This window comes from Aquila chrysaetos, chromosome 9, assembly GCF_900496995.4.
Source record: "Aquila chrysaetos chrysaetos chromosome 9, bAquChr1.4, whole genome shotgun sequence".
In the NCBI taxonomy this organism is placed as follows: Eukaryota; Metazoa; Chordata; class Aves; order Accipitriformes; family Accipitridae; genus Aquila; species Aquila chrysaetos.
The window spans coordinates 23992022-24063345 of record NC_044012.1 but is presented as its reverse complement, the minus strand read 5'-3'; the positions used below and the strand labels follow the sequence as shown (position 1 = coordinate 24063345).

General features: G+C 47.9%; 2 long non-coding RNA genes across 2 annotated transcripts in view; both read left to right on the top strand.

Moving 5' to 3' along the window:
* The window catches only part of LOC115346666, a 14930-nt gene extending 768 nt beyond the window's left edge, over positions 1–14162 (top strand). Inside the window, exons 2-4 of the long non-coding RNA XR_003925193.1 lie at positions 9931–10082; positions 12905–13045; positions 14044–14162. This is a non-coding gene — a long non-coding RNA (uncharacterized LOC115346666). The remainder of the gene's footprint in view (positions 1–9930; positions 10083–12904; positions 13046–14043) is intronic.
* Positions 14163–31126: 16964 nt separating this feature from the next.
* Positions 31127–39222, top strand: LOC115346013. Its single transcript, XR_003924990.1, has 5 exons — positions 31127–31847; positions 34092–34241; positions 37366–37437; positions 38622–38770; positions 38852–39222. It is a non-coding gene; the product is annotated as an uncharacterized LOC115346013 (long non-coding RNA).
* The last annotated feature ends 32102 nt before the right edge of the window (positions 39223–71324 follow it).

Sequence of the window (71324 nt, the reverse complement as noted above, 5' to 3'; positions counted from 1 at the left end):
CTGGGAACTAGTCAGTCACCTGAGCATGTAATAAGTGAAATAAATTGTTGGTTAAAATGGTTTAATCCATGAAACATTGACATTTTACAGATCCAGCTTTGCAATCCTCAGCTACTGAAAATTAGATTTTTGTTATTATGGGGAAATGCCTTGAACAACTGGGCAAAATCTGAGGCTGGAGAAGCTGGTTCTGTTTGGGGGAGAAAATGAGTTTTAGACACCATAAATGACAATCTGTGAAGCAACTGGTGAAAGACCTTACAAGGGGAGAAGTAACTTTTGATTTATTCCAGAGTAATACACAGAACCTGGATCAATATATCACTATCAAAGATACGCTTTTTTTTATATACCGACTGTAAAGTACTTAAATTCAACATCCTTGTGAGGGGAAAGAGCCAAAAAAGTTGACTGCAGCAGCAGGAATTTGAGAAAGTCTTTAAATAACATAAAAAGAGGAGGCCAGTTAGAAGGAAATTAAAGGGAACAGCTAAATGAATAAAATCCTTGGCTCTGCCACGGAGAATATTTAAAGCCGCTGTGTGAAGGTCTTGAGTCAATAGTCCTTGTTCTCTGCTGTCATGGATGTACTGCATGGTCTTGGGGAGTGAATGGTGGGTTGGGGGGGGGACGTCTGGAGCAGCTGGTGGGGCTGCGGGAGCAGAGGGACAACCAGAGCTGGCAGAGTGTGCTCCATGGCAAGGGACCAGGAGATACCGAGAGGACTGGGGAGCTGACGCACAGCCAGGCTTTGACAGTGAAGAAAGAGCCTTTGCAGAGCTGCAGGAGGGACTCAAGTTTCTTAGAAACCAGGAAGCCACCCAAAGTTGCTGAATTGAGGTTGAAGGACAAATTCACTCTGCAGGGACACCAGTCTGAGTTTCCTGTTTCAAGAGACATTTTGTTCTCATTTACATTCTGACACTATATATATTTAGAGGTTAAAAGTCCTTTTATGAGACCAATTTTCAGGAATACATCCAGGCAGCTCTGTCCCGAGGTGTGCACATCAGGAGCAGGGAGGACACATGAAGAAAACAAAGCTATTGTGCAGAAGCAAATGAGTTCCTTGTGTTACTGCTGGCTGCAGCGGCATCCCAGGAAGGTTCCTTTATTTCCTGTGCAGAGGGAGACGGGGCTGAGGGACTCTCTCAAACTGAAGTGTTGGCAAAGAGGTTTTGGAGCAAATCAGTGCATTGCCCTGGCCAACTGCAGTCACCCAATGGTGCTGGAGGAGTGCAGTAGTGAAGCTGTTCAGCTACTAACAGGCTTGTGGTTTAATGCCTAAACCAGTTTTTGAGGGATGCAGGAGTGTGATGTCAGGGAGTGAAAGGAGTCCTGGACTGATTTAGGAACCAGAGTTTGTGTTCAAACAGCCTCAAATTGTTAGAAACAACAATGTAGAATAATTTTATTAGATGCTTGAATGAATACAGTATACTGGGGAATAGTTTTATTTGGCTCTTAGAGAAGGAAGTCAAAGCACAGAAGCGTATCCAAGCTATCTGAAGGTGTGAGCAAGCAGGGTCATTTACAGTTAGTACACTTGTACATGGGGGCTCGCATGTTTTGAGTGAGTTCCTGCATCAGTGACCTACAAGAAAACTAGCTTTTCAAGGGGTGAAGAGGCAGGCCCATAGACTAATAACTGTTTACAGGAGTATCGAGCCCATTTTCACAGTGGCGGTGGGTGCCAGTGGCAGCGTACAGAGGCCTGTGCTGGTATTCATGCCAATCAGTGCATTCATAGAAGATGCAGAGAAGACTGTGAATAGTGAGCTGGCAAATTTGTAGGGAAAAAAAAATGATTCAGGAGAGCCAAATCTAGGGCTGAATGCAAGAAGCTGAAGAGGGTCCCATGATGCTCATGCATAAAATGGCAGATTACATTCAATTCAAATACATGTGAAGCCGAATTCAGAGGAAAGAGAGTGGTGTGTACAGGGTGTTGATAGTATCTGTTGCAGCTGGCATTAGAGCTGACTGGAGGAGGTACAGAAATTCTGACAAGGAGGCCAGAGCCAGCTTCTCTATAAAGGACGGCTTACGGCGTAGCGCCCAGCTTGGGATGGGGTGAATTGAAGGGAGTGTAGCAGACATCTGTGGTAGAAAGAGAGGAAGTGTTTTGCCATTTCCCACTGTGTGAGAAGTGGGTGCATGAATGGATGTGATCCATTCACATCTCTTTATGAATCCACCTTCACATGATGCTGAGGGTGGAAAGCAGAATGTGTTCAAAATGGGGTTAGACAAGTTCACAGCAAAAATCATGGTCCAGAAAGTTCAGTCCGGGATGGAAACTTCTACATTTCCAGTGATGAGTGAGTCAGAACAGCCTGGTGTGTCCTCTCCATGGGTGAAGGACTGGCACGAATTCAGTTACATGAAATCATTGACATGAATTCAGGCACAGATGCGGCATAGTAGCTGGCGGGACTGGAGGGGACATAGAAAGGTTGCTTAGTATATCTGTGTGGAAGGCCTCTCTGCTCACTGCTACCAGCACAGGTAGGTCCCTGAAGCTGAATCTCATTGGGATTGGTGATAATGCTGGTTGCTCTGCTTGGTTTTCCATGTTTCACAGCTTCTCGTGGCTCTGGCCCCCAAAGGGGATGGTGGCATTTCCTACATGAGTAGGAAATCACTCCTTGAGTGTGAGGGCAGGAACCCTCTCTGCAGTGCCTGGGCTCATGCCTGTAGGCTAGTGACAAAGGAGCAGGTAATAGGAATATGACATGTTTTTTCCTGAATGACTGAGTCTGTGACAAAAGACAAACGTCAAGCCACTGAACAGGCAAATCTGTATCTTGGTTTTGCTTTCCTGTGAAATTAGATGGTTTTTTTACATGCCAGCTCTGCTTGTTGTAACATCTTCTGCATGGTTAAAGCAGCTACATCCCCAGCAGCATGGTTACACAGGGCCCTCAGCAACCTTGCCAGAAAATAAGACAACAGAAAGCTATCATCCGGGGACAAATGTTCTCAGACTTCTCCACTTTTATGGGTCTAAATGACCAACTGCCACAGTCCTGGTGATGCTGGTGGCCAGGGTGCTGTCTTGCCAGAGGACAGTACTGTCTCAGCTGCACTGCAGAGAAATGGCACGTGTGCTGAAGCATGCTGTAGTGCTGGGTGCGGAGCTCTGCCCTGTATCTGAGCTGTTGACCTAAGGTTGCCTCCTGCCAAAGTCATATGCTGGAGCTCTGGAAACAGTAGATTGTAGCAGATTACAGATTGCTAGCATGATTAATGCCTGCCAGTTCTGTTCTGTGGAAAATAAGTTCTGCCCTGCAAACCTGAGTGGTATCTCTTGGCCAGATTACAAACTTGGCTGTTGAAAATATATAAATGTATTAATGCTGTATGTTAAAGCTTCTGTAGGGCATTTGAGTTCCTTTGCTGTACAGTCTGATTACAGTTAGACTCAGTCACACAGCCTAGGAGAAAGTTATGCAGTGGATTAAAATTCAGGTATATTCTAGATATCCAAGAGCTTTTGGAAATGGGGGAGTGGATTGGCAGGTCCTAAACGAAGACATGAACACAACAGGCATATTGGAAACCTGGGCAAGGCAGACATTCCCTGGGGCACTGTAAGCTGAGTGATGCTGTTTGACAGACGGTTGTAAACTGAAGGAAGTGGGCAGGCTAACCATCCTGGTAAAAACCAGAGAAACCTTGTGGAAAGAAAGGCCAGACCTAGATAAGACGATGGTAGTACTGCATCACTGTATTGGGTATGCATCACTGAGCTCCTTGCCTAAGTGGCACACTGAAAGAATCAGAAACAGCTAAAGAAGAAGAGAGTAGATTTTCCTCAAATATATCAGAAACAAGAAGTGTGCCAAAGAGTTGACAGAGCCAGCACATGATCAGAGTATAAAAGGAGCAATTAGAAAAGATGAGCCCATTGCAGAGAAGCTGAAGCAATTATTTGCATTATTGTTGATTGGAAAAGAAAACATGGAGATTCCCATGCTGTAATTAACCTTCGTGGGGACTCATCAGAGGATATGTTCAAAACTGAAAAGCCTGGAGCAGAGATTATGGATCCAGTTGATTAAATGGACAGTGATAAGCCATCCGGGCCGGTTGTCTTGCTTCAGACTCTTCAGAAAGCCAAGAATGAGACTGCTGAATTAGAAATGGTGGTGTGCAAGTGCTTTCGCAAACTGTCTTTGCATCTAAAGGCTGAAGTCCGGAAAATTTGGAAAAGAGCTCCAGAAAAGATCTCGTTGATTTTCGTTTACCCCATAATATCACAGAATGGTATTTGTAGGCACATGGATTTACATGATTCATGGGAGAAGAGGCAGTGGAGTTCTCTCATGTGGCAGATGAGCAATTTATTCAATAGTCTGTATTGGGATTCCCAAAATGCTTTTGACAGTGTCCTTCACCAAAGGCTATAAGGAAAATAAGCAGCCATAGGATAACAAGAAAAGTGCTGGAAAGTATAAATAATTTGTTGAAAGGTCAGAAATAAGGTGGGAGTAAATAGTCAGTCCTTCTGAGTGCTGGAGACCTGCAGAGACTGTGGGTTCAAGGAGAGACTTGACAAGTTAATGCAGGAGACGTGAGCTGAGGGTTGCAAATACATAGAAAACACGTCTGGCTTGAGGTACTGGGAAGGTATTGGGAAAGGTGTCACACATGCCTGCCTCATTCTCACCGTTCTTGTGCATTTGCCTGTGACCACAGCTGGAAGGAGACTGATGAGTCAAAGAGACTTCTGGTCTGATGCAGTACAGCTACTCCTGCCTCGTTTTGATGCCCTATTTATCAATGACCACAACTATTGATATGGGGGTGATTGCTGCAGCACTATTTTCTCATGTATCATATAGAGAAAAGACACTGGATCAGTAAAAAAAGAAAATGGTAGCAACTACTTAGTTATACCAGTTCATCTGGGCTGGCTGGTGAATTGGACTTGCTGAGGACGATGTGTTCATTTTAGTATGGGTAATTGCAAAATGACATACAGAAAAATGGTGCTCACATTTAAACAGTGGGGACTATTGTTGGGAAGAAGAAGACATAGAAGAAAGCTAAGGATCCTGAAGTATAAATGACAAGTATGAGCTTGAGATGTGAGCTGGTGGCCGAGGATAGAAGGTTATTTATGCAAGGAAACCCTGAATAAGAGCAGAAAGAGGAACTGTCTTTTTGTTTATCCCTATCATATGGATGCTGCATCCAGCTACAGTACTTACATGTTTAAAAAGTCTGTTTGGAAATGGCAGAGAAAACAGCCACTAGTATCTGCTTTTGAGAGAAAGTTCCAAGAGCTCCAAGTGCTTTACAAAAAAGACCAAAAAATGATCTGATTTTCATCTGCAGTTCACAGCAAGGGTAGAAGGTTTCTCACAGTGGAAGACTGAATAATCCCAGCTAGAGACTGAGTGAGGTCAAGTGGCTGAAGTGAAGCATAGGTTCAAGCAAGAAAGAGGGTGCAAAATATCAGCTGTGCAGAGAATTGACCATTGGGGTGCTGTGAAGGCTTCTCTGCCATTTAGGGTCTTCTTTCCTAAAAGATGTGTGGCTTTCCAGCTGGGAGGGGTGGGCTGTGCTTGAGGAATCCCTGGTTGAAGTCCATGAAGGCCTGGACTTGGGGCTAAATGATGAGCTTGGTCCTTTGGAGCTCTAGTATCCAGGAACACATCAGTAACTCTTGCTGGTGGTCCCAGTTTTACTCTGCTGTCATGAATGCAGGCTTTACTTAGCAGATACCCAGCTGTCCTGAAATTGGTGTGATTAGGATGGCTTTCTCTCCCTTAGCCTTGGGTTGATCTCATCCTTGGCCATCAGGAATTGCTCTCCAAGAGTGATAAGTGCCAAGCTGTTTGCAGAGAAGACATTTCTTGGAATGCAAACCCTCTCTCCTCTCTCCTCTCTCCTCTCTATTCTCTCTTCTCTCTCATCCCTCCTCTCTCCTCCTTTCAGCTCACATTTTGCCAAAATTCTGCTCTGGCCACAGATAATGTGTGTGAAATTCAAACGCAAAGACATTTTTTGAGAAATATAGGCTGTGAAATCAGGCTTATAAATAACCGCAAACTACACTCTTAACTGTGGAGTCCTTAGCCTGGCTTAGAAGGCTGCTAATCCCCATCTGCCATAGAGGTAAATGGCCTGAGGAGGCTTGGACTGTTCCTGCTACAGCTGGGTTTTGTGCTTCCATGTGTGGTAGCAGTGAAATAATTTACTTCTCCTGTAATTAATTAGTCTTGTGTCTATCCAACATGTCTTATCTGCTCCTTCATATGAAAAATACCTCTTGTCATTGAGCACCCCAGGTCTTTCTGGAAACATCTGGGCTCACCTGGAACCAGACCTAGGTCCAGGGTGGTAGACTTTAGCCTGGGCAACGAGGTGCTTTTCGCTTACCGTCTGTGCTTGCTAGACCCTTAGCTCAGGAAGCCGGAGACCTGCAGGGCAGGGGGCTGCATTAGAAACATGCTCTGTTTTCAAGTGGTTTCACTGTTCACTCCAGTGTACAACTTCTTTGTGAGGTCTCTGCTCCAGGAGGCAGCCACAGCAGGTTGCACCAACCATTCCTCTGTTTAACTCCCTCCAAACTCTGCTCCATGATGCTGAATATGGAACTGGCACGTACAGCTCAGGAAAGAGCCCTTGGAGCCATCAGTGGTTCTCTGAAATCATGAGCTCTGTGTGCAGCAGCAGCAGCCAAAAAGGCAACAGCGTGTTGGGCATCCTCACAGAGACACCAGGCATCATTTTGCAGCTGTCTTGCACCTTGTGTAGCTCTGGTCTCTGCATCTCAAGTTAGAGAGAGGTGCAGAGAAGCAGCTAAAATGATCAAGGGGATGAAACAGCTGCCTTATGAGACCGAAAAGACCCAGACTCCCGTTTGCAGAGAAGGTGGTAAGAAGGGGAATGTGGCTGAGGTTTATAACATTATGGAGGTGGTGAGTAAGATGAAAGCAGAGCTGTCATTCACCAGATCTCACAGTACTAGAACTGTGTGCACTTGGTGAATCTAGGAGAGCAGTTTAAAGCAGGTAAAAGAAAGTTCATCTTTACACAGCAGGAAGTGGAAGTGAGGAGCTTGCTGCTGAAGGAGGCAGAGGAAAGACAGTAACAGCAGGGTCAAAAAAGGATCAGAAAACTTCAGAGGCAACAGGTCCATCAGCAGAGACTGAAGGCAGTAGGCAGGGACATCTCCTCTAACATCCCTGATACAACAGCTGTGCATGCTGGGGAAGAGCAAGGAGGATGCCTGCAGAGTGCCCAAGATTGTGTGCATCATAAAGAGCAGCTCCTTTTGCTTCTGACGAAGACAGAGCCCTAGGCTAGGTGAATATCTCTGATGCACGCAGGGGAGCTCCCAAGGGTGGAGCTGTAAGAGCCACAAGGGCTGGCACAGCTGCTCGGTTTAGTTTGCTTGCAGGGTTGTGCTAACCTCAGCTGGAGGATCAGGCAGAGCACGTGCTTCTTGGAGGGTGTCGTGAGCAGCATTGCAACTGGCAGCCTGAGATAGGGGATCTCTGGGGCTGCTGTGGCACTGCCCTGGAAAGCCACTTCTCCTTTCATACCAAAGAACTTGCAAGTGTTTCTGTCATGGGACCGCTCAGCCACTCTCACAGAGGAAAAGCAAGATTTGTTTGAAATAGTGTGCTTTTAACAAAATACCCTGAGCCCAAGATGAGGGTAAACATTGTTTTCTTGTAGGAGCAGACACAGTTGGAAAGCTAGAACCAAAATATTTATCAGTGTCTAAAACTTTGGATTCTTGCTTTTTGAAAGTTGATTTTAAAGCTACCTTTTTAGATGTTAAACTTCTATGGAAAAATAAAATCATTTGGGAGAGCTATGGCAGTATTCTGTACTGTGTTTCAGTATGAGCTGCTCGGTGCTGGACTGAAAGCCGGGTAACAGGTAACCGTTCAGCCCTGAGCAGCATCCTTGCCCTGGTCTTCTGGGACCTCACAGCACTGATAGGGATTTGGCCCTTGTCCAGAGCTGAAACCAGCCATGTAGGCAGCAAGTGTGCATGCGTGTGCATTTGAGTGGGATGTTCTCTGACTCCCACATTTGGCTTCTCTCTTTGGATAAATTCATACCGGAAAATTTTGCTTGAATAGGTTTGCCAAGCATGTCCCAGGATGGTAGACCATTACCTGCATCCTTACCCCGTGTGTGCAACAACAGCCAGCAAGAAAAAACCTTTTCACTGCGGCTCACAGTGTTTGAGATGGCTCCTTCACTGTGCTAGCAGCAGCTCTCTGCTGCTAGTGTAACAGCCTTGTCTGGGATTTTGGGGAAGAGCCCATCACTCCTCTGTGGGCATCGCTACGGAGAGAGGCTGAAAGTGAAGAGAGAGGACACAAAGAGGAGGAAGTACATCAGGAACGGCATTTACTTTGTAGATTTTGCTGCTTTTTGATGTGTCCCTGCAAGCAGGAGTCTCTGCCCCTCCCTGCTCCTCCTTCCTACCCTGCAGACCTGCTGTGCTCACATGTTGGCACAAATGGGTTTGTGGTCATAAGGTGGCGTGATCTGAGAAGTTACTCCTATTGCAGAATCACTACTTTTTGCCACTTATTTTTCATCTGTGCCAGTTCCCCGTAGGGGAATGTCTTTGTGGCCTGTCCACCACTGTTCACACGGCAGTGCAGGACCAGCTCTTTCATTCACAAGCACTGGCTTTTCTGGCCTCAGATATTTGCCCAGCTCGAGCACCAGTGCCTACAGCATTTGCTCACTCTCCATCTTTGTCCGTATCACCATTGCTCACTGTGTTCTTCCTGGGAAGACACTCTCTAAAGCACATGGTATGCATCAGCCTTTACAGCTTGGTACCACCTGGCAGACTGTGAGGGGTGCAGTGTCTGGAGAAAGGACTGGACTCGCTGTTGGCTCATTCTCTAACACTGCTGAGTGCAAGAGCTTTTATTCCATATTGTGGTCCCTGCAGTCTATGTGGCCTATGGCAGCAGGTTTGGTCATTGTTAATATTGCTGTTGTCACTACCTGAGCTATGTATAACTTGCATTTTAAGTCGTATCTCATATCTGCTACATTCTGTGTTGAACTGCAGGTCAGGCATTGTATAAAAACGAGGGAGAGAGTGTATGTGTGTGTGCATGTGTGTACCCATGTGCTCTACAGAAACCCGAGGTGGAAATGCAATGCAGAAACCCATCATGGTAACATGCCCTCTGTGTGGGAGGGAGCAAGAGGGAGTGTATTTGATTGCCTCAGTAGAAAGGCTACACGGGCAGCCTTTGTTTCAGAAGTTATGTAAGGAGATTTTGAGTGCTGCTTAAGAGCTTGGCTGACTGGTTTGTCCTAACAGAAGTGCCTGCGCCTTCTCCTGTTGTGTGAGCTCTCAGGAGACGCCTGCAAGTTTGGGATGCAGTGCCAAGCTGGAGTATGTAGGCCTGCTATTGACTCTGACGATGGTGAAAAGATGGGGTTTCCATTTGCACATTAATCCTTGCTGTGCAAGCGTGCTAGCCCAGCACTGGGAGCTCCTGGGGATGGACCCTGCTGCTTGCGGTCAGACGTTCCTGGGATAATTCAGGTGGGCAGGGACCTGGGGAGGTCATCTGGCCCATGGCTATAGCTATGCGTGTCAGTGTATGTTCATCAACGATTGTGCTTTTGCTCAATACCCATCTCTGGAGTTCCTGAGGCTTCGGACAAATGCCCCTCCTCCCTGAAGGATGCCTGGTAACTGTTCTTCTTTCCTAAACTGTCATCCCTGCACTGTCCGAAATCTAGCCATTGCTGCTGAACATCAAGGACAAAGGCAGTGTTATGAATCCGCTCTAGCACAGAGATAAGACTCAGTATAATTAGAAACTTTTTATGTGGAGAAATGAATCAAAGCTTCCCCTACTCCTGGGACATTTTAACTCTTCACAGCTTCTCTTATTAGTTGTAGAACCATTTTTTTCTCAGTTTCAGGCTAGGAAAACCTGCAATAAGGAAGAAGTCCACACTGAGCTGACCCTGCTGAGCTGCTTGACCCCATGGACAAATGAGTGATGATGGAGCATGGCACGCATCTACGGACATCTCTGGGCTGTCACATGGAGCACTGGAAAGCAACTGTAAGACTGCAAAGCAAATATGTCATTTGGCCTTGTGGGTGGGCAGGGCTTTCAGTCCTGGTAAGCAGCTACAGCACTTCCGCAGCCAGGGACCAAACTGGGAGCACTGGATTTTATTAGTTTCCCAATAATATTCCTGTTGTCTTTATTGCAGAAGGCCAGGGGGTTTGCATTGACGAGATAGCATGGAGTCTCAGGTCTTGTTTGGGCTTCAGCTGGTTTTATCTGCATTTAACAGCTGCCTGTTGGTCAGTAACTATTGCCCGACTTGTCCTAGCTTGAGCTCTGGGAACATGTGCTAAAGGACTGGTGAACCCAGGCATTGCTGTGTAGCAAACAACAGCCCTTTATGTTAAATGAAGCTGGAGGAGGCTACTGGGAAACTTCCAAACTTCAGCTGGGAACCAGCGAGAAGACAGTGTTAGCAAAACACATGAAAATGAATCCAAGCATGCACAAGGCTGAGGAGGAAGAAATCACTACCGTGAATTGCAGACTTTTCTTGGCAATGACTTCAGGGTGCTGATGACTTGTCGTAACCCTGTTCTGCTTGAGGAAGACCTGACCTTTCTCCAGGGTGGAGTTACCAGCAGCAAATTGTGCCTGACCAATTTGATTGCCTTGTGTGAGAGGAGTCAACAGATGAGAGCGATGGATACTGCATACCTTGTCTTCAGCAAGGTGTTTAACATGGTCTGTCAATTCACAAGATACAGATGACTCCAGTGGAAAACTGGCTGGGCTACCAACTCACAGAGTTGCAATCAGCAGTATGAAGTCCAACTGGTGGCCAGCTACTAGTGGCTTCCTTTTGGGACCCTGCATCCCTCTACTGCAGCACTGGTGAGGCCACATCTAGTGTCCCATTTTGGGCTCCCCAGTTCAAGACATAAATCAACATACTGGAGCAAGTCCAGAGGAGTGTCGCAAAGATGGTTGGGGGTTTAAGCATACAGCAAATGAGGAGAGGCTATGAAAAGGTGAAGGGGGATCTAATTGCTGTCTTCTGCTACCTACTCATAGAGATGAAGCCAGACTCTTGAAAGACAACAGATAACGGTCACAATTTGGAACAGCAGAACTTCTGGTTGGTCATAAGGGAACAATCTTCCCCATTAGGGTGGTGAAACAGTGGGACAGGGGCCAAAGAGGTGGTGGGATCTCCATCTTAGGAGGTATTCCACACTTGCCTGCACAAGGCCTTGAGTGATGTAATTCAGCTGGAGGTCAGCTCTGCTCTGATCAGTGGTTGGATGAGAGACCTCCAGGGTCCACACCGACCAAAATCTTTTTGTGATTATTGCATTGGCGCACTTCAGTGGAGAGTATAGCAGGACATGACACATCCCTCTTGTTTTTGAAACCTGAGATATTTGATAAAAACCTTACCCTGTTATGAACACCTTCAGAGGGTTAAGCAAGAACTGAGATCTTAGGAAGTACCAGAAATAAGATAACTTCATCTTTGCCTGTGGCAAACAAACTGTACTATTCATGCTCTAATTCCCTGGACAACTTGGTTTTCTTCTGAGAACACCTGCTGCACTCAGAGCACCAAGTAGTGAGCAAAGGGGGTCTAGCTGGGCGGGACCACAGCTGCATTAGCAGTGTGAGTGCTGAACAAAGTTCGGTGCTGTTAAGTGTCCAAGGACTGCCTTTGAGAGAGGCACATCTGGGAGCCAGGTTGAAGCGGGAGAATATGTCTCCTCATGTCATAGGGCACTGTGAGAATTCATAACCTCCCTGATATTTCCAAGACTTACTTCTCCAGATGATGAGTGCAACAGATAAATGCAAGAGGAAGCAAAAGATTCCCTATTCAGAGCAGGGTTTGATGTGTAGTAAACAAGCCCTGAGGCTGTACACTGAATGATGAAGATACAAACTGCACTGAACAGTGCAGGAACGCAGCACAAAACAGTGTAATGTGTAGCTGTCCAGAAAGGACTGGTTAATCTGTCTGGAAATACAGATGTGGAGCACAGACAGTGCACCATGTCAGTGTGAAATTGGTGAGCACTGCAGGTGCTGAGCTCCATGAAGGAGCCAGTGCAGCTGAATGAGAGGTGTGCGGGGCAGTATGGACCAAGACTACTCAGAGCAAACTGGCTGCAAAGTCCTGGCCCGGGAGGCAGGCTCGGGACCTGAGAAGGAGTGGATCAGTGAGATAGACCCACTCAGGACACTGCAACTGCTGAGCACTTCGTTGGCAGGAGGGTACTCAGAAATGTTGCAAACTGAGAGAGGAGGCAGGAGTGGTTCCTTCAATCTGAACTGCAAGCATCAAGGAGTTTTGATGCATTATCAAAGGAATCTGTTGTGCCTGGGAATGCAGCAGTGGTGTTTTGGGTGTGATTCTGCCTTGAAAGAAGTCTCAGATGGATGGTCATCCCTTATATACTGTATTCAAACCTAGAAAAACAAGGGAACAAACACTAATAGCAACATCTGGGCCCAGTCTGGCTGCTGCGACAGAGATTATACCCATCCAGGGCTCTTCCTTCTCTGCCGGACCACGTGAGACTGTGGTGCCCCGGAGCTGACTGGAGAGCACTGACTCTCCTTGGAAAATGCAAATCACCCTTGTTGTTTCTATGTCTTGTCAGTTTGTATAAAGATGCTTCAAGTTTATGCCAGGCCACCGCGTGAGTTGCTTTCTGTATCTGCTCTGCGCTCCCCACCGCTGTTCCCCTTCTGCATTGGGGATGAACACAGGAGAGCGTTAGACCAAGAACAGACCCACTGAGTTTCCTTATTCATTTGATAAGGCCTCTTAGTACACCTGTACTGGTTGACATTAATTAGCTGTTAATCTTTCCTAGTTCTCCTGTATCAGCCCTCCCAGGGCTTCTGGATATGGCCTCAGACAACAGGACTGTCTGCCTGCACTGCACAGCTCCACTGATACTCTGAGCGATGCCAAAGGTTTGCACCAGCAGCAGACGCCAACCGTCCAGGCAGAGGTTATTGTTTATATCAGCTAAATTACCCAGTGACCCAGGCCTGCTTCCTGCTGCACTGCTCAGCACTCCTGCCTATTTACCATTTAGCTCTGAAATTGCAATAACGAGATTACTTGATATAAAGCAAATCTCCACCAGCTTTCCCGCTCTGGCTCTCCTCCTCCCATTCTGCGCAGAGGGCTCTCTCCCAGGAGGAGTCAGCAATGGATTTGCTGCCAGAGATTGCGCTCACTCTGGCTTTGCCTATATCCTTCAAAGAGAATCACTGCGAGGAAGGAAGAGCTGTTAGTTTAATCAGACTGTTTATCCCTTCAAAGTGAGCAGTTCACTTGGAGTAAGTAGGGGAGCTCAGTGGGCTCAGCTAACAGCAGCTTATCCCACCAATTTGTGCTTCCAGAGACGGCTTCTCCCTTCTCCTGAAGGAGCATGGGAAGTGGTGGGTGAGAGGTACACTTGTTCCAAACATGCAGAGCAGGGGTATAGCTGCTGCTGGTGCAAAAAAATGCAGTTATAGAGGAGCCTAGAGCTGTGAGAGCATTTGGGAGAAATGTGTTAATAGACTGTGCTAGGCAATGAGCATCTGTGGGATTGACAGCAGTCAGGTTTTATGGACTGGGACTTGCGGGCCCTCACGGCAAGGGGGCTGGGTGCTGTAAGGGTTAGCAGCAGTGAGACAAGTGGTAGTGGACAAGCTGCATCTGATGCCTCTGCTCTGAAAGCGAGTGGTTGTGGAGAAGGGCTGGTGGCTCCATCATGCACAAGGACAGATTACACTCAAATTTACTCTCCCAACAAGAGATTGTCTGTTCCTGCTTGGGAACATGGTGAGAGTGGCACTTCTGATGGAGTGAGGAGAGCTTTTAAAAAAACCCTCTTCTACATTTAATTCCCAGACTGAGAAGCAAATCCTCAAAGCAGGTGTGATGGCAAAATGGGGGGTTTTGCCCAATTTGTGGCAAGCGAAGGCCTAACTTGTTGCAAATGTGATGCCTTCACAGGCGGATGCGTTCTTCTTCTGTTCAAACATTGGAGGATGTGGCTTCGTTTTGCACATAAGACTGCCTGTGGAGGGGCCTGAGGCAGGAATAGAGCAGCTGTGGAGTGAACAGGACTGCATGTGAGAGTGAGTAATTCACAGCAGCAGCAGCAGCACCACCACCACCACCACCACCACCACTTCATCCTGCACCGACAGAGCCCTGGTCACCCCCTTCCAAATTCCTGTCTGTATGAATCTGAGCAAAAAAACTTTTGGTGGACGGTGATGTGGCTGCAGCTGGATTTGCCTAGGGTTTTGGGAACTTGAAAAGGGACTGGCGTGCCAATCCTGCCCTGCCCCGAGTACTGCTAAGAAGTACAGAGGTGGCAGATCTTGTTAGAGCAGAAGTGTGTAATAGAGCCTGTGCCTTCTTGTGTTGCTTTTTGAGCCATAGCCACAGAGAGTGGGGCACAGCTTTCTCTGGACACGTCCTAATGTATGGATAAAACAGGATTTTAACACTTACCTGCCCCCAGTTACTCAAGCGCCAGGAGGGAAGTTATTCTGTTGCATTAGAACAGATGGACAGAGTAGCTAGGGACACATCCAGACAAGAGCTGCCACATGGTAGAGGAGAAAAATGTGGAAATTTGGTAACTGAGGATAAGGTTGGGGAAGGCAGTAGGACCTGCCTCAAGGGAGGCACTTGGTCAGCCTGTCTTCCTTGCCCTGTGGTGACAGAGTCAAGGTGCTGCAGTTAAATTGCTGATGCTGGCACTTGCACAGGATCTTGTATATTAACCTCACTGTTGTTCTGTTGCAGACATTTGTGAAAAATTACCCTGCTGAAACTACACTAATCGCAGCATGCAGTATGTATGCTTGCAAGCACAGTATGCAAAGTCTGACCCTGCCAGGTAAGGATATGCTACAGTTCTCTCACACTTGCTTATGACTATTTAGTATCTGCACATAGCAGCACCAGTGAACCCTGTTTATATTATGCTGGGACTTTATTATATTAAGTGCTGCACAGAGAAACAAAAATGCTCCTTTTCCCAAAAGCAGCTCAGAGGCCAAGTGTGGGATTGGGGGTCTGGGGACCTGTAGTCTGTAACATCTTCTTCTCTGTGTCTCTTTGGATTTCATGCAATTTGCACTATACAGATCATTAACACGAAGTGTTGATTAAATCTCTGTGACTAACTAGAAATTGAGATTTTATTCCTCCCTTCCCTCCAGTAAGAGGTAATAGACCCCGTGCCCAAAGCTTATTAGGGATCCAGGTCGCACCTATATAACCCTTGGTGAGTTCCTGAAGAGTGTGTGTGTGTTGATGAACTTCTGATTTATAAACCTCCTATTTACAAATTAATTCTCAAGCACAGACACTTAGCCTGACCTGAGAAACCAGCACTGACAAATACCTTTCAAGCCCATTATATTCTCGCTGAATCTACTGCTCTCCCTGGCCTCTGCATCGGGAAAGAGCTCCATGTTAGAAAACATATCAATGGTAAATTTAAAAGGGATAACAGTTTCATTGCTTATTGTCCGAGATTGTTTGCAGTTACTACCATCCTTTTAACTTGAGGTCTGAGCTAGCAGCCAAGCTAGAGAGCAGGTATTTACCCCTGTTCCTGGTGCCGCCACCTTCCTTGCTAACTGTCTTATTGAATGGTTGTGGAGGAGTTATGACAGAAACAAGGCACGTCGCACGCGAGGGTCAGCTGGTGAGTGCTGGGTGCAGCTCTTGGGGTAGACTCTGGAAGGGGAGAGCTTTGCCGGCGGCCATTGGATTTGTCATTCATCTGCCATCGACCAACAGCTTTTGAAGACCATAGCAGGAACCTGGGCAGGGATGGTGTGGTAATCTAGCACCTGCTCTTGCTAGCAGTGATGCCCTTGTGTTTTCTTTGCTGTGCCTGGGCTTGCTGAGAAGCCAGGACAGGGTCTCATCTGGCTAAGCGATAGTCCCTTTGTTGATGTCTCCATGTGAATTACCCACTGCCTGCAGTCGCAGGATCCTGGAGTTTCATCTGGCCGTATTCCCTGGCACCTTGATTTTCAGGAGAATAAATTTCCACCGGTGCCTGTAACTGCATTAATTACTGAGCATGCCTGGAGGAGCTTGTGTGAGCTGACCACTTCTTCCCTGAGGCCATCTGGGAACCAGAAAAAAGGCTACCTGGAGTCCCTGTGCGCTGAAAAGCTGGATTTCCTAGGAGCATGCCTAATCACAGGAACAGGAAGCCGAGATAAATGTGTGCAATGTTCCAGAACTTTGAATATCTGCCCAGGAAATGGGATATCTGCAGGCCTCTTTCTGCCTACAGGAGATATGAACATCCATCTGGCACTGCATCATGCCATGTGAACATACCTGCAGGTAACTGGGCAGCTTGTTCAGTCCCTGCTCAAAACGTGCCTGGCCCAGACATGGATGCCATTGTGCTGATGGCCAATGTGCAGTGCTGAATGCTCCAGCATCAATCCAAGCCCTGTGTATTGATGTATGCAGCTGGAGCAACCCATGGCTGGCTCTGCTAGATGACACTGTAGGGCTGTTAGCAACTGTTTTTTCCTGTAAAACTCAGAGCCTGCAAGACAAGAGGTACCTGGTTGCACTTCTGGAAGCAGCAGCTGTATATCGCATTCTCACAGGCCCCTGCAACTCACTACTTGTGAAGCTGACACAAGAAGACACTTCTAAGCTACTCTGGTGCAGCTCCCAGTAACCTGGTGTGGGATGTCTGTATGGGGTGAGGTGGAGTTTGCTTGCCCAGGCAGAGATGTCCAGGGATGTGAGAGGTCCTGGAGTACATAAGAAGTCACCCCAGGGATGGAAGTTGTGACAGAGGACCTGCTGCAGTCCCATGCCCTTTTGGAATGACAGCAGGAGGCAAAGCTTGGTCTCCACGGCATCTCGAATGGCACCATACATCTGTGTGGGCAACTGAATCCATATTCTGGTTGCAGAGCAGACGCCGGCTTCACTTGAATCTCTCTCCAGACTTTGCCAACTAGAGCTGCAGGACTTGGTTTGGTTACCTTAAGACCAATCTCTAAGTACTACCTTAGATTCCCCAGGGTGCCCCACCTGCATGTGAGTCTCCCATAGACCCTGTGTTTTATCTCTCAGCACTGTGTGAATGTCTGGGATACCCCAAGGCATCCAAAGCAGCACTATGAGTCAACATGTATGCAGCTGAATCCCAGTTCCATTGACCATGGTAGGAAGCTGTACATCCTGCTCCCTTGTAGGTGTCCAAATCTGAGCTGAACCCCTCAATTGGCTCTCCCTGGCTGAATGTGATCTCTGTTTCTAAATGGAGTCTGAGGTGGCAGCTGAGATGGTGATGCTGGCACTGGGTATATCCACAATTATGTGAGATGAACATTCCAGATGGGATTTAGGATTGTGTCCATTTTACTTGTTTGTATCTGTCCGAGAGCTGCATTTTGCAGGATGCTTTGGAGACCTCCTGGTGGTGGCATGTTTTCAGTGCAGGTTGAGACCTGTGGGTTGTGATGCTTTCAGTCTGTTTTATAGGGGTGATGTTGATTTTACCATTTGAGTTTCATGGTCATAATGTCATATGGGACCAAATGAAATGCTCTTCACATTTAATTATCATTAAATTATTAATTTACCTTTATCACCCAGACTTATCATTCCATCAAGAGAACAGATTATGCTGATAAAGTCTATTTTCTGTGAACTCCCGAAGAACAGCCAGCTATTCCCTGTCCGACTGACAGGTCTGTAAGTACCCAAGTCTTCTCATTTACCTTTCTAAATATTGGCACAGGCTATACCTTTTTTCCCATCTGCTGGACCTCCTGGCTCTGTTCTCACTTCCCTCCATAGATCTGCCTTGGCCGATTCTCATACTAGCAGGCCCAGGCAGTCTGCACAGGTTTTTGCCTTCGGTCAGGACAGGAGCTCTCACTTATCTCCAAGATTTCTTCCTGTAAGGGAGTCACTTTTCTGCCCATCCTGAAAGGTGGGGAGCCACCCCTGGGTTTGTTCTTCCTTTTCTGTGAAGCGAGGTGTGACATCCTTGCTGAGAGCAATATTTGCAAGGAAATCTAGGTCACTAGGTCAGTCTAAAGAGAACTTGCAATAATTTTGTGGCATCTTTCATGGAGGAGAAAACAGGTCTTTGGTCTCACAACGATCTTGTGAAGGCTGAAAAGTTTTCCAACCCTCCAGACAGGCAGAACGTGGTATCCATCCGTGCTGATGATGTGATGCTCCCTGGTTGGTATTCACACATCAGTCCTTCTGGCAAGCCTACCTCAGTTTCTCTTGTACATCACACATGGCCACTCCTTATGTTTTGGTCTGGTGAGCTCCTTGGCTGTTTTCTCAGTTAGAATCTTCTTGGTAGGCAAGAAGCCTGCTGCTGGGAACTTGGGAATCCTGCTGACAGTCACAGGCTCTCTTGGATCAAATTTTTCTCCCTGTGAGCTTAGTAAACCCTTTGCTAGGATTAATGAGCAAACCCAGGTATGTGCCAAAGTCCCAACCCACGTGTATCTTTGGCTGCTGGCTCTTTTCACCTCACTTATCATGTGAGTGATCCTCTCACCTGCCTCTTTCCAAAGTAGCTCCATAGAGACCTGCTGCTGAATGGAGACCCTCACCATACCTGCCACTGCTGGACACAGAACCGAGGAACTGGAGCAGCACAAATGGCAAGTTTAACCAACTCAGTACCTTTCAGTATACAGTAAATAAAACAATTGGATTTAGACCCCTCTCAAAATCTCTGCTGTCTTCCCGACAGAAGGGTCACAGTATTTAAACGCTGTGCGCACAGGCATTAGGCAGCACTGGGAATTGGAAACCACAAATACTTTCTCCTTGGGCAAACATGATAAATGTGTATTTACATAAAAATGGAATCAGGAAAAGCTAACGAGTGTTAAATACCAACTCTGGGGGCTCTGATATGAAGGGAAGCACAGAGTATCATGAATGGATGGATTTGAAAGCTTGCAGAAAGACTCATCAGAGCAGTTCTAGCTGCCTGAACTCATATATAAGGCAAAAAGGAAACCAGAAAACATCACCAGCCTTCAGATATGGGCAGTTGTGGTGTTGGCAGGGATTTTACCCGACATGCTTCTGCAGTGTCCTAGAAGGTATTAGCAGCTATTTGACTAATGGGGTCCAGGTGATAGTGGGTATTTGGATTTATAAAAAGTGTGGGAAAAGCCCTTCTGTGACAGCTCTGAAGGAAATTTAGTGGTCACAGATTAAGGGGAGACTACTTGTAGGGACTAATAGCATGTTAAGGGATGGGGACCAAAGACTAGAATGAGTATTTGGTTTTCATGGGGAAGGGGAATTAAGTGTTGAGTGGTGTGAAGATCTGTGCTGGAGGTGGCAGTGCTCAACATAATTATCTCCTTTTCTTGTGGTTGCAAGTGGCAGTATTTTTCATTGGTGCAGTATTGTTTAGGATAGTCAAATCTAAAGCTGTCTGTGCAGCCCTGCACCAGCTCCCTTGTCCTTGGGCTGCATCCTAAGCCCTAAAAGAGATCCCGCTGTCTTATGGCTGTTTGTTCTTGGCCTCACTCAATGCCCTGGCATTCAGTGCCCCAAATTTAGCATCACAGGACAAAAAGTCACTGCGAGGAGATCTGTAAGGAGATAAGGACCTGTAGAAAACTGAGTCCTCACCACATGTATTGGATGTTGCGAGGGCTTCTCATGTTTGCTCTGGAGAAAATTTGCCGGGACCAATATTCAGCAATAGCTGCAGAATTGGCTCAGGGTGTCTTTAAATACACTGGTATGCACCGGATGCTCAATTAAAAAAAAAAAAAAATCTTTAAGGCTATTTAAATTTGTGCTGAGGGTAGGATTCAGCACCTGGAGCCACTGGGCTGTGAACAGACCCAAAGCTGGCCCTGTAGTCTTGGATAGGCCGCCTGAACTGTCACCATAACCATAAATGCTTACAATTCTCTCTCTCTAGGGCATAGAGTCACTTTTTTTCCTATTGCATTTCATATTTAATACACCTTAAAGGCTAACAAGTATGTCAGCGCCTTACTAACTGCAATGTACTCTAGGACCAAATGTGATGCATAGATACCATGAGTGATACTTGGACTGCTTCCCAGTCCCCCTGTCCTGCACCTTTTCCCTCTGTGTTTTAGGGAATTCATTCCCAGGATCTTAAAGATGAAGGATTCCTCTTCTTTGTGATATTGCAAGAGGCACAAGAAAGTCTTTGAAATGGGTTGCAGGTTTAATGCTTAGGAGGAATGCTTAATTTGGACTCCCTAAGATATCCTTGATCAGCTAAATGATGAAGGGCTGCAGCAAGAAGGGACACAAATGCTCGATCAAAAGTTTGAGAACACTTTTTAAAAAAAAAAAAAAAAATCCTCAAACCAGCAAAATAGACAAATTTGAGAAAAAAAACCCAAACCAAACAACAAAAAACAAACCAAAACTCAAGAAACCAAACAAGAGGGTCCCGTTCAGTGACATATGAATTTGCCAAAACTGCAATAAATAGACAGGCAGAGCTGAAGTGTGAAGTGTGGAGGTGTACTCCCGCTTGTAATTATAGAGAAACAAACACACTTTGTCATCCTTGTGGGAGAAAGCATCCTTATGAAATGCCTAGCATGCACCTTGTTGCTGAGATTAATACGCTGGATATTTACATGTTAATGCAACACTTCTTTGCTCAGATGATCATAATGCCATTAAAAATAAGTAAATGCATTCAAAGGATTGTTCAAAGGAAAATTACTGGTAGTGGATAAAAAGAAACTCTGAAAAAACATACCCAGGAAAAACGGAGAAGGCAAGAGGTGATGGGCACAAGCTGCATTAAAGGAAGGTTGGACTAGAAATAAGAAAAAGAAATTCCTATGCAGGGGAGCAGTCAGGGTCCCAGGAGAAGATCATTCCTCCCAGTTGTTTGTTCAACCCCATCTTATAAGCAAGTTTACACACTCCAGCATGGCATGGTTGTATTGGTATGGTGTCCATATTATTTTAGAATTGTTATCAAGCTATTTGTTCCCTAATCTGTGTTTCTGAAATGGGCTGTTCTTATGTAGGCTCTGGACACGTGTCCTCCCTAAATTGAAGCCTGGTTTTTTGCAGACTATTTCTCCCAATTTGTCAAGGTTAATTTGAATTCTAATCTTGGCTTCTAAGTTGATCCACCTGCAGATTTAATAAGAAAAGTCTTTATGTCAGCATTAAAGTCAGGTATGAAACACTGAATAACGCTAGGCCTCATCCAGATTTCCTTTTGATATATTTTCCCATTTTGAGCTAAAACCATCTCCCAAGTAGATTTTTTTAGTAGTAGACAGTTTTGCACTTGTTTCAGAGAAGCTTAATTTAGATGACTTTCTCTACCTCATCTATAGGAATGTCATACAGGATGGTGTCAAAAGCTGTGTGGAAATCCCTGTACATGGCATCTTCTCTGGGAGGATTCTTGGAGAAAACTGCTGAATGCTCTGGACCTGTAAGTCTAGAAGCCTTCCATGATGAAAGTCATCAAGCCCATGATGAAAGTCATCAAGCCCAGCTAATAAAAAAATTAACTTCCTAATCTGTTATCTCCTTCCCTTGTATCACTGAAGATTTCACACTTCTGCTACTGGAGTAGCTCTCTTTTGAGTAAAGGCTGTAGCAAAAAGAGCCTTGTGCTTGTGACTGTCACCTCTCAACAGCATTTCTATGTGGTGAATTGCTGGACCACTCCTTGCTGTCACCCTCTGTGTACTACCAGTGCCTAAGGAGCAGTCATGGGTGCTCTTGAGTTCTCTGAGGTGGTGTCTTGTTTGGAGCCCGGACCCTCTGACTTTGTGTTTAATTCCCTGTGCTGTTCTTAACTGTCCATCCCAAGTAACCTGAAGTATTTTACCTTTCTTTTCCTTTCTCTCCTATGCTTGACGTCAATGTAAAGTTCCTAGTTTTGAAAAGTTGGTCTTTTACTAAATTCCTCCTGCTGCTTCCTCATTGGAATAGTTTTCAGTTGTTGCTGTTGTTTCTCGAAGTAACCACGAGTTCTCTTTAGAACCTGCATAGACTTCCCTTCCATGGGCTCCTCCTCACCAATTTTACCAGTTTATGAAGCAGCTGGGTTTTTTTTCTTGTTTTTCTTCCCTTTCGGCCAGAATAAAATCTAGAAAAACTTCAGCTTTAGGGTTTTTGTTTGTCTGTTTTACCTTTTGGATAAAAGCTGTTCTGCCAATGCAGTCATAAAACTTGCCAAGCAATCAGTGATTTACAGGATCCCTGTCAAGTAATTCTGAGTAGCTAAAATCCCTTGCTACCACAAAATACTGTTTTTTGGATGATATTGTAAATGACTCGTTAAAATGGCTGGTCTGTTTTCTCTTCCTAGCTGAATTGCTGTATGCCTCTGGTCTAGTGGCACCCATTTTTCCTTCTTTAATTCACTATTTCCTCATGCAGTCTCATACGCAGTGAATGTACCTACCTTTTGAGATCCTCCTTTTTCTCCTTGTTCGCCCTTCCCGAACAAGCTGTACAGTTGGATATTAATATTCCAGACGTAAGTTATCCCAACAAGCCCGTTATGCCAATTAAATCAGAATTTTGCTTTGTATGAAGAATTTCAGCTCCTCCTGTTTGTTCTGTTTCTAATGTTTGTATACACAGATTTCTAAGACATTAAACGTGTTGTCCACTATTGTCCTTGTCCTCTTATGAACTATAAATGGTTCAATAGCCGTCCTGAAATCAGTATGGTTTCTTGCTTGTCAAAAGGTTGTTTCAGAACATTACTTCTCTGGTGGTTAGAATCCTATTAATTTTCAGCCTATGTTCATGGCAAATTTATATTTATTTATTCTTGTGCCAATTTGTGCTTTGGATTAAATAGGTCTCCCTCCATGGTGTTTACTTCCCTGTCATATTTATAGCAAGCGTTTCTGCCTCTCCTTAGCCTTCGCTTTGTTGCACTGAACAAACTGACTTCTGTCATTTCTGATGGACTCCCATTTTTGAGCAGAAATCCTTAGGATCAGTGCCTAAGCATGTGCCTGTTCCTTTCCTCTGCTAGATTGCATTGGAGTGGTGTTACTCCAGACCTCAAGATCAGGCAGCCCTTCTTGTGGAAAAACCTTACTCCCTTTTGTATTGATGATGCTTCAACTTCAGGCTAGCTACAAATTTCGTGATAATTCCTCCTGGAATTGCTCAGTGAAATATTAACTCCTAGATGGATGTTTGTTAGCTGATCCGTTGCCTACTGGTAGAAATTAATATCAGGCTCTGGACACCTCGAGGCAGGGGGTCCTTGGTTTGCCATCAGCAGGTGAGCAAGGGCTCCAGGAGACAGGATCGTGCTCAGTGCTCTCTGTTTGCTGTGAAAAGGGGTGCTGCTGGACATCGCACTGGGCTGCGGGTTGGGGATGGGATGTGGGTAGCATGCTCATTAGCAGCTCCCTGGAGCAGGAGCTCAGCTGGGCTTGGTCTGTTCCTGAGACAGTGGCTTGAGTTGGCAGAAACCAAGCGGTAATTCCAGAAAAGGATCCTTTTAAATAAGGCAATTTTAGCCTAAACTAAAACTCAGCAGATGCTGAAGACGAGAAGTCTGGCTTGCCCAAACACAAGTGTTTACTGCTGTCATCCCAGGGCTGCTCTAACAACCAGGAGGAGTGTTAGAAATAAACAGTCTGAAACTGTCAGAAACTAAGCAAAGTGGATTAGTGTGGCGATGAACGGGCAGGCTGCTCTCCTGTCCCGGCAGAGCACACCTCTGATGGTACAGACTGGTCCTGCTGGTGTGATGGGTATGATGGGCATGCCAGATTTGGGCTGCACTGCAGCGTCACTCCATGTCCTCCCCTCTCCAGGTCCTCTGATGAGGCTGGCCCCATTTGGCTGTGCCCACTGCCGCGGGCTGCACCTGGGATGTGGAACACATGGTCTTGTGTCCTGTCCTCCAGCGGTGGGTCTCAAGTGGCCCAGGGCATCTCAAGTGGCCCTGGGTGCAGTTGTTTAGGCACTGCAGCCACCCAGAAGATCTGACCCATGACTGGTCTGCTTTGGGTTAAGCTGCCTGTGTGTAGGTGTGCAGGGATAGGCATCTCTGTGGGTGCTGAATGTGATGTCTTGACTTCTTTTACAGTCACTGGAGACCAAATAGTGTTTCAGCTTGCTCTGGGCACCTCTTATTTGACAGGTGAATTGCTCTGGTTCAAATAAATATGAAGGCAGAGCTGGCCAGAGCTTTGTGGTGATCTGTCTTGATCTGCTCTTGCAGCCAGCTTTCTAAAGGAACCAAGAGGCTTTTAAACTTAAACAAGCCGGGTTTTATTGTAGTATCAGCTAAAATACTTAACAGAGATATCTCAAAGAGACAGATCAGATCAAATAGGACTAAAAAGTGTTTATTTAACTCCCCCCTGCCCACTTGCAGAAAAGAGTATTGCCCCTAGGCTTGTCTTTAGTCGTCTGACTTTCTGTGGTGCAGAAAAACCTTGTATGGTCTCCTTTGAGTCCAAGAACATTTCTCCCTCTTCCAATAGTGTCTGCTCCCTGCATGCTCTCATGGTGCAGGTGTCCCAGCACTTCCTGCCATATCTGCTGAGCCTAGCTGGCTCTGAATTCCCTGTGTCAGCGTGGACAGAACCCCAACGAAGATTTGTCTGTGAGGATGGTGGGGAAAGATGCTTCATCCCTGCAGCATACTCACAATAGGTGACGCATGGTCTGCTGCAAAATGTTCCTGGTTCCCAAAGGGAGAGACAGAGAGGCTCCAGGAAAAAAGGTCTAGACTTCTTCGAGGTATCCATGCATGGAGAGGAGGGGAAGAGGCTTTCATGGGCCTTCAGTGAGGTTCAGCAGCTGCTCCTAGTGCATGCAGAGTGTCTGCTTCCCCCAGGCAATCCAGTCAGACATTGCTTTCCCAGATCCATCATTCAAGAAAGGCAAGGAGGGTCTGAGGAGTTACAGGCTGGTCAGCTTCACCTCCTGGAGGACATTTTCAGGCACATGAAGGACACAAAATGTCTGGGAACAACAGCAGGGATTTACCAAGCGTGCCTGACCAACCCAATTACCTCCTCTGATGAGATGTCTGGCTGTATGGAAAAAGGGGGAGCAGTGGATATTGTTTATATTGATTTTTAGCAAGGCTTCTGACATCACAAAGCATCCTTATAGCCATATTGGGTAGGTATGGACAGGCTGAATATATGGTAAGATGGGTAGAAATGTGTCTAGCTGTTGCATTTAAGGAATACTAGTCAACACTGCTCCTTCCGTCAGTCCTGGCATGGGTACCTGTAAGCCAGCTGCTGATGCTGGCATTCCCCCCTTTCCAAGAAAGGGCTTATGCTCTTCATGTGAGGACTGCCTTTGCCAAACAGCTCTGACTCACCAGAATCCATGTCAGCCTGCTGGGAGCACCTTTAAGAGGCCCAGCCCTGCCTCAGGTACATCTTCTCCATGGCTGTTCTCAGAGCTGGTGATGGCTTTTCACTAAGGACACTTGGACATCACACCTCCAGGCCATGCCCAGCTCCTCCAGGTAGGGAGCTCCAGCCCTTTATTTCCTCTGTGGGCTTTTCCTTCTCCCCATAGGCAATGGTGCATCTCCCCAGAGTCTCCAGAGTCTGTGTTGTTTCTGTCAAGGGTATCCAGACTGACTTACTCATGGGTGCAGCTCCCCAGAAAACCATAGCAGAGCAGCCTGCGATGTACTTGAGGTCTGGTCCTGCTGTCCGGAGAGCCCAGGAGCACCCTTGGCTGTCTTCTCAGCACCACAGCCTGGCCTCTTCTTGATACCTCTGCCAGATGATGGAAGGAGGATGACTGGAAGCCAGGAAGACCTGGAAGAAGAGGCCCTCCAGGAGTGTACAGAAGATCCAGGGGCTGCGGTAACTTGAGGTGACCAAGGTGTCGCTATGAATACGTTTGCACTGTGCCAAGCTGTCCGTGCAAATAAGGTCCTCTCGTGTTGGGAGGGAGAAGCCGTGCAGTGTTTGGCGGATGGTGAGCCAGCAGTGAAGAGGCTGCACAGTTTTCCGCTGCGTGAAGAGTTATGTAAGCTCTGTTATTACAGAGCTGTTAAATATGACTTCTCAGGGTTGAACACAAAAAAATAACAAAGCAATCATCCTGGCAGGCACAACAGGAGCTGGAGGGAAGCAAAGTGCCATGAAGGAAGGATCTTCTTGGTGGCTCGAGCTCTTGTTTTCCCCACTAGCGGTCAGAAGCAAGGCTGTGTTGAGAATCTGCGAGCTGCCACCTTCCCCAAAGGCCAGAGCTTGTGTCAGGCCTCTGGTCTGTCTCCACTCTGCTGTGCTTTAGGGACCTGCAAACTGTTACCACCAAATGCTGTTGGAAAGGGGAGCTCAGCAATGGCCCTGTCCTGCTTTCAGTGTGTGCAATGGGGTGGGAGGGAAATGAGGGTCTGCGAGGCATGAGGGCTGTTGTGAGGATGGAAAAGAGGCAAGCCAAAGGGACTGGTGCTCCTTGTGGTATACTCCTCTAGGACACAGCGAGTGGTTTTTCCTCAAATGCATAACATATAAGAGCATGACTCTTCCCTGAGAAGGACCTGCTAAAGACCTCTGCGGGTGTGCAACTCTTGCCCAACAAGGTGGTAAACACAACCTTCCTGCTTCCAACTTGCTGAGCCACCAGTTCCTGACACCCTGGGTGCATCCCGTGTCCCTGGAGGTACGTATGGAGCCTGCCTCCCCTGCCAGGCCGTGCGGCAGGAGGCATTGCTGAGGCTCACCAGGACACATAGGTCAGCACTCTCCCTTCCACCTTGGGAGAAAACTCTGCTGTCTTCCTGCAGATATGGAGACCAAATGCCTGCTGTAGCGAGTTAAACAGTGTGAAGGGATTGTCACTGGATAGCCAACATCTCTAGATGGGTTTGGTTCAGGCCAAGTCATGCTCTCCCAAACTGTTCCTGGATGAGCACGGGGAAGTTTTGCTGGGCAGGGACTGTGCTCAGGAGCAATTTGTGTGTTGAGCTCACTTGTGGAGGTTGAAGAGAGTTTGGTAGCCTGGATATGGGCTGGGTGATGCCAGCTGACATTAGTGCTGGAGAACAGTCTTGGACGCATTTAATTTACTAGTACAAAGAAATCCTGGCTGGACAAGCTGTAGAGCTGGGCTGGTGAAGGGCTTGGTGCCAGGTGCGGGAATGGTGCCTGCTGCACAGAGCAAGGTGTGTTCACAGCCAGAGCACTCATGGGAGAAGTGTGTGGACAGCACAAGCTCCTTAGACATGGGGCCCTCCATATGGAGGTGGGCAGCTGACAGATTCACAGCGATGGTTTGTGCACAGGGATGCACAAAGGTGTAGGCTCTTGTGTATGCGGCTTCAAGCATTTGTGTCCCCTAGGACACAAGTCCAGTGTCCTTGGCTGTGCCTGATGGGAGCACACAATCTCATGCTCGGCTCAGCTCTGGGTCCGAACACACCATGGAGACGCTGCCTGGAGAGTGCTGCTGCCTCCAAGATGAGCAGGGGACCGGTTCAATCCAGAGATGACCCGTGAGCTCAGCTTTGCTGGCTTGAGGGCAGCAGTTCTGGTGCTTGGCTGTTTTCTGCAATGGGCTGAAGCCATGTGTGCTCCTCCCCGATTCCGGGAAGAGGATGGTGCCTTTGCAGCTGTTTGTTCTTGGGAACTGACAGTCCCAGGAAAGCTGCCAAATCTCCGGCTGATGGATGAGCCCCTCTCAGCCTGAAAACCTTTCAGACAAACAGAGCGGAGCTCTTTAGGGAGCTGCATGTGGGGATAATTCAGAGTGAGGGGGCAGAATTAAAAATGGGAGCACTGTAAAGGGTGGTGACAAAAATGCCTCTTCATGTGCATGGGAGTCCCCAAAGCTGTGCTTGGAAGAGAGTCCGGGAAACTGGAATTACTGGCCTGAGACAGGGACAATATGAAAGGAGTTAAGACACAGTGAAGACGTAAGCTCCTGACATGACGGGGAAGCAATGTGCCTTAAGAACAGGCATTAAACCGAGCAAATTCAGAATGAAGAGAATGAAATTATTCCTGTTACAGTTGGAGATCTGGGGAACTTCTGGCCACAGTGTGCCATTAAACTAAGTGACTTGGGAATTAAACATCTTCTCTGGCACTGTTTGTGGGTCAGTACTTCCAGCAAACCCTTCTCAGTTGAAAAGTGCCTTAAAGGGAAGCCAAATTACCCCATGGCCTATGTGGATTGGCTTTTCTTGGATATCATGCTTATAGAGGAAGCAACAGGAGAGCAGAAAACAAATGGCAAAATCAGATTGCAAAGGCTGCTGGCCAAGATTACCAAATGCAGGCAAGTCAATCTCTGCCTCATAGTGCTCATATGTGGGTCTCTTGTGGTCCTCAGAAATGTTTCCTGACCATATCCAGCCAGCAGCAAAGCAAGAAGCTCTTGGTGACCTCTTGGTCTCTCAATCAAGCCGATGTTCTGGTGTGTTATCCCACGTGTGTGCTCTATCAGTTATCCCACATGCAGGGAAGTGTCACCATCCAGCCTTGCTGAACCAAGCGATATCCATCCAGGAGTGGGAGCACAAGCTGCGCAAGCCATTAGAAAGCACGTTGATGGCTCCAGTGCAAGGCACGGGGGCTCTTTCAAGCCTTCTGGGCTGCAGACTCCTGCAGACAAAGGAGACACCTGCTGTTTTTGAAAGTCTGGGTATCACATGTGGGATATTTTTGGCTTTTTATCCAGACGTTGAGGCTGAGCCCTTTGCCGTAGCCAACAGTGGTCCACAGGCTGCAGTCAGGTCAGGCTGCTTAACATAGGGAATTTTTTTAGTCCTACACAAGTTTGCTGACCGTTTACTGGGGAAGAAGTACAGCATGGCTTTCTCTTGGTGTCCTTAACTGTGCTGCTACTTTACCCCAGCAGGCAATCAGCCTGCATCTGGTTGCATGTCCCTGTGAGGTCCTCTTCCACCAAAGTCTTTGTGCTATCAAACAGTGCCAGTGAGGGGCCTGCTCTCCTCCAGCCGCAGCTTCCATCTCTCTCTTCCCCTCCAGGGGTCCCCACAGGGTGTGGAGCAGCCTGGCACGATGTCCTGCAGATGTTTGGCCCAGGTTAGCTCTCCCCACGCTCAGCCAGCCGGCATGCAAACTACTTAGCTGGGCTGATGTTCCTTCACTTGCTCTGCTAAGTAGCTTCTGGAAAAGCTCTGGGAAATTAAAGCCTTAACAGAAGCTGTGGTGGCAGGTCCTGCCTGAACACATGCATTTTCATCCTCCCTCAATGATTCTTGACTCAAGTGACGTTCCTGCGGGACGATGGGAGCAATTTCCTCCTGGTTCTCATGGAGGAGACCTCTGGGTCTGCTGGGGAGCCCCTGCAGAGCCCCTCTTTGCAGAGCCCTGAGCCTGCCAGCGTGAATCAGTCAGCTGGCCCCACCAGGCCAGGCCAATGCTTGCAGCGCTCCCAGGGAACAGCAAGGAAGGGGGCAGAGCAATCTGTTGCTCAGTGCAAGTACAGGGGCCAGAACCAGGAGCACGCAGGCAGAGGGTGGCTGGAACAGGCGGATGGAAACCAGAGTGCGGCACCGGATGGTGGATGGGCTGGCAGAGACCCAGGGCTCGGGGAGCCTCCGCTGGGGCTTCACACCTGCCTGATGCATCTTCAGGGAGCAAATCATACCTGCTTGCCTGAGCAGTGTTGCGTGCATCCTGGGTTTCCTTGAGGACCATAATTGCACTAATGAAATGGCCACAAAGAGCAAGACACAAATGTGTCTCTCCCCTGTCATTTATGCCCTGATGGCCTCAGAGCTGGTGCCCGTGTTGGAAGGACAAGTGGGAGGGCTGTGCAGCTGAGCTGGCTGGGGAGGACAAAAGGGACACTGCTAATAGCACCAGGAGGTCTTTGGGTTGGGGCCATATGGCCTATGTGGGATTGGGGCCACATCCCTTCCAGAGAGGAGTCTGAGTCACACAGGAACCCAGTTCTGCTGCCAATCTGGTAGGCAAACGTGTACATCTACTGCAGCACAGCAGAGCGAGTACAGTGCCCCAGGCACAGCCAGGCTCTTGTGTACTGCCTGGTTAGGGCTGGCACACACAGGCTGGGGGTGGGTGACGGCTTATGGGGCTGCTCCTGCTCCCAGGCAGGTCATTGCTTCAGAGCAATCTTAAAACTTTTCCAATTGCTCCTACCTCCCCATGCTGTGCTAAGGTGTGACATATCCTTCTCTTTCAGACACCACCTCAGGATGAAATGAAGGCACGAGGGGAGCTTGCTCTTCCCCAGCTGTTGTGAAAGCTGCAGGATGGATTCAGTCCTTGTGTGTGGACAGCAATGCGTTAAGTGTGGATAGCAAACATGTCTACATGAGACCTGATCTCCCCTAGGACTTACTGGGGCTGGAGAGCAAATCACTCCCCAGGGTCTGTACTGTCCTCACTGGAGACACCTGCTCAGTTGTAGGCACCTTTTTGGAGATATCTAAAAGGAGATGACCACAACCTGGCGCTGAGCAGATGAAGCAGATGTGGACAGTCCCACACTCTGTGGCTGGGAGCAGGCATGGTTTTTGGCTGTGGGGCAACCTAGCAAGGTGTGAGAGCAAAGCAACTGTAGGAACAAAGATGGGCTGGCACATCCAAGCAAGGAGTGAACTGTTGGTCCCAGCTTGTACGACCTGCATGTCCCATCCTGACAGCACTACTGCAGGGCATGGGACGTGTCTGGCAATGCCGAGCATAGGATACACCATGCTCAAATACCCCTCCTTGCTCGGGACAGCACAGCAGCTTATAGGGATCACTGCCTGCTACTCATCAATCAGGGGAGGACTTTTGTCCTCTGCAGGCACAAATTATAACCACCAGCCTGCTGTAGGCATGGCCCCAGAGTCAGAGGCTCCTGGGTCAAGCAGGGCAGCTGGCTTTTTAGCTGGAAACAATGCATTGGATCAAAAACTGACAAGCAAGATGGCTCTCCAGCCCATGGAAATGGATGCAGGTGGTGGTGAAAGTGGACCTAATCTGACATCTAGCCAGAGATATGTGTTCAAGCTCTGTGCAGTGTTCCTCCTTGCTTGGCTTTTGCTGTGTGTTCCCCTTGGGATCCATCGGGGACACAAGGCTTGTTCTTGCTCCCTGGCAGTACTCTAAAATCGCTCAGAGCTCATGGCCTTGTGCGACATGGACGACGGCTTGGTTACCTCAGCCCTAGTGTTTCCAGTTCTTGTTTACATGCTTTCCTATTTAACGAATAGTTCTGCAGCTAATTACTGATGGGACTATTTATAGCAGCCTAGTTCTCCCTAATAGGTCTGTTTGCTGCTCCCTGCCTGCACACTCCTTTGATATAAATAGAGAGTCAGGGAGGTTGTAAAGCTGGAAGACACAGTGTGCGGTAGGAAATACCAGGGAAAGGGGTGAATCCTTCTCACCCCAGGGTCCTGCTGTCCTCTGCTGTGTTACACCCTCTCTTGCAGACTCGGCCAAACCTCTTATGGGAGGAGGAGTGACTCTCGGAGCCATGCCAGTCCTGACTGTGCCTTGCTATGGGACGAAATGACTGGAGACCTGAATGGCTTGGGGGCCTAGTGTGGCCAGAAGAGGAGCCTGGACCATTGCCAGCAGCAAAGCCAAGAGCTCTAGGGATGCATGTGAGTCTGTAGTGGGCTATAGGGAAGTCTGTGTAGGTCGGAGAAGGGAGATGAGTGGATGAGCTGTGCGAGAGGGCAGCACACCTCAGGACGTGCAGCATAAGCGGCATTGCTGGAGACCCGGGCAATCTTGCCTCTGAGGGAGCTCTGTAGCAGCAGGGGACTGAAGCTGAGGATAGAGGCAATGGTGAGTATTTCTGCAATCCCTTTGCATTTCTCTGGCTGTTAAAGCAGCAGCATTTCTTCACGTTGCCTCTGCTTAGCCAGGGGCTGGCTTCCATCACTTGTGCATCCCTTTTGCTATCAAACTGGAATCCAGAGCTGTGGAGTGGCCCTGCTCCAGGGCGTCTAAGGAGAGATGGGAGATTTGTTTTCTAAAGTTTTCCTGGTTTTGTAAACAACCAGAAGGAAATACTTGACTTAGCATGGGGGTTAGTTGAGGACACTGTGGATGCTACCAGTCTGTGTGGATTCAAAAAGCAGCTGGACAAATTAATGGATGGAAAATGCATCAAGGGCCATTAAACCTGAAGATACCATCTCGGGCTTGGGAAATCCCTGAGCCACAGGTCACTGGGGGACGAGAAAGCATGCCAAGGATGCTAACCCTGTTCTTACAGTCTTCCTTTGCTGTCTGCTGTTGGAAATGGTGATAGGCAGACCAGAGATGGCTCTTTTTAAATTCTTCAAGTCAGTTACTAATCCACATGAGCCACCGTGGCTTCAAAACTAGAATTTTGTCTCTGTGGGAACCCCTATTGTGCTCGGTTCACTTCTAGCCTGCTTCTTCCACTGTTGCTGTGAACCCCCTTCTTGCCTATCAGATTAAAACCAGGAATGAGCCTGACTGTTTGAGAGAAGAGAGCATGTTATCTGGGCTTGTCTGGACACACAGATCTGCATTTCCAAATGGCCTCTGACAAGGGGCACAAATTTCAACAGACTGGAGTGGGTTTCCAGAGAGTTGTCTCTCTTCCCACTGCCTGCTGCAAGTCGATCCCTTGTGCACAACAGTTGCAAACTTATACCCCACTTCACTGGAGGTGGGCAACCAAAATTATTGACCCCATTTGAAAATGTGTAAGTTATTAAAGGAAGTGTGACTCAAACAATGCACTTTAAGGTATTCTAGCGTGTTTGTCTTTACCATGTTGAAAAAGCTGGAATAGCAGATTTGTTTCATCCCTGAAGAAGATGCTTGTTTCTGAAGTTATTTCCACAAATTAGGAGCATATGATGCTCTATCAGTAATGATAATTAAGTGTTCTCATATCGAATTGCAACTTTAGCTGTTCCATGGAACTACTTGTAGGAGAAGGAATTACAGAGCACAGTAAAAGTTAGTGGCTCTGGCTCATTAGTGACAGAAGATTAAATAGTGAATGTACTTCAAGCATTTGGTACTGTTTCCTGAAAGACAAATCGTTAGTGTAATCTGGTTCAGCTTGAAAATAATGCCAGGCCTGGCTGAGGTCTGTCTGCGGGCTGCAAACCCATGTGCAATGAGCTGGAGATGTGTGGAAAACTGTGTGGGGACAAAGCTCGTTGCAGCTCAGGAAAGTGAGAACAGAGCAGGATGGTGTCGGCTGGCAGATATTCCCGAGCAGGGGTCTGTGCACCGAAGGCAATGGGAGGGAGAGTCCTAGGAATCTTCCTCATGCAAAGAGCTCACTGCTGCCTGCAGTAGCTGCAAGTTAACCAGGTTTGCTCAGATCACGGTTTCCCAGCTTGCCTGGAGTGCACAGAGACTTTTTGCCTCTCTACCTTCCCCTGGCTGGGAACGATGCCCGCAGATGCCAAGAGTCAAGAAGAAAGGTAAATGCTGTTGGTCTTGCAGCAGCCAGTGCTGAGAATAAGGCTGTCCAAACAGTGATGAAAACAAATCTCTCTTCACCCCCAAAATGGCAGAGCTTTTGAAACTTGACTCTGGGTTTGATGCTCAGGTCTGTGGTTGCTGAAGATTGGGCTGGACAGAGCCCTGGGGAAAAAGTGCTTCTCTTCACACTCCTCTGGCTTCTGAACACAGGTGCTACACCAATCCAGTGTTGACAAGATAGCAGCCAGATAATTAAGGAGCTCTGCCAGTGTAACCTGCCTCTCTCCAGTTGTCCTGCATGTTTCTTCTGTGTTGCATATTCCCATGCCAAATTTTTAAAAGCTCTGCAAAGATGGGGTGATGCTTGCAAGGCCATTATCATTAGCACTGGAGTGAATGAGCAGGCGGAAGCTGTAAGAGTTGCCAGAGAGAAGCGCAGTGGTGCAGGGACTGTGCAGCCTCATTGGACTGGACAGCAGTCCAAGTGACTGAATCGCTTTGGCGTGGGCTGTCACAGCCCCAAGACCAGTCCTGGAGCCAGGCATTTGTTGCATGCACAGCAGTGGATCCCCAGTTTGCCACTGCTACCTCTTTCCTCCCCACTTTTACCTCCAGATCCTGAGCGTCCCCCATGGCCAGGGTCTGGGTGGCACTGAGCTGGACAACCTCTTCGCCCCCTCATTGGGGTTGGGCCATCTGTACTGTGCTGGGTCTGACTGCAGGGAAAACATCTCAATTGTGAGAAAAAGCTGCAAGAAACCTTCGGTAAGTAGCTTTCTCCCCGTGCACCCATTGGACCTGCATTTAAGCTCAAGCCCTTGCCCTTGGTCCTTGACTGAGCTACATGGCAGGTGTGCCTGTGTCTAGCCCCATACCCAGCCAGTCCTGACCCTAACCTGCTTGGTTTGCCCTTCTTGCTCGGGCTGTTATGGGAGCATGCCCCTTCCTAATGTGGCTGCTGCCCTCGCTTGCCTTGTCCTCACCCTTGGTTCCTGGCTCACCTTCTGTTGCGGAGCAGTCCCGCTCTGCTGCCTGCCTGCAGCCCATGTCATGCAGGCTCAAGAGCCACAGCCCAGCCCAGGAGATGACTGTGCAGCTCTGCTCTGGACCTCTGGGTGTGCAAAGCATCAGATGAGCTCACACAGACTTTTGAGAGAATTGTCTATTCCGTGAGTTGTTTCCCCCCACCCCTACCATGGCACGTCCTATGGGGCAAGGAGAAGCATGGGCTTATGAGCACCCCTCGAGGGGTGGTGACCTGGAAGTGACCAGGACAGCGGTGGGGAGGGAAGCAGGGCTGGGGTGAGCATGGCAGGATGAGAGAGGGACATGCTTCCCCCATGTTTCTGGTGCTTTCCTTCGAGAAGAGGGATGCTGCACCAGAGCTGTGAGCTCGCTGCATCCCTTCCTCCTGGCTCGCGCCCAGTCCCTGCTCCTCCATCATCTCTAATTCCCCTGCCTGGCTGCAGGCAATCTGCAGTATTTCTGCTGGATGTGTGCAGGACCAGTGGCTGGGCTTGTGCCAGCAGCCTCGCCCTGCTCAGACCAGACAGCATCAAGGATCTGCACCGTCATTTAAGTCAGGGTCTGATGAGAATGTGACTCAGTTGGCATCAGAGCCGCAGCATCAGGCAAAGCCATGCAGACGAGGGCGACTGCAGCTCCACTGGCTCCAAGGTGTGATGCTGGGGTGGGATGGGAGCATTGCCTTCCCCTGCTCTTCCCAGGGGCCTGTGGAAAGGACTGCAATTTGTCCTGCAGTGGTAAAGCATCACGTTGTTTCTGCATGTCCAGGGAAAAGCCGAGGATAATCTGCTCTGTACAGCTCCTCTCGGCCCGACATCTCTTGCAGCCATTTGCTCTGCAGCACTTGTGGTGTGGCAGCAGGAAGGAGAGACCAAATGCTATGTGTTCATCTCCTGATATAGATAAACAGATATCTAATGCTCCTGCTATGGGCTGGGCCATCGTGGCTAGCCTGGTCTGTGCCACCCACACCATGGACTTTCAGCACAGCTCTGAGTGGTGTTTCTTACTGGTGAAATCTCTTTTGGGGTGAGGAAGGGCATGTTCCCTGGGATGAGCTTCCTCTGCTGCTGTATCTTCTCATTGAGCAATGTCTCAAGTATGGCCCTGCTTTTCCACAGCTGTCCAGGGAACAGCTCAGGGCAGAGTCTTGTCTTGGCTCCAGACTCCCGTACTTCTTGTTCTAGTTAGACACAGATTCACTGGAATCAGCTCTGTGATGACAGAATTTGCTCTGGATTCAAGTCCCAGCTTGGTTTCAGGACAAGCCTTGGGTTCATAACTGACCTTGTGTCCTAGCTGCTGTGCAAAGAAAACTGAAGGCTGCAAACCGCGGAGCACCCCAGTGCACTTCAGCTCACCCCATGGTCTGGGCAACCTCTGCCAGGATGCATGGCTCCTTGGGGCCTCACTTGCACCAGGCAACACTGCTGGAGAGGGGCTGGTGCTTCTGGAGGTGTCATCGCCTATGTCCAGAGCTCCTGCTTGTGGCAGGAGGGAAGCCAGGGCATCTGGGGACAGGATAGGAGAGGGAGAGACATCAGCAGAGAAGCAGCAGGGCACAAGAGAAAGCTGTGATGGCATCCAGGTATACTGACCCTGCTGCTGCCCAACACCCAATGCTGTTCTGCTCCGCTGGAGCCTTGCTCCCCATGTCTGTCCATTTTGGACAGGAAATGAAATGGGTTTGCATGATGAACATTACCACATTATCAAATCATCCCAGCCTAAAATTAGCCCTTAATGCAGGAAGGGGAAGGGCTTTGCAATGTGGAGCTGAATCAATAACAGCTTCTCTCCATCTCACCATACCTCCCTGTGGCTGTCCTCAGCAGCAGGAGTGACACACTGTGCCTGCGCTCCCCTTTGTTTAAGCAGTGTCAGTATTTGGCTGATGATGTTGAAGCTGAGATAGATTGATACTTACCAGGTTTTATAGTCTTTCATATGCCAGGGGAAAGAATGTCATTCCTTCTGTCCAGAAGCAGACAGAAAGACTTGATGATGAAGGAGAGGAGACAAAATATAGTGCTGGATCAGGTGATAATAAACTAATGATAATCATGAGATGCTATAAGGGAACAAGAAGAGGCACAGGCTCTGACTCACTTCAGTATCTGTCCTGGTTGCTGGGCTCTGTTGTCCCAGCACTTTGAACAACAAAGTAGGATGGGGCTGAGGAAATAATCTTCCTGCAGCCTTGCTGCCCGTTTAACTCTCAGCTGGCTGGGCGTTGCTCGGTGTGTTCATGAATCCTCATCAAAGATTTATGCCCCTCTTTAGAAGTGCTCTCCTTAAGCAACTCCTATTAACACAAGAGGTAAAGCCCTTCAAGGAGTGTGAGCTTTCTGCTATAAGCAGGAGACGAATTATTGCTGTAACCTGCAAAGAAATGAATCCTGCAATGCAAGTGCTGGGACATGGCTCCCTCCCTTGCAGTCTGGCTCCTGTCGGAGGGGGTTCTGGCTTCTCCCACCACTGGCATGAGGTCTTCAGGGCAGGGGAGACACGCCAGAGCCTTGCACTACAGGAGGGAGATGAATGAAATAGTAAATGGAGAAAGATAAGCAGATGGTGATGGTGGGGAGAAGACCCCGGTCTGAAATCACCAGCTCAGCCACAGAACAGCTCATTGGGCCAGAGGGTGCAATCCTTTCTCAGGTCTCCCCTACCAAGACTGAGTCTGGAGCTAGCAAAGGAAATAGATGCTAATGGCTGGAGAAGTGCCAAGCCCTGATTCATGGTGCCCTCGCCTGCCCTGCAGTCATCATTTGAAGCACAGAGGTTTGCTATTTGTAATGAAATGCAACATGTACAAGAGGGTTTTCTCACCTTCTTCCTTCTTTTCTTCCTCCCTGCACAGGTTTGTGAGGACCAGACTTTAGCCGGGAGGTCCTGGAGACAGACTCAAGGCTTCCTGCATCCTTTCTGATAGGTAGCAATCGCAGGGGGCAGGAGGGGCAGCTAAGCAGACAGGTCACCAGTGCCCGTGGGGTTGGACGCCCAGCATTGCCAGGCAGGGCTGTCTGGGGATCTTGCCAGCATGCTTGGGAATGTATGTTAGATGTCATGTCTGTTCTTAGCCTTGTGTGCCCTGTGCAAGCAGCTCTGATTTAGTCCCATCCAATTCATTCCTGTACAAGACATATGTAAATGCACGGTCTGTGCTATTTAAATGGTGGGAAGAGAGAAAGTCTCTTTGAATATTTACGTTGGAGACTATAAAATTTAATCAGCAATATTAACAAGTGAAGAACCCTGCTGAGATTCCCAGTGAATAAAAAGGTTTTGACAGAGAAAGCGAATAACCTGACAGTAGCCGAGAGGGAAGCTAGAGTAAAATTGTTTCAAAGGCAGTTAGTCCAAAGAGATGCGGCAGAGAGCTCTTCCTTTACGGTGCCTTTAAACGAAAGACTCCTGGGAATAGCAGTAGCTGGTTTCACAGTCCTGACTCCCCTGTAGGAAGAGTGCATGTGTGGAAGTGCATACTGTGTGTACGTACTGTGTCCTGGGCGTGAAGAGTGCCTCTGCCCCATGGCTTGGCTGCCAGTGTGCTTTGCTGGATGCTGTACTTCAGCCTCTGCACCACAGGTGTCAGGATTTTCAGGGCATGTCACTGTACCACTTACTGCCACGTTTGACTTTCTGCACACACGCTGTGTGCTTCAAGTGTGCACGGGGTATTTGTAGGTGCAATTTTTCATGAGCCATGTGGAGGATGAAGAGTATGTGTGGCTCGAGTATTGTACAACTGGGCATTATGGTGTGGAGCTGGATGTATTGTCTGCAGACCTAAGCCTGCTGTTAGCTTTGAGGTGGAGAGCTGTGCATGGTTTGGGAGTTGTTGACTTATGGTATGCTTTTGCCATGGTGAAATAGTAGATGAGGCTGGACTGTGCCTGCATACATGAGTAACAGAGTGACTAGGGCCCATGGTGCAAACATCAGAGGGTAGATGGTGTCTGCCACAGCCATGGTTTCAACAGCAAAGGTACTAACCTCCTGGGGAAGCATGCAGATTTTCAGGTGTGTGTTGTCTATCACTGCCAGTGCTTGGGGGAGCACCACAGCGTATGTATAGGCTATGCCCCCAGGCCTATGTGGAATTAATTTTCCTAGGTGCTTTCCAAGGGTAGCCACAGAAAGCCCTTAAGGTTACAAAACAGCTGATGCAGGTTGATGTGCTGGAGATGCAGACATCTCCAAACTCATCCGAATGGAGCTGCCTCCTGGCTAGAAGATCTCTCTTTCTGCAATTACCAGGACAGGTACGTAATAGCTCCTGACATCTCCATTCAGTCAGGGAATTGTATCCTGTGCAAGAGACCAAGCAGAAATTTTCTTCTCAGATCTGGCAAGATGGAACCTGAGCCCATGCTTTCCCTGTGCGCAATGACCAGTGTAGGGAAGAATCACCCTTCTTCACTGCTGCTCGTCCCATTCTCAATGTCTCCGTAAAATGTTTCTGCTTCAGCAGAACAGCAGGTTTGCCTGAATTTTCACAGCGTTAACACTGCTATGATGATGTTTTTACCCTTGCGCAGGATATGCACTTGCTCTGCATGCCAGGAGCAGGATCTCAGAGTATCTCAGCAGCGACAGCATAATCCTGGAGTACCCAAATTGGCTGCTTCTCCAAGAAGTGAACCATGGGCTTCACCTTTACCGTGGAGATGCTTATTAACAAATACGTAAAAGAATAAAAATTGGGCAGAATGCTTGTCTGCATCATAGACTTTTAAATAGCCTTTAACTCAATCTACTACTCAGAGACGAACATTAAATGGCTACAAATGGAACTGGTGGGAAAACACAACCTCATTAAATCCGTACACCATCCATCTCAGGCTGGATGCAAACAAACCTCATGCAGATAGGACTTCAAGCAAAAGAAAAAAAAAAGGAATAACGGAGAGATGCAGTCTCAGCCCAGCAAAGGTCATCATCTCTGGTACATCAATTACTCCCTATCCCTACTGGAGCAGTCTGACTCAACCACATGGGATTCTTGGGTCAGCCTGGAAAAACAAAAATTATGATATTTTAGAAAAGCCCCAAACCAACAAAACCAGTAAATTTTTTATTACAGAGGCAGAGAGATTAAACATATCCTAAATTATACATACATGAGGCTCATTACAAACACATCAGGGAGCTTTGGGCTGGCTATAAAAACATTACAAGGGAAAGCTTTGCAAGTTTGTACGCAGTAAAGAAACCACTGGATAGATGAAAAAACCCAGTAAAACTGTTGCTAAAACTACTCAGCAGTAGAACTCTACTCCTTCTGCTATTTAGGACTGAAGGCTGATGTCCAACTTTAGCAGCAGCCAGACTGAGGGAACTAAAACCTGAGAGAAATATTGCCTATACCAGCCTGTGAGAAGTCCCTCTCTGGGCTCAGAGACGCTGGGGTCGAGTAAAAACTTAGTAGTTCAGACTCGTCCATCCCTCCTCCTGTTGAATTCAGCTAGCAAAGCAAACAGCTCTGTATAAAAGGATGAAAAATGTTTGATATACTAAAATGCAGATAAAACAGGGCACTGGAGAAGGTAGTCCCACAGTGCCACGACACAGAACTGTCTCAGATATCTGGCTAGCAGACACTGAGTCACTGCAAAACTAGAACACTGAGACTTGCAAAACTAAAGCAGATCACCAAATACAGAATTATATTGGATTTAACATGAAGATGTATCTTTCTTACACTCTTTCTATATATTTTTACTATTTTACATAATCTGGTGCAATTTCGTGTTTGGACACTCATTTAGCAAAAGGTGAATACCTACAGGCAGGTAAGTTATTTGTCACATCCCAAACAACACACACAATTTCTGCATGGATGTAACTGAGGTTTGGGAATACAGGTGAGACACTCAGACCCTTGGAAGGGCTGAATGTATTGAAAGCCTGATGAAGATATCAGTAAGCAAATCCCGAATAGCTGAGAGCTGTTGTCAGCAGCCATAGAGGATATCTCTGCAGAAAGAAATAATTACCAGCTTTGGGGCAGAAGGGTGGAGTCAGGAGAGCTTCATAGCATGGAGCATCCTACTGCTGAGCCAGCAGAGAATGCTGCAGAGGTTCATCCATGAACCTTTGCTGGGTGAAGGTCATAAATACCTTTGACACTGGCTTGTGTGGCTGGCTGCCTTTTTTTTGACATGCCAGTAACTAAGCTGAATAATGTGCATCTCCCTGCTCATGTGTTACTGTTACAGGAAGAAATTTCTTCGTGACTCATTCCCATTTTATTCCTCTGACTGCTTGTGAAAAATACAGCAGATATGTGCAGAGAGGTGAAGGCTCTTGCATTTTCCACTGGAGGAGGGATTCATCTTGCTAAGAGTAGACAACGTGAATGTAGATGCCTTAAATTTCCTTCAGAATTGGGAGCTTTTCAGAGACATTCAGTTTGCAGGTGAGGAAACCTATAATCACTCACCCAGCTGAGGTTGTCTATTTGTGTGCTGGGTGTCCAAACACCCTACTGCAGTCAATGGAGACATAGTCAATGCAGCTGCTGGAATCTGGAGAGTGATTCAGCCCAACGAATGCAATGTCTGGTTTGGCCTGACCTGATTTTTGTCCACTGGTGAGGGGTGAGGATTCAGGGCCTGACTGAGTTTCATTAGCTAAGGCATTTAGAGCCATTTGAAATAATGTAGCTTATCCAAGACATCCCCAAGGTCAGTATGGACAGGACTTCCCAGAGACCTGGATAAGCTGCTGGAAGGAGGTAGCATTGCTCACGGTGCCAGACACTAGACAGACATGTCTTCTCTTGCACCTATGTTACATGCAATGCTCCGTCTTCTGCACTGTCTTGGGCCTTGACTCAGTTGTGCAGTCCGCTAAGTGGAAGGCTCTGGAGTTTGCAGCTGATGCCCATCCCTTGTCGATATTATGAATAGACCTTGGGGTGCAATTTGTTCATAGTAATGTTGATGTCCGGGGCTCAGCTGCTCACACTAAAGCTTTTGGTGCTGAGATGCTGTCGTGGTTTAACCCCAGCCAGCAACTAAGCACCACGCAGCCACTCACGCACTTCCCCCCACCCAGTGGGGTGGGGGAAGAGAATCGGAAGGAAAAAGGTAAAACACGCAGGTTGAGATAAGAACAGTTTAATAGAACAGAAAGGAAGAAACTAATAATGATAATAATGACAATAATAATGAAAGGATTGGAATATACAAAACAAGTGATGCACAATGCAATTGCTCACCACTTGCTGACCGATGCCCAGTTAGTTCTCGAGCAGCGATTCCCCTCCCCCCCCAGTTTATATACGAGGCATGATGTCACATGGTATGGAATACCCCTTTGGCCAGTTTGGGTCAACTGCCCTGGCTGTGTCCCCTCCCAGCTTCTTGTACCCCTCCAGCCTTCTTGCTGGCTGGGCAGGAAAAGCTGAAAAATCCTTGACTTAGTATAAACATTACTTAGCAACAACTGAAAACATCAGTGTGTTATCAACATTCTTCTCATACTGAATCCAAAACATAACACTATCCAACTACTAGAAAGAAAATTAACTCTATCCCAGCTGAAACCAGGACAGATGCTCTGGAGTATCCTGCCTGGCCTGGAGTGATCTCAGAAGGTGTACAGTGCATCTCCTGTGGTATCCCAGCACTTCTAATGAAAGCCCAACTGGGCTGTTACTACACTGGCCTCAGGTGATATTTATGCCTGGCCCTGAACACAGCGTGTTCTGCTGAAACCCTGGTAGCAGAGTAATAACCACAACCACCTGCCTCGTTGACTTGAATCTCATGCTTCAGAGGCCATTAGAAATTCTGGAGAACATGGACTTGTGGTACTGAACAGCATCAGCAACAAACTGTGCCCAAAATGAGAAAAAGGGGTTTATTATTAATTTCAAAATTAATGCTCCAAGCTGGTGGAGCATGCTCTGCCATGGTACACCTGAGCTTGAGCTACTGTAAACGATAAGGATTGATTCCTCCTCTCAGAGTGTCTCAGTCAATCACAACTGCCACCAGACCTCTGAAGTGGGGCACACCATCTCCTTCTGCTTTCCCGGCGGTGCAGCTCCCACCCTTGGGTGGGAGCCAATCCATCGAGAAACATTTTTTCTCTCTTTTTGGTGGTTTCCCTTGTCACTTGAAAGAGGCTGGATTAGTATGAGCTGCATGTTGCCCTGGTCCACAGGACCAGTAAACTCTCCCCTTAAACCCCAGAGCTAATGAGTTACTAATTCCTCCTCATGAGTCACTTTTTGGATCCTGTTTCCTTTCTCTTTTCTGAAGCTGCTTTCTAAAGGACTTGGCCAACTGTGGAAAATCCACCAAACCTGATGTCTGACCCCATTCAGATCACACACTAGAGCGGACACGGGACTGACGTGAGTGTGCATCACCCCGAGAGTGTGCGGGTTGCCATGCCCTCAGAGCAGTGCCTGGGGCCTTGGCTTCATTGCATTAGCAATCCAGGTCAGTTGTAAAGTGAATGCTGATTCCGCTGCCCTATAAAACGTGAGTATGTATGTGCGTGTGCCTGGGAGTGATCCTGCTGCATAGAGTGTCCCCCATGCTTTTTTCTCCAATGTGTTAAACACTGTCTCGTTTCCTAATAGCCTGGAGCATCGGGTCAGCAGACCCTACTCATCTGCTCCCCTCCTTGCTTTTCATCAGGTTCCCCAAGAGCATTGCAAACAGATGCCAAGGTGCAAAGTCTGTTAACAGAGGATCATGCAAAGAGAACCGAGGCATACAGTTTGACTATTTATGACTCTTTCTTTTGCTGAGGTCAAGTGCTTCTTGAATGGACGTTGTGTAGTGCGCAAACACAGGCACACACATACCTCTCCACAAGCTCCTACTGCCATGGTGCAGTGGCAGTAAGGGGGTGGAGATACACATGATGGTTGCATGGGAAAGAGGTCAATGCATGATCTGTGTAGGCTTCAGTTCTTACTGTGAACCTTCTTCCTGCACAGACTTTGAGCACAATGTGTCACTAATGTATCATAATTTAAGCCCAGGGCTGTAGAAAGGACAAAGGATTTCCATGGGGAGCATCCCTGTCTCTGGCCTGGGAGCCCAGACTGGCTGGCTAAACAGTGCTGTTTGGCCTCAAAAATGTATCGGAGTCTGCATGTAGCCACTTGACATTATCCCTTTTGGAAGCCTCTGCTGAGAGTGACAGCTTGACAGTTCTGTGAAGCAATTGTCTGTCTGGAGGAATTGAGGGAGATTATTTATTTATTTATTTCTACCAGGAATAACAGGAATATGAGCACTGGCACAGACTCACTCCCACATGGAAGCAGTTAACTTGGCAGTCTCAGCGGAGGAAAGCCAGGCATTGTAATAGGCATTCCTGTTCTGCATTTTAAAAGCAGCAGGAAGATGTTTCTTGATAACAGAGATAATGAAATACTTTCTCCTCCTCAAGTAAGGTGGCAGGATGTGAAGTGGCAATTGTTGAAGATGAACTTCTCTAACCAACCCCCTCCATTAGGTAGCTTAAACCCAGCACTAGTAAAAGGATCAGCTGGGGAGTTCTCCCAGCAATTAATGCTGAACTGCTTTAAAGATCTGTCCCAGTCCATCTGCATTCCTGCACACCTCCAGTCCTCGCCTTCCTCGTACTCGTCAGCCGTTAGCAGTGTCTCTGGTGTATAGATGTGATTACATTTCTGTAACTAATTTGGCAGTGTGTGTTCAAACTCTCAGTCTGCTGGAGCGCTGAGAGCACCACAGTCCCATGTTCACGTAGCAGCAGATGGCACTGATTCACAGCACCGTGGTGACACAAGGACCTCCACTCTGGTCTCAGCCCCAAGCAGCCTGAGCAGTTTTCCTTCTGGATGGTGGCATAGGTCCAGGTATCCAGATGAACAGAGGGTTTAAGGTTCAGATACTTGCTGCCATCAGCTCTCACCCCATTTCAAACCACTACCAGGGAGAGCTGCTAATTCCTGTCTGTGGATGTGGCAGGGTAATGCGTTCACTGGGAAGTCCCCATGAGACTTCTGAAGACTGGGGAGGGATCCTTGTGACTCCATCTGGGCTCTTTTTACTGGATCTATTCCTCAGTGGCCTCTGCCTAGCACAGCACTACCTAAATAATGTGAGAGAGCTGGGTCCTCCTGTAAATGCTGGGTGACAATGGGTGCCCACGGAGCTGTTCGGTGTGGGCATCAGCCATCCTGGCACTCGGGATGAGCTGGCAGAGCAGCCATGCAGCCCTCTTTGGAGTCACCATTTCAGTCCTGAAGGATCAATACCCAAGTTTCCTGCTGGTCTCCAAAACAGGGGATACCTTGCAGGCAAAGGCGCTGCAGTGTTGATATGTTCCACAGTCCAGCAGGTGTGAAGCATTTTTAATTGGAAACAAGTCAGAAGGAGCCCTATAGGCTGCATGATGCACGTGGCAGGCTAAACTGCCTGCCTGGCTATGATCTGTGAGTGGCAGGACAGTGCAGGAGCTTGGTGTCAGATTGGGGCCGCTGGTTTGCAGAGCGGGTTTCAAATTGCATGTGGTAGTGATGCACTAATTTTATTTTCACATGCAGCAATAGCTGCAGCATCAGAGCCCTGGGCAAAGAGCACCAAAGCCTCTGCAACACCCCCACCCCAGGGGCTTGGCTGCCTGGGTTCAAGGCAAGCTCTAATATGACACGGCTGTGTAACCTTGGGTCGGCTTGCTGGGAAAATAGATAAGCTGCAAGAAAGAGCTCCTGCTCTTTGCTGAGTAGCTGTAGTGAGGTTCAGGCATTTGCCCTTGGTTCATGCCTAAGCTCTGCTGCAGGTATACCTGTGTCTGGCCATGCACCTGGCTGATCTTCCTTCTCTGCCTTCTTGGACTGAGCTGGACTTGTCTGGTGATCCCTGGGCTGCGGCTGACCCTAGAAACCTGCTCCAGGTCTGCTCTGATCTTCTCATTTGGAGTTGCACCCCCTGTCCATGAGGATGCTGTCCTGGTGGCCCCTTCTACCTGTGGGGACAGCCTCTTTGGGCAGCTTGGGTACATCTTTCCCCATGGGAGGGCATGAGGGTGGCTGACCTGTGACCAGTGCCCTGCCTGTGTGGAAGGAGGTGGGGAAAACAGGCCATGGGCTTCCCTCCTGCATTAGGTTTTCATTAGGTCAGGGTTTGCATGTATGTCCCTTAGCAACCAAATCAGTTCCTAGATGTGCTTATATTCTGATTTTCTTCACTAAAACTCTCCAGGAGAGATCTATTTCTGGGAGAGTGTCTCTTACAGCCAGGTGACTGAGCTGGGCACTTGTGTCCCAACTGGAGACCTGTGTAGTGGGGCAAGGCCTCCAGGATGTGCCTTTAGCGGAGGTGGGGAGTCAGCCCCTGTGAGGAGCCCCATAAAATGCCCTGGTGCACATGGGTGAGGCATGCAGGACTGAACCCAACCCAGGGTACCTGAGGCCCTAAAGCATGCTGGTAACTTCACGATGCAGTGGCTGAGTCATGTCCGAGGAACATCTGTGCTTGGAACACCTTGCTCTGGCAGGTTGCCACAGTGTGTTTGTGCGCCTCGTACCAACAGCCTTATAACTTTTCTGTACATGAGGATTGCCTCTGAGGATTGCTTCTCTATAGGTAACACTCAGTCATCAATCAATGATGTCCTTTTAAAAACATCAAAAGCCCCTGTGGTTTTGCTGCCTGGGGCAATAGCCTGTTTCCCTAAACAGTATGAATCCTGTGTGTCATGGGGGATCTTTGAACTTTCTGGGTCACTTAGTAAAAAACAAACCCCATCTGCCTAGCTATTTGAGATCATTTGAACCCTGTGATTTGAAAAGTATGGAATTCCCCAGCCCAAAAGTGTTTTAGAAAATTTAAATGGATTTAGGCTTCTTGTTTCAACCTCTGAGAATATATTCAGCACGGCATAGAAATGAACAATTGTCATGATTCCTTGCAAGGCAATCCCAGGGCTGCTGTAACATTGTCACCTCTGTGATGGTGCATGGCATTAACGTCTTATCCGTGGTTCAAACTGCACTGACATCACAGCTTTTGTTATAGCCAAGGGGAAACAAGCCACAGCAATCTCACCAGTTGACTCATGGCACCTTGTGCTTTCAGAGCATTGCTGAGGTCAGGTTAGCATTAAAGTTTTCTGAAACCCCCAGAGAAATTTTCACCAGCTTGAGGGAGGAGAAGGCTTTGGATTAAGTGCAAATCCTGTGGGGAAGCACAAATGCCTCTAGGTACTGCATTTCTTATTTGTTTATCTGAGCCTTACATTTGCTCACCGTTATTTGTTTAGATAACTGTAGCTGTGCCCAGAGGAAGCAGTCTTTGGAAAACTTGTGAGATACTGACAACTAATTATTTGTCCTTCATCAGTAGATATTCTTAGAATGATTCCAGAATTATCCAATTCACTAATTAATTAATGTACTGTGCTTTGCTGGGCATACAGCAGAGAGCACTCAGGTACTCAGAGAACTGCTTTTGGTCTCTCTTTCACCATTTCCCTCTCAAGGGACTCCCCAGCTTGGTGCTTTGTGCTTTGCTGAAGTTGCCCCAGAGTGCTCAGCCTTTCCAAGGTGGTGTTTTTTAACAGTTTCCACCAAGAAAAGCAGCTCTCCTTTCTCCTAGTTGCATTTTTTTTTTTTTTTCCCTGCCTGTGCTCTTCTACTTTCTCCTGGTGGTGGCTGCTGTCTGGTTACCTGATATGGTCTGGCTGGTGAAAACCTTTGGAGCAGGACCCCTAAATAGCTGCTGCTGCTTGTGAGGACCAATGTACCCATCAGGACCTGAAAGATGTGCCTGGCACAAGCAGCAGAGAGATACATCAGTGTAAATCTGAACAGCTCCAGGGGATGCCATCGCCAGGGGCGGTTTGAAATAAAATGCTCATCTACAGACAGGGATTTCTTTTGTTTGTTTCAGTTTTAGGGGTTGAGTCATTCAGAAGAGCAGCAGAGGGCCAGTGAATGAATTTGGAAAAGATTCAGAAAAGGGGAAGAGTTGGGTTTTTTCTTTTTTTTTCTTTTTTCTTTTTTTAACAGAAAAAACCAAGAAAGAGCCTTTCCTGCCATAGAAACAGGTCCTGAGCTGCCAAAAGACTGGACTAAGCAATAAACCAGATCCTGTGGTTGATGAATGGGAAGAGGTATGTACTGGATGGGATTTTTCTGCCTAGAAATGTGTCTCTATCTGTGTGGGTGGCCCAGGGCTGCTTTTGGAGTTGAGGGTACAGGTTTATTTCTGCCTGAAGCTGACATCTATATTGGGGGGGGGGGGGGGGGAAGGAGGAGGAGGAGGACTAGGACTGGCTCATGCTGGCCACAGCCACTAACTCAGTAAGCTGTTTCCAGTTAGTGATGGTTTAAAGGTGTTGAGAGCTCAACTGACTGTGCGTGTGTTTTCATCCAAGAGCACAGTATCCCCTCGTGCCACCTGGCCATCAACAGAGGGACCAAGACTATAAACAGTAGTGAGATGCTCTGGTGATCCTCCCACTCTGGCACTGGAAACAGTTTGACCATGCCTGAGCCTGCAGCACAGCACCTTTTGCCATGGGTGGCTGTGCCCTGTGATGGCACTTGATATGCTGGGAGCAAGAACAACTCCAGTTGCTCTAGCTGACTGCTCTGAGTAGGGGGGTTGGACTAGGTGATCTCTAGAAGTGCCCTGCCAACCTCAAACTTTCTGGGTTTGTGTGTTACCTGTTTCTGCTCTAGTCTCTACAGTATCAGGGGTCAGAGATAGAGAGGAGTAGAGGGAATGAGCAGATGGCAGCTCTAACCCTTGTATGGGGAGCACACCTTCAGATGGAAGGTGAAGACCTTGCAGGCAGCGTGCCAGAAAGAAGGTGGTCAGTCGTAACATGTAAAGCTCCCAATGACCCTGCTATAGCAGGGAAAGCTGTCAAAGTCATGCCATTAAGGACCAGGCTTTCAATAGGGCACAGCATTTTTTGGGTGCCTGATGATGTCTTCTGAGAGTCTGACATCAGCTCTCTGTGCTGAACATTTGCATTTTTAGCACTGAGCTGTTTTCACGCTTGGGCCGTAGCTGCCCTCTCACTTCAGATGAGGCCCTTTCTCTGGCTTAGATGCAGTAACAGTCAAATCTATGCCGATGGGGCATGTTAATACAAAACTTCCTTGCCTGTTTGCACCTTTTCCTGGAGCAAATCCAAGGCTGTTGCAAACACAAAGGGATTCATCACTCTCCAGCTGTCTGCAGACAGCAAACCAAGAGCAATGTTTGACAGTGAGGAATAATTACCTTGCCAGCTTTGCTTTATCCACATTTCAAATTCAGAAGGGAGATAAAGCCACATTACCAATGGCTCAGGCAAGGAGCCCATCAAGAGCATCTAGTGCAGCTGGAAGCTCCCTCATCCTAGGAGAGATGTGCCTGTGGCAGCTGGGCAGAGGGATGAGAGGCACTGCAAATGCTCTCTCCCCCCCCCACCCCCTGGGGTGTCCTTTGCATCTGGTCCTTCCTCCCTGATTTGTTCCTCTCCAGGGGCCAGTGTTGGTTACAAATGGTCCTATGATGCTTGAGATGGCCAACCAAAGCCTGGCATCATGAATCCTGCCCAGCCTGAGGAACAGCATCCCAAAGTGAAGTCTCTGCCAATTTATTTTGCTCATCCTTCCCACCTCTTTAATTAAATTAGCTTGAACATGAAGGGTTGCCTGACCCTTATTGGGTTAAATGAGCCAGTCTCCATGGCAACCTGCTTCTCAGAAGGTCTGACATCTTGCTGTCTCTCCTCCAAACCCTTCCACATTCCTCACGTCTGATCCCTCTTTGCACATGGTTTTTAAAGGCACAAAGTTAGGTTTGCATCTGGGCTGGGCTGCTATTTCAGTGCTATTTCCTAATGCTGCAGAAGCTGTACCACACTTTGGAGGGAGGCAGCTTTTCTCAGGCTGGTGGGACCACTTGAAAACACTAATCTTGCAGGGACCTCAGGGTCTGCTTTCTCCAAAGCTGCACAATGGTTTTCATTCAGATAACTTTTTGGTGTGGATCAAAACTTACAGAAAGTATTGCTCTGTAGTAATCTTCCTGGAGAAAGAAAGAAAAAAAAAAAAAGGGGGGGGGGAAACCCCCAAACCTCTAGAACTTTGAACAGGAACAGTCCAGCTGTTTCCAGCTGTCATAAATAAACAGCATGATTTGTCTCTGAATGCACATGCCTCAGAGTTGAAATGTAAAGTGCTGACCCAGACCAAGCCAAGGGCAGAGACCATAAAATCTGAAAGTGTCACCAGACTGATGGGCATACAAAGTGCCTGGAGATGCTGAGGTGAAATGGGACAGAAGAGTTTATGCTTGCTTAAAGTGTAGACCTGTGCTTGTGCAAGAAGTCCCCTTATGCCTTCTCTGCTTCACAGCCACTATCAAAGTGCACAAAGAAGGATGTTCTATGGCCACCTGCCTCTCTGCTGTAAGGTTTGGGGCAGATTTTTTCTTTTGGTGGCCAATCAATTCAAATGCTAGTGGCTAGCAAACTTTCCAAGTAGTGGAGACCAGAGCTCCTTCTTTTACATGTCCACTGTTGGCTTTTCCAAAGAAAACAAATAAAAAGCTAAGAAACATCATATTGGAAGAACAGCTTCCAGGCACTGTTGCCTCTGTAGCATTTAGCATGAAAAGAAAAGGAGGCAATGCAAGGGAAAGGTTGGGAAGTTACTTGACTGCATGCACTATTTATGTAACTAGTGAAGAATGCAAGTGGAGGAATATTTAATATAACAGGCAGAGATGTACTAAGACTTAGGGATGAAAGATTTTAAGCAATTTCAAGCTCAAAATATGATTCAGACTTTTAACAAGGAGGGGAATCTGTCAGGAGAACATATCCTAAAGGAAGCAATATGTTTGCTATCTTTTTGCATCTTTAAATTACATTTGGGAATGGAGTTCATTTAAGATTCATTTAAGCTATTTTAGATGCCTACTTTAGGATGACATGACCTGCACCCATTACCTCCACTGACAGTAAAGGGAGCTTTGGGTGCCTGGATGAAATGCAGGTGGCTGTATTTTAAGCATCTATAACAGCCAATTGAATCCCTCCCTGGGGTGTCTCTCTAAAATAACTGCTTCAGATGAACCATGATAAATGCCTGATTTAAGAGTGACTTGGGAAGCTTCTCTAGGTCTGGATTATGTAGCCAGCCCCAGAACAGGGATGAAAATTGTCTGGGTTTAAAATTACAAATTTAGGGGTAAAATGAAGTGTGCATGCCCAGCCTTAGTTTCAGTCCTGTCATATACACAGGCATAGATACCTGAACATTTTCTCCAGTTTGCATACTGTTTCTCAGACGAGCCAATCTGTGATTAAATATTTCAATAGGTTTAAGCAGACACATCCTGCCTTTTATTACAGTGAATGCCAGGCAGGGCTTTTGAAAATTGTCTACATGTAAAGTGTTTGATGAGCTATGATTTCATGATACATTGCAAAAAAAGATATAATGATGCAGAAAAACATTAGCCACATGTAGAAAGGACATGCATGTTTGCCGTTGCCTTCCTTTGAGCAGCATTTATGTGTGACCATCTTTTCTGAAAAGCATGTGTCTGTGCCAGGGCACTGAGGACATCAACAGGCTATAGTGGCCCTGGGCTCAGGAGCCTATTTCACCTCAATATTGCAAATTGATAAAGGGACAAAATGGGTTTGTACGTTGGGGTGTTCCTGAAAAATGGTGTGTGATGGTGTATATAAAAAGCATGATTGCACCCTCTTACACACGTGAGGACATTTGAAGTCATCATTGTGTGGTCAGGGAGGTCAGGAAGGCAATCTCTGCATTAGCTCATATTGTATTTAGTGTGTAAATTGTGGTGTGGTGTCTCTGTTCCAGGACCTTGGCAGTCTTATGTCATTATTTTTCCAGAATAAAGAGGGGGACCTCTCTCTTTCTGCGTCAAAGCCAGGGTGGGCTGCACCTGTTTTATTTAGTCTGGATGGATAAAGCCATTGTACAAGGTTTAGGGCAGCAAAGGTCCACAATAAATCCAGTTTCATCTGCACCACGTGGGAAAACTTCACAAAAGCTGTACGCTCCACAGCTCATCTCTGATGATAGCATAGTTGTCCTTCGACATCCACCGTGTATTTTCTTTTCTTGTTGAAATTGCAGTCTTGAATGATAAAAGCTTTAGTGTGATTTGATGAATTTCCGTAAGGCACTTGCCTGGGCATCACATGACTGAGCAACTGGAGCACCAGCAATACTACTGTAAGCCCAGTGAACTGCTAGGTCTCAGTGTAATTATAAATGAGGAATCACAATGAGATGAATGCATTTCTAGTGGAGAACCTCAGTGAAATCTCCAGTTCTGAGCTCTCACGTTCCAGCCCCCCTCTCACCACATCTCTCCCATGCATCATTGCTGCAAAAAAAGCCTTGTGCCTTGTCTCCATGTCCCACTTTTGTGCCTGAGGAAAGGCACAGCCTGGCTTCTGCTCCAACGCTCATGTCTTCCAATTGTCAGGGGTCTATGGCAGCAATCATCTCAACCACAGAGTTGAAGGAGAAGCAGTCGGTGTTAGCGAGAGGGTAAGGGATCCCCTTTCCTCAGCTTTCCCCTACTTCTGTGCAGAGAAAGGCTGATATGTGTCCCATGGGGGTGAGCATCTGGGAGGAGATCTCTGCCGAAGAAGGGGAGCGTGGACAGACGTGGGGTCTGAGGAGAGATGGCAATAGGAGAGAGGAAGAAATGCACACCAGACTGTGGGAAGAGTAGAGAGGCTGCAGAAGGGGACAGTGGAAATTGGGTGAACCTGGCAAAGGGGAGGTGGGGGGAAGTGACAAACTTGGGGAAGTGCCCAGTAAAGTGAGCATGAGGGCAGAAAGGGAAGAGATGGGCTAGTGGGTAGCAGAGCTGCAGTAAGAGGTGGAGGCTAGACTCCCCCCAGCCCCTTCTGAAGCCCTGTCCAGGGGTGCAAGGGTGGAGTCACCCCTCCAGGCTGGGCGGGGGAGCTGGCAGCTGCACCCACATTGCGGGAGATGGATTGTTGCAGGTCTTGGGATAGTGGTATGGGGATTGCTTACTCCTCTTCCCTGTGAGAGGTGCAGAAATCCTGGCAGGAGACGTCTTCCTCTGCACCAGCATAGCTGCCCTTATGGTCTTTCATGTGGGGTTTCATTATGCCCTGCTCTTGCTGCGAACAGTGCATGGATGAGAACGAGGAATGCATTGCTGCTAAAATATGCCCCAGCCATCTGGCACCATCCTGGCCTGGCCCACCTTCTTTCTGCTTAAGAGTACAGTAATTGCCATCTTCTCCCTGCTACCCAGGACCAGCCCTCAGTGCTTGGGATGCTCTTCTCACCTCTTGCTGCTGAGCAAGAAATCTCTGACTTCACTCATAATCCAGATGGGTGTTTGAAAGGGATGGGCAAAAGCAACATTGGGTGTGGCAAAAGGCAAAAACAAGGAGAAAAAATTGAAGAAATGTAAGGTGAAGAAAGCACTGATGATGCAATTTAGCAGGAAATGGAGATTTGGAAACAGCCGGTGCAGAGAAAGTACTGTCCGTACAGCTCTTACCCAGCTACTGCAATACAGAAAACAGCTTGAGGAAGCAGAAGATGGAGAAGAGCACTGGACTCAGCAAAGGTCAGTATTTCTCAGTTCTGTATTTCCACGTGTTACTTCTGAGCCCAGCTCACACCTTTCTTTGACTACAGCTGTTCAAATACAGGATTCCCTTTGTGCAAACTTTCAAGATGTGTTGAATAAAGCTTTCATCTTTCTCTCCTCCTCCCCACTCCCCAGAGAAGAGCACAAGAAACGGAACACACAGAAAATGGTCTTACCTGGTTGTCTCCTCCACCTTCCAGCGTTCTGTGGTGTCACAGTTACTTACTTGAATTGTGCACAGTAACTTTGAGCTGGCCTTACATTAGGGCATTGGCGATGGTAGCGTGCTCCTTTTATCATTGCTGTGTGTGTGTTCCTCTAGTTGCCTTGTGTCAGGTGGGAGCACCCCATGCTACGGCCATGGAATGTCAATATGGCGCTTGTGGCCTTCAGAAGGCATCTGTGCAGTCTCTGCTGTGGGCTTTGAAATGGCGAAACTTCCTCAGCACTTGCACTTCCGTCTTGGGTTTTAATTAGTTCATGTCATAGAAATACAGCTCTATGGCCATTTCTCCAGCCCTGCTCTGGGGCTGACATCTAAACAATTCAAGCTTCTCATCTTCTTCATGGTGGGTTTTGAACCCCTGATGAGTGTCTCCTTAGTTCTCCAAACAAAACCCCTACAACTCCCCCTTTTTCTTTAACTCACAGCTTTTGCCATGTGGGGCGCTTTTAGTTGGGGGTTTTTTTGTTTGTTTTTTTTGTTTTGTTTTGTTTGGTTTTTTTGTTTGTTTGTTTGGGTTTTTTTGTATTGTCAGCGTGGCTGAGTCACGAGTGAGTAACACAAGCCTGGTCCACCCCTGCCCCTCTTCCGACTGGAGGCTGGATTCCTTCCCTGCTCCTTTCCCAGGCATGGTTCAGCTGGGAGAAGATTTTCCCCTGTTGTCCCTATCCAAACCTGGAGAAGATGCCCTTGTAAATCCCTCTCAATACATCGTTTTCGTATTGCATATGTATTTCCTAATTTCAATTAATTATTATAGACTAGGATAATTAGAAGCCTCCGGTCATTGTCTCTGGATATTTTGCTGGTGTCTTGCAGCAGAGCTATTTCTTGCGTTCCTGAGGGAGATGCCATATTTATTATATTTCTGTTAATCTTTGTGGAGCAGCTGCAGTTTGTGTCACGGATCTTAACAGAAGAGCAGAGCTGATGCCACTGAACTTAGCCTGACAGGTTAACCTTGTTACAAGTATCCAGAAGACCTTGTAAAATGGTGTTGCCTTTGGCTGGATCTTGTTCCTTTGGTTTGCTTATGAGGACATCATGTGTGGCAGTGACAGAGACCTCAATGAAGCAGTGATTTATCACAGCAGTGTCTCCCCCCTCTGTCTGTTTCTTGTCAGAGGAGAAATTAGACTGGGAGTTTTGGCCCATGTGTCCAGAGGGCACAAGATGCTGTTTAGGGAGTTACACGTGTGTCAGAAACTGCTCTAAAAGACATTTCTCTCCAAGTGCGGGGCCTGTTCTCAGGTGTTTTATCAGCATTCCTGGCCTTTGGTAAATGCAGAGCTGCCTACATACCGAGCTTATGTCTCATGCTGGTTTGAAAGGGTACTTCTTGGTTTCCTGAAGGCAGCAAAATTTCTTCTTTACCTTGGGTTTCTTCTGAGGTAGTCTAAATTAAAACACAAATAAGAGACATACTGTCTGCTTAGTAGAAGATACCCAGTTGCACAGGTTCTCATTGCCAAAAGGTGCTGTAGGTAGCTACCCAAAATGAGGTCCTTTGCATATGCTAAGTACAGTGCATCATTAGTCATGTTGTTATATACTGTTAGTTCCCTCAAAAACCATTACTGAAGCCTGAACCTGAGGCTTAAACAGGTCATAATTATGTTAAGGCTCTGGCTGATGATCGAGTTAGGCTCATCTTTGCATAGATGACTTGCAGGTGTTGTGTACACAGCTCAAGGTGACGGAGCATGCAGAAAGAGTGGGTTTATGTCTCCACTCACAGTTGTCCACTGCAGAGGCATCCCCATCTGTGCCCTGCACATCTGTGACAGTCGACAGAGGTATGCAGGGGGCATTCAGTCCTGCCATCCCAAGGTGAAGTGCAATACGATGAAGGGATCCCAGCACTGGGGCCAGATGTGCACATCTGCTCTGTTCATGATTGATGTTAGGTTGTGTGAGTCCCATGCTGGTGACCACATGTCCTACCTGCTAGTTAGGAAGATAGTGATGGCTTACAGCACTTGGTCTTGGGCTCTGCATAGAGGGTATGATCCAATTGTTAAACTTACGCTGGTTTTCAATGGTCTGTGTGTGAGCAGCATAGCTGTGCTGGAGCTTCATCTCTGCTGTAATTTCTGGCAGAAGCACTGATTGGTTCTTCTCGAGACTTCTCCAGAGGGCTATAGACTCTGTGTCTCATCCTTTTTCTAAGCTCAATGCTCAGGAAAAGCCAGTTGCCACTTGGGCTGCAGGGATGCTGTTATTTGAATCACACTCAGGCTTACTTCTAGATAAGAAACTGTGTGTGTGTTGGAGGTTGTTCAGAGGATGGGGAGGGTTGATGAGGTACCCTGGACCCCAGTGACTCCAGTCAGAGCCATGTGTCCCTTGGTCTGCATGCATCTCATCACATCATCCCTCTGTATCTCTTCCAGTTGCCTCTTTCTTAAGACAGACATTGACACATTGGTGGTGTCTGCTCCCAAATGCTCATCTGTCTCTCCATTTTTTTTTTTGACATTTATTTGCATTCACAACAGATGTAAGCAGAAATATGGGCAAAAATGAGCAAACTCAAGATGAAAGCTGGAAACTTCCACTGGATTTCCAGGACATCCTCACTCCATAGCTCAGCTCAGAGAACCCTGAGGTTATGTTTTGCTGGTGTCCCCTGTGAGCTTGGGAGGGACTATCCTGTTCTGTCTATCGGCTGCATTTTCCTTCTGAGCTTGCAGTGTAAATTGGATAGCAGGAGTCTGGCAGAAGCAGAGAGAACGGTGCAGCTCAGACCTCTAGTTGCTGTCGTGGTGGGGATGTCTCAGGTACTCTTAGGCATTTGGAGTGAGGCTAGCTGCTGATGTTTCACAACCAAATCTAGCTCTGCATGTCTAAATGAAGGTATATCCAAGGGTGCTGGGTGTCAATCAGTGGGACCTGTTGAGCCATCTCACTTGGTAGTCAGACACATCCATCTGATCAGCTGAACGACACCTGAAGTTATACAAGCTAAATCCCACTCCAAGCTAGATTTAGTGCACAGTTGCTCCCACTGAAGGGCATGTGAGTGATGTCAGCAGAGTCCCAGGGACAAAGACTGAGATGTTTGGTCCATGCACTATTCACAAAAAAGCCCAACCTTCAGTGTTCAAATCCTCCTCCCTCTTCCTCACCCAGTCCTTGTCCCCCCACCCTCCCTATCCTACACTTCTACATCCCCTCTTCCAACCTCACATGCCCCCTCCTTGGCTGGTTGTATCCACAGGTGCCCTAAGGTCTCTGCTGTCCCACACGCAGCGTAGCATATGGCACATCCTGGACAGACCCATCTGTCCTACTACGAGATTTGTCTGCTCTCAGGGACTGAGACAGGGACTCTACATATGAATCTTTTATTGCTTCAAGGAAAGAGACAGATCCCTTGCTCCTCTCCACTCCTTTCTCACCAGGGCACGGGAAAAGAAGCACAGCCCACCACAACCTACCAATGCCATTGCTCCTTGAAGACCAAGCTCACAGCCACATGCCCTGGGCAGACAGAAGTCTCCTCTAAGCAGGTATGGTGGTTTGAACCATGAAGCCCAGAGACTATGCCTGTCAGAGCCACCCATGGTGCAGCAGCACAGCAGAGGGCTGAAAGGGCCAAGTGCAACCGCAAGAACTGGTGAGGACCCAAGAACTGGAGACAGACAAAGAACTTGGACCCATCTGCTAACATGAAGTCATCTTATCACCTGATTGCAAAGCCAGAGAGCTGGGAGAGCATTTGAATGGCTGCTGCTGCTGCCGCAGTGATATATTAGATCACTTTGAGAGCACTTTAGAGCTGGACAGAAAATTCAGTTGCTCTCCTGCCAATTTCATCCTGTAAGTGGAATTAACACTTGCTTTAGCTGCACTCTCCAGCCACAGGCAAGCGTCCCTTGTGCACCGTCTCCAAGAGATTTTGCTCTTTGGGAACTGTGTGTATCTGAACCAGCAGAAAGTAGGCAGAGGAGAGACCTTGCTGCATGCACAGGACCAAGGGGAGCACCATGGGAACAGAGCCCATTTCAGCCTTAGTGCCTCAGACCACTTGGACCTTGGTCTGAAAAGCAACGTTTGAGACCACCTGTGAGGCAGTGGGTTGTGTTTGTCTTTTTCCTAGGAGGTGGGTGAAGAGAAGCTGCCTGGGAAGGAGGTTTGGAAAGTTGAAGGAGAGATCAAGCATTGGAAGCCATGCTCCATCAGAAGAGAGGTGAGTGTTCCCCACCATGGTGGGATATTTAAAGCCCAAGTTGACAATTAATGAAAAAAATCCCCCTCGCTCTGTCTCCAAATGACAAGATCTGGACGTGATTCAATTTGCTGGCTCACAATGCGCAGGAGACCTGATGTTGGAAAGAGGCCTCCAGCTTTGACATCTATGAAACAGAGCAGCAGGAGAGTTCCAGGGAGGTGGCACATACCAGGCAGTCCCTGACAGCCTCCCTCCTGTCATATACCACCTGTGTTGGGGCACTCAGGCCAGGTTTTGTGCCTGAAATGATGAAGAAGGCAGAATCAGAGAAGGGGGACAGTTCAAAATAGCTGGGGTTCCCAGGCGTGGGGACTGTTTTGCAAGGAGTGAGGAGACCCCATTGGCTTGAGATGGAGCACAAGAAATACATCTCCATCCTGAGACTGGAAAAAGAAAGTGCAGAAAGGGACACGGAGCTCTTAAAGTACAAAGCACTAGGAGCCAGTGTAGATTTATGAGACTGGGTGTGCAAGTGTAATGCCTGTCCCTCAATCCAGGGGATGTGCTGTTCCTTGCAAGATGCAAGAACAGAAGTTCCTGGATGAACTACAAAATGTATGGGAAATTGTTTTAGGAAGTAACCTTAACAGCTCTTAGTCTGTTTAAATCAACCTTTTTTTCTTTCAAATGTTTCACAAAGTTGGACTGGCCCAAGTGCAGATGGTCATTTCTGGTAGAGTCTGGAGTAACAGAGCTGAGTGGGAGAACAGAAGGTGGAGAATGGGAGAAGCTCCCTTTTTTGGCAGGGGATTCCTACCTAGCTCTTGGAAAATGTTTCAGGAAGAATCCTGCTTGCCTTCAGTACTGCAGGCTTAGAAGCTGTTCTGTGAGCAGGCTGGTGAGGGACAAGGACAAGGTGGTGCTGTGGCCCCTCTGCAAGGGGTCTGTCTGACCCCTCTTTCTGGTGGTGACGTGTACAAACCTTAGCATGTAATGGAGCTGCAAGGAGTTTTGTAAATCCGTTTCCTGCTTTGTATCCAGGAACATGTCTTTTTTTTTTTTTTCCTGGAATACATCAGGTTTCATTCTCAGCTTGTCCCTGGGAGCAATGTCAGCCTTGTCTCTGAAAAACATGCCGTGGACCTGTGGCACACGATGGCAAAGGCTTGCTTCTCTCTATCCAGGTGCTGGGATTTCTCCCATCAGCAGAGAGGGTCAGACAGTTCAGGGGAATGTTCAACAGATGAACAGCACCTAAGCAAGCCTGCTTTCCCACCGGCTTTGAAAGGATTGCAGGGGATTTGCTCGGAGCTTCTCCACAAGGTTTGATCCCATCCTACACATCAAGCCGAAGGAAGTGTGTCCCTTCATCAGTAAAGGCTGACAAGAGAGTCTGTGGCTCTTTACAGCTGAGAAAAGTTTAGGGGTCTCAGGAGTTGGTTTGTTTTCCGCTGCCCAGTGAGAGACAGCAAGCAGCACCGATGACCAGGACAAGGTGAGACACCTCTGGTGGCTTCAGCCTCGGCCAATCCATTCCATTGAAGTGAAGTGGGTTTGGGCAACCCCACCGATACGAGCAAGATCCTGGTTTCTTGAGGTCAGTGGCAACTGACTGGGGCATTTCCCAAACACAGTACGGGAGCTGGTCCTCTCTACCACAAGACAGGGTGTGCAGTCTCCCATGTTAACCTATGAAGCTGTCCCCCTGCAAATGCTAATGTGAAGCCTGTTCCAGGCTTTTGCTAAAAACCTCTGTCTAGTTTATAGCCTAAATGTATTCATCAGCTCATTTTGTTTTGCTCTGAAACATTTTTCACATTTGATATTTGAAGGATCCTGTGTATAAGGCACCTGCTTAACTTCAGGCAGGGTAAGAAGCACCAATACATTTGATAATTAAATGTTTGCTGCCACCTAATTGTCCCTTATTACACATATTCTTTAAGCCGACAGCCTGTCTACTGGCACTCTCCCCAGAGTGCTGAGCTTCAAAGAGAGCTAGAGAAGAGTTTCTTTTCTTAAAGCATAGTATATATTTAAAATGGAGCCATCTCCAAAACTGTCAGGAAACAGATAAGGAAGTTGAGACAATAGCAAACCCAGCAGGCTAATTATAAACAGTCAAATATAGAAAAAAAACCAGATTGCAGCAAGCTGATAAAATGACAACAGCAATAACACTGAAAGAGCTAGCACTTACGTACAAACACCAGAGGACTCGGATGAGCATGGTCTCAGCTCTAATCATAATTTTCGTCTGCAGATCTGAAAATCTGGCCTCTTTGTGCTGGCACGATGATACGGATCTGTATTCAGAGATCAGCTGCAGTCATCAGCTTGACTTCAGCCTTAAACCAGAGGAGATCTGGCCTCATGAACAAGTTTCCAACCACCTCTGTGCCTCAGGCTGGCTTTTCCCTGGATTTGAAAGTCCACCTCCGGGCTCTTCTCTGTTTTGAGCGCTGTCCCCTGTAGGGTTGGATACAACCCACCCGCCTTTGCTGCTGCTCAGCTCTGCATCTTGCCCGTTTGCAGAAATCCCAGGAGGAATGCGGTGGGTTGAATGAACTCTACATGCTGGCAACGCTACAGCCACCTGGTGGGTTCGCACTTCTCCATCACACGTACTGAGCAAATAGTTGCATTTACACAGGCTTTCACCAAGGGAAGCAGTGTTTTCTCAGCTATAAATACGAGTACATTCAAGGCAGTTAAGATTTCTTTAAGCATGAGCAGCCTGTGTGTGCAAGCAACTCTTATTTTTGGCTGCATCAACTAAGAAAGGTTTTGTAATACTTTTGGTTGAACTTTCTGGTTGTTATATTTTCTCCTTAGTTTTCAGCCTGTCTTGAGAAAATGAGGTTTATGCACAAATACGGGGTGTGTGATTGGGGAAGCTCATCCGAGTGGGTCATGGAGCGCAAATTAAGCCCTGGTTATGGGGTCAATGGGGTGTCTGTAGAACTGTTTCTGAGACTCCACAGAAAGGATGTGAGCAATCAGCAATTCTGGTACATGTTGCTCCAAGGAATGGGATACACCTGCTTGAATTTCAGCATCCAAACCCTGGAGATCAGTGTCTGAGCAGTGAAGGGCGGTGGAGAGCAAGGGGCACCTTCTGAAGGTGAGTCAGCCTGTGCTGGGACAGGTGTCTACTGCTGTGTGAGTCACTTCTGTTTCTTGCCACTGGCTATAAAGGGACCAAAAACTGATGAGCTCATTGGAGGCAACTACTTTGCTGTTGCCTAAATTTGGATAGATGACTCTCACCAGAGGGCTTGACAGCCCTAGTGATGAGGGCTCAGCAGAGCTTCTGCATTCCCCACAGGAGGGGTGGCAAGAGGCATTAAGGCTCTGAAATTAGCTCTAAGCAGACTGGGAATCACAATGCTCCTGAGGATGAGTGCTGGGATGCAGTGGGATTAGCACATCTGTATTAGAAAATTAAACATGCCTGGGACCACTCTCATGTATGGAGGCTAAACTGTAATGGTGGGGTTTGTATCTACACCATTAAACTCTCTTCAGAGTAGGATATCCCCAATCAGAGCCTCTTGGGAACAGTCCTTCCCCTGTGCCGGGAAATTATTTGAGAGAGCGCTGGCTTGCATGGCATGGCATGGCATGGCCAAAAACATGCTGGAAACTGTTCAAATGATGTAGTACTGAGGTTGACAGAGTCCCTGTGCCAAGGAACATCTGACACTCCTTAATTTACTAGTGGAGATGGAAGCACAAGGCTGCACTTCAAGTAGGGGACTGGTATTTCCCAGGCTGGGAGCTGTGGACTCCCTCTGGCATCCAAAACATGAGCGTCACCTGCATCACATCTTTTAAAAGGCCCACCTTTTGGGAGTATCTGGTGGGAGCAGATTCACGGTTTGGGGCTCTGCTCCAAACATTTTGGTTGCAGTAAGCCGTTCTTGTAATAAGAGCAAGAGAAATTGATTCTGGCTTAAATTTTTCACAGCGAAGAGCAAAACATTCCCAGAGACCTCAGGCTCTTCTTCCTGCCTGCTTTCCCTTTCTTCAAAAGGAGCGTTTTGCTGCCCTCTCCTGTCCAAAGGCAGGCAGAAAAGGTGCCGGACCGTTTGGAAATAGCTTTCAGGTCTCTGGGTGAAGAGGTTAAAATCACAGTGTAATGTTTGAGGGCTCCACCGGCCTCCACAGCAGCCAGGAGGGTGCCCAAGGCATTTTTACCTTTGCCTCGATGCATCCCCCTTGCAGGCATCCCGAGGCTGGCTGGCTGGGCTGACATCCTCAGCCTACCTGAGTGGTGGCACACCACAAAGCTAAAACCTCGCAGTGACAACATGCAGCCGGGACATGACTACACCTACCAAACTCACCTTTGGGTGGAAAAATCCAGCTTCCTCTGGCTGTAGCGAATGATGTGATAAAGCTGTTCCCTAGATGCCTGCCCCTGCTGTGTTCTGAGAATGAGACTGAAGCATCATATTGATTTGAGAAAAGGCCAGATAAGGGCTTTATCTGGGATGTCTCAGTCTGAGAAAAGAAACTGAAGCATGTTTCTGTCTGGACATCCCACCCTGGTCTTCAGGGGCTGCCTGCCTGGATCCTCAACCAGATTGCACTCTTATTGGCCCTGCCTTGCTATCATGTTCCTTAGGTGACAATCTCCTCCAACCGGAAGAGAAGAAAAAAGCAACCGCTTATCAGTTCAAACCTGTCACATCACGCCTCTGTTCAAGGGACTTGCCATTGCTTTGGCGATTCCAGTAGTAAGCGATGTTGCAGTGATACATCCTGAGGATATTCAGCTTGTATTAAATGCTAGGTGGTGAATGACTGGGAGACTGATGCTCTCCAAAAGGTCTTTAGGAAAAACAGGTGGATTTTTCTAGGCACAGACAGACACTGCTGCACCTGTGACATCTGGATGCTGGCAGCAGAATGAGAAACTCCAGGGAAAGGTGTACAAATGCAGGAAAATGACCCTGTTGTAAGAGCCAAATTACTGCCCTCCAGAACTGGAGATGAGATGGGTGCCTGCAGAGACATCAGGTATTAAACACAAGATCATGTGGTCTGGCCACAAGTATAAAACAAGCCATAGAATTTTACAGAGTTATTAATAAGTCCATGTATTGGCTTTATGTGCCAAGGTTTTGGTAGTGGGGGAGCTGCAGCGGTGGCTTCTGTGAGAAGATGCTGGAAGCTGCCCCCATATTGGATGGAGTCAATTCTAGCCAGCTCTAAGGACCCACCGCTGGCCAAAACCAAGCCCATCAGCAATGTTGGTAGCGCCTCTCTGATAACATATTTAAGAAGAGGGAAACAAACCTGCTGCGCAACAAGCAGCTGGAAGAGAGGAGTGACAATATGTGAGAGGAACAACCCTGCAGACACCCAGGTCAGTGAAGAAGGAGGGGGAGGATGTGCTCCAGGCACCAGAGCAGAGATTCCCCTGCAGCCTGTGGGGAAGACCATGGTGAGGCAGGCTGTCCCCCTGCAGCCCAGGGAGGTCCACGGAGGAGCAGATATCCACCTGCAGCCTGGGCTGGACCCCACACCAGAGCAGGTGGATGCTCCTGAGGAAGGCTGTGACCCTGTGGGAAGCCCGCGCTGGAGCAGGTTCCTGGCAGGACCTGCGGCCCCATGGAGAGGAGCCCACGCCGGAGCAGGTTTTTGTGGCAGAACCTATGGCCCCACAGAGGACCCATGCTGGAGCAGTCCTTTCCTGAAGGACTGCAGCCCATGGAAAGGACCCATGCTGGAGCAGTTTGTGAACAACAGCAGCCTGTGGGAAGGACCCACATTGGGGAAGTTCGTGAAGGACTGTCTCCTGTGGGTGGGACTCTACAGTGCAGCAGAGGAAGAGCATGAGGAGGAAGGAGCGGCAGAGATGATGCTTTAAGAACCCCCCTGTTCCCTGTCCACCTGCGCCGCTTGTGGGGAGGAGGTAGAGAAGTCGGGAGTGAAGCTGATCCTGGGAAGAAAGGATGCACTGATAGTGCAGGATTGTTCAGGCATTAGACTTCCATCTGATACCTTTCAAAGACACCAGAAAAGATGACTTTTCATGTGTCAGGTTGCCAGGAAACTCCATCACATTGCTCATGGGCTGGGATGTATCTTGTTGGTATCTGCTATCAGGACAACATTGCCTTTCATTCCAACTCCAAAACAGAAATAGACTATTCAGCAGTAACTAAAAACGTCCCTGTGTTATCAACACTGTTTTGGTCACAAATCCAAAACATAGCGCCATACCAGCTACTACTGTGAAGAAAATTAACTCTATCCCAGCCAAAACCAGTACACTGGAAAAAGCTTGAAGAAACAAGATCTAACTTCTTAGTAAGCAGCTGTAAGTTACAGTCATTTCATTGCTTTGCAATACTGGCAGCAGTTTAGGCCAGAAAGATCTTTTTCCTACACAAGAAATTCTTCAAACTCCACCCTTGAGTCTTTTCCGAGAGAGACGGTGGAGGAAGAGGAGATCCTGTTGCCTAAAAATAACCTTTGTTTTTGTCTCAGAGCTCTGAAAAATGACTGCATTTGTGAATGCTCCCTGATAAGGTATCTTTTCTTTGACGCTTTGAAATCTGTTCTTACATCTATTAGCTTTTAGCAGTTAAAGTTCACATGCTGACCAGGATAAATGAGTCTTGTCCCTCCAGGTGTTTCTGAATTAAGCACCAGCTACTCTTTGGGTCCTTGGGGAGCCCCTCTGATCCCAGGCACTGAAAGGGCTGAGAGGTGAGCTCCCTTCACTTCATTTTCTCTGGATTAGAGGCATTTTTATACCAAGAGAGGAGCGATGTTGGAGACAGCCATGTCTCCTGCGCCTGTGAGGCTTTCCTTGTGCTCCATCCCTTTCAGATTGGTGCCTTGTACAGACATAAAAGGGGTTACACAGCCTGGTAGGAAGAAACTTTTGGTGAAGATGCACTAATCTTCAGTTCCCCTGTGACAGTGATATAGATGGACAAGTGAGATCCCATATCCTAACACACTTATTTCAGAAACTCCAGCCTCTATGCAACGTTTTTTTTCTGGCAAACTTTGAGGAGAGCTCTGTTCCAGGTGCCAATCACATATGCAAAGCTGCTATCTCATACTCTCAGTGAAGCCAGAATCAGACTCTGTCTGGCCAGAAGTGCTTTTTGATGGGTGCTGGCTGCAACGGAGACACTGTCCCACTTTAACAGCTGGAAGCTGAAGCAAGATTGGCAAAAAGTTGCATGGCTTTACCAGGGAAGTTAATGAGCTACTTGAAAAATGACCTTATGGATTGAGTGAGTTCTCCATAATCTGGAGATAAGAGTTTGCTGTCTTTTGAGAAGTGCTCTTATTTAATTTTTGATGACTGAGTATGGTGTAAGAGTCTCTGAAGGAGATGCTGCAGCCCATGTTACTGTCAGATTTTATCCTTTTAATCCATTCTGACTGAAATAATTTGTCTCCAAGAGACAGTTAATGCCTTGGAAGTGACGAGTGTGTTCAGAGCACCTTCATATTCCTGGAGGACAAAGCAGACAGGAACAGCTTTGCAAGCTTTCAGGATCCCAGGGCAGTTGGTGGACCTAGAACTGCTCGCGCTACAAACTTGTCCAAGATGAGATAAGTGGTTGCCACCCAACAAGGTCAAGGAGGAGCCCATGAGGCCACAGTGGGGGAGCAGCCACCAGCCACGGGGACCTTGCCATGAGTTAAAGGAGTAACTGAGCATTGCCATTATACCTTTTGGACCCCTCAAGTTTCATCTCAGTCAGAAACACCTCTGTTGCTCCTGGGAAAATGGCACTTGCTCCAGAAGATCCTTCTAGATCTATCACGCACAGCTGGATGTGTGTCTAGCCTCCATGTCATCCCAGGACATAAGGTCCCTAGCCCAATCAACCCTTTCTGCCCATAACCACCCTACTGCCAATAATATTGTTACAACTGTGAGTTATGACGTTGTCCTCTGAAGCCACTTGCTTCTCCTCTGTTATATCATAATTGTTCAAAGTACTGGCTAATTTGTCCATTATTATGGAGTTTATCAATTCCTCTGTTGCTGATTTGACATGCTGTGCTCAGCTCTGTCTGTTCTTACTCTCTGCTCTCTGGCAGTTTGCCAGAGCTGATGGAATCTGTGCAAGGCACAACAAGGATTTTTGGCTGGCCTTTGCCTGAGACCTCCCTTGGTACATTTTCTCCCTGACTGATGCTGTCCCTGGATCTTCATGACTGCAAAATTCCTTCTTTAAATAGGTTCCTGGTCCTCTCTGGAGCTATGCGCACAGCAGTGGATTTGTTTGGATTTTTTGTTCATGCTTTTGAGAGCAAATTCCCATCAGAAAACCCCATGCCCATCATTTATAATAAAGCTCTGCAGTCCCCTGCCAGGCAGCGTGGTTCTGCATCATCCAGTGACAGCCAGCCCTTTGCCTTGTAAGAGATTTATTCCCTAGGAGATAGAGCAGTAATCAACGATCTCAAGACTTGGGTCTCTGGCAAGTGGGTCAGGTTTAACTGGCTGGCTCCTTTTGGTGATTTCATAGGAGTTCACTGATTCTGCACTGATTTACAATTTCTCGCAGACGCCCAGCTCCCATCCCTACAGTACTGTTCATGCCTTGCGTAGACCTTCCATGGTACCAATGTGGATTAAGCACATGGAGATTAGAGTTGAAGGGATGTGGCAGAAAAGGCTATTTCTGGCTCAGCTCAGCGGTCTGTTGAGAGCCTGATATCAAGCTGTTATATGTTGTCTTGGCTGATGATTGTTGGGTGTACAGTGAACAGGCACTAGAAGAGTTAATTGATGTCGGTTATTATTTTTGATAAGGCAGGAGTTGTATGCGTGTGCTCTGGGCAAGGATTGTGCACTGCAAGGCACAGCCTGGTGTGAACCCATTTCAGAGCTGGCTGATGCTAGTGATAGACACCTGCATCCATCTCCCTTCCTCATCTGCTGCTCACCCTTGTATCATGTGAATCCCCACTGGTGTATTTGAGATTTGCTTTAGCTGCAGGCACAATGGGGAAACACAGGAACCTGCTGGACTGAGCAGCCAGGGGCTAAATTCAAGGGGCTTCTAGTGCCAAGGTGAAAACGGGCACATCTGACCTCCCCGACCCTCTCCCACTGCCAAACCTTAGGCACACTCAAGCTCTCAGGACACCATGGGTATGCCAAAAACCTCTTAAGCTATTGCCGCAGTGGGGAAAAAGTGCCAACGCTTCATGGCGCTGAGCTCAGGGACTTGCCTGGCCGGAAGGTGCAGCATCCTGGCAGCATTAGCACAAGCCCCTGATGTACAGCATCAGTCACAGCACCAGGAGGAACTGGGGTTTCTTCTCAGCTCTTGATCTATGGTGCCTCCTCTTGCCCCCAACTCCTAGGACAGGGCAGGCTTTCACTGTGCGGGCCACAGATGGTACTCAGTATCTCATTCTGCCTTTGTGCTTTCCCTCACAGCTGCTCCCTCATTTACTGAGCAAAGTCTTATGAAGTGGCAGAAGGACACTACTTTGCCTTAATGCTATCATTAAAGGCTTGGCAAATGTGCTCAGTCATGCACTACCAAGGAAAGATGTGATGCTGGGTTATCCATGAAGACTGAGGAGACTGGGAACCTGCTTCCTAGAGGATGCCCTGATATTTCTACTGAAGAGGACTGTGAGCTGACTGTGAGGCTTGTGAGATCTCTACCCACACCACAAAGGTGGAGCATTGCCTCCTCTCTGAAACGGCCAAGCTCTGCTGCTTCAGGGCAACAAACCTCAGCTCTGCATGTACGGGAAATGATGACTAATGTGGCACAGAGAGAATTGGGTCAATAAAATAAGAATGTGCCACAGGGAATGACAAAGACACTGGGCAAGCTGCACACACCCCGCCCTACTGAGCAGCAGGCTCCTCTTTCTGCACTTTGATATCTGGCCTCAAGATGCCACAAAACCACCTGATTCTTATAATCAACACCAAAAATGGTGTGACTTAGGAGAGCAAATTGGTGGTGCCCTTGTGATCAGCCACCCATAGCAGATGTTGATAGAAACGCTGCAATCTCAACCCAGAGGTTGCTTTCCTGCTGCAGTGTGGAATGACTGTTTTCCTCTGGAGTTTGGTCAAGGCTAGCCCAAACAGTGCTGCTGCTCCCTCTGAACACACTGTTGATCTCCAGTAAATGTTAAAATGTTCCAAAATTTACAATTTCCACTACAATACTCTATCAGGTCTTTCTGCTAATGATAAAGAGGAAAAAAAAGGGAGAAAAAAGGGCTTTGAGAGGAACTTGAAGTAAAAAGCTATGAAGTTGCCTCATTTCAGAGGCTGGATAATTCACTGACTCTTGGAGACAGAAAGGCTGGGGACATGCAAGGCTGGAAAGCTTTGGTTTGCAGAATAAACCCACCCTCAGAAGTCAGGGCGCTGCTATTTAAACAACAAACATCTCACTTGCAATCCCACACTCCCCTCATCGATAATGGCCATGGGCTTGCAAGGGCTGCCTCTCCTCCTCTGTGCTGTCAGCGTGGAAGAGCATCAGCCTTGAGATGCCATTGCTGGAAAGGCAAAACTGTAGAAGAATGTAGCAATGAACTTGGAAGAGCCCTGCTGGATGCTGTCCCCAGGCTATTAGAAATGTGGTAAGCAACCTGTCAGAAGATGACACAGAAAGCAAGGCAGCCAAAGCAGCCTGGAAAGCGAATATGGAAGCTGAGGGCACAGTCATGAAGGATTTGGATGCTGGCAGGGAGGTGCACCTTTGCAAGGGGCTGATGCCGCCGGTCCGTGGTGTGAACACAGCCACTGAGCACGCTACGGCCTTGCTGGGGAACGGGTTTGAGACTCGTCCATCTTTGTGACGTGCTGTCCTGACGGTGGGGAGAACTCACAGCTCTGTCCTGTGGGCTGGCACTTGCCTTGCAAACGGACGTGTCTAAGCGCAGGTCTCCCCACGCGCAGGAAACACGGCTGTTTTCTATGCACCGCCACGTCTGTCAGGCAGCGTGCCACCCGCGATCCTGCTCTGAGGGATCTGCGCCGCCATGACAGCCTGCATTTTATTTTGAGGGACGGTCTCCCTTCCCGCTGCCGCATCAGCAATTCCAGGTGCCCCGCTCGGCCGCCGAGGCGAGCGGGTCCGGTGCCGCCGCGATCCGCAGCTGGGCGCTCCAGCGCGGTGTGCGGGGCGGGGCGGTCCCGAACCGGGAAGACCCGCGGGGAGCGGAGGGAGCGGCCGGGAGCCGGCAGCTCTCGCGAGAGCTGCTGACGAGACCCGGGCGGTGCCAAGCGCAACGGCGGGAGATTTAAACACGGTGTAACCGGTGCGAGCGCTCGGACGCTCGTGCAAGCAGCTCCGGTGCGATGCACGGGGCGGCGGTGGTCTGCGTCCCGTCCCCGCCTCCTCCCCGTAACTCTGCTAGCTCGATCAGGGAGCAATGGCCTCTACCCAGCAGAGGGCCACGTCCGCCGCTGATGCAGCTTTGCAGGCAGAGCTCCAGAGGGAACGTGCTGCTACCCGGGTGTCAGGCTGCAGGCTGTGCCCTGCTCCTACCCCGGCCCCGGATGGCAGCAGCGAGCACACCGGTGGGAGGTTCACCCAGGGAGAGGAACTCCTCAGCTTAGTGGCAGAGATCTGGGAGGAGGTGAGTAGGTCGAGAGGTCTCTGAGAAGGAGGTTGACTCCTGGAGCTGCACCCTGCCTTCCCTGGGACAGGCCTGTAGGGCAGGCAGGACGCGTGATACAGAGAATTCCCTATCCTCTCTCCACCCAGCAGAACGCGGTGACTTGAGGGATAGGGGCGAACGGCAGCAAGTTCCTGCCTGGCGCAGCAGGCGCATCTCCTCCGTGACTACCCCACCTTCCCACGTGCCCTTGTACAATAGCTATGAGGCTCTCGAAGTGGAACCAAACAGTGATGAGGACAATGGTCCGTCGAGGTTGGAGGTATCGCCAAGGTTATGTCGGCCTAGGCCCCACGTGAAAACTACTTCCATTAAGAGAAAAAGACTAGTTATTGCCATAGGAGACCCTCTTCTGAGGAGAACAGAAAGGCCCAGTGTGCTTGTCTGAGAACACTGCTCCCCTGCAGTACATGATTTCTCCTCGGATGTTTATAGGTGGTTAATAACTGTTGACTTTCCACTTCTGAAGTCACAAAACGGGTGGTTTATTTCATAAGGTTCATTTAAACACTATTTCTTGAAGGGAGTAAGAAAAGGCTCTTTAAGAAGGAAAGAAAGGAGACAAGGAACTGACTGGAAGAGAATTTGGATGAGAAAGAAAATGAAGAAAGGAAGGGAGCTGAGTATGTAATCCAGGGGAGTCTAAGGATAAAATGACCACAGCAATTAGCACAGACAAGAAGGAGCTGCACGGCCTCATGCACAGGAAGAATGACAGCCAGTCCTAGAAAAAAAAAGAATAAAAGTATTTGGTGTGTTCGACCTCACAAACTGTAAGCTATAACAGTGTCTGATTGCTTCCTGAGAAGAAGTTGGGGTGGGAAACACTAGAGGAAGGTGCTTAAGCTGGAGGACTACGCTCCCAAATGTGGACATGTTACAAAGCAGTCAGGGTTCATTTGCACTGAAAATTGAATTCACTTTTCTAGTGTCAGAAGTAGGATGCTGTGAAGGCAGCTTCTGGTGGGTAGAGTAGGCATAGGAGATGTGGCTGATGTGAAGGCGAAGGCTGACAAGTTTATGAAACGAACTGTTTGATGTGGAGTCTGTGATGGCCAAGGACTCAACACAGCAGGTGGGAGATGGGTATCCAAAATGGAGCATCCTCATCTGAGCTCATGTTTCCAAAAAAGGCACAAACCTTGTAACAGAGCAGCAAGGGATCAGTTTGGGTGTCTGAACACAGATGCACCACCGTAGGCACTGGGTTTCCCCTAGGTCCTCTGAGTATGTCTTATGTCCTATTGGATGTCTGATCTGGCGTTAGGACTCACTCCCTTATGACAGCAGGGTCCAGCTGTGCTCCATGACCCAAATGTGCTCCTGTCCAGATGCTGAAGCTCCCAAAGTCCAGGCATTGCATCCATGCCCTGAGAGCCGTGTGATAATACTGCCCATGTTTGCAGCCAGCCCCTGCTACTCATGTGCTGTTCTGTGGTTTTCCTGACATTCTCCCTGTTCCTTTGTTTCTGTGTTTGTCTGAGCTTTCATATGTGAATGTTTGAGCTTGTTTATCTGTTTCAGCTGAAGAACTCCACAAGCTCCAGCAAAATGCTAATAAGAAGCATTAGCTGCAGCTAATTGAACTGCTTCTATGATCCTCCATAATTATCTCCTGGTACAGCACCTACCCTGAGAAAGGTTGTCCAAGAAAGGCAGAATGTATGCCAGAGATAATCAGTTACAAGATCTGGGAAAAGCATTTAATTTTCTTATCCAAATTAAGATTTTTTGGATTGATTACCTCGCTAAATATTTGCTGTTGAGAGCAAATTAAGCTGGTGCTGGTGGGGACTGCAAAGGGAATGACGGGTACTCAATTATTTACAGACTTGCTTGGCTAGCTGAGTGTGCGCCAGGAATGCAAAGAGAGCTGTCGCTGGAAATCTCATCGGAGATTTTTCATTGGGAGTAAAAAGCAAGCAATGACAAGGGGGAATGTTCTCCTGAATCAAAACACTGAAACTTGCCCAGTGATAAATTGAGCTATCACCAGGGCTTGATTATCACATCCAGAGCACACCTTCCCCCAGTCTTTCCCCAGACTCCTTGAGTTTGTGGACAAGGAGCATATATTGCGTTGGCACAGACATTTGAGGTCAGCAGGTGCAGTACCTTTAGAAATCACCATTAATAAACGCACTAGCTTT